This window comes from Ceratotherium simum, chromosome 33 (assembly GCF_057802395.1).
Source record: "Ceratotherium simum simum isolate JZ-2026a chromosome 33, ASM5780239v1, whole genome shotgun sequence".
Classification (NCBI taxonomy): Eukaryota; Metazoa; Chordata; class Mammalia; order Perissodactyla; family Rhinocerotidae; genus Ceratotherium; species Ceratotherium simum.
The window spans coordinates 4,689,057-4,750,004 of record NC_141932.1 but is presented as its reverse complement, the minus strand read 5'-3'; the positions used below and the strand labels follow the sequence as shown (position 1 = coordinate 4,750,004).

General features: G+C 41.1%; 2 protein-coding genes and 1 pseudogene across 2 annotated transcripts; all 3 read right to left on the bottom strand.

Moving 5' to 3' along the window:
- Window positions 1–1,319: 1,319 nt before the first annotated feature.
- On the bottom strand, window positions 1,320–19,054 carry LOC101392573 (vomeronasal type-1 receptor 1-like; annotated as a pseudogene).
- Window positions 19,055–19,756: 702 nt separating this feature from the next.
- On the bottom strand, window positions 19,757–22,831 carry LOC101396137 (ret finger protein-like 4A-like protein 1). Its single transcript, XM_004439096.3, has 2 exons — window positions 22,546–22,831; window positions 19,757–20,337 (listed from the first exon to the last, which is right to left on the bottom strand). The coding sequence occupies exons 1-2, from the start codon at window positions 22,829–22,831 to the stop codon at window positions 19,757–19,759; spliced, it is 867 nt and encodes a 288-aa protein (XP_004439153.2).
- A 25,060-nt stretch (window positions 22,832–47,891) lies between these two features.
- LOC101392829 (vomeronasal type-1 receptor 2-like) lies at window positions 47,892–49,177 on the bottom strand. Its single transcript, XM_087422323.1, has 2 exons — window positions 49,156–49,177; window positions 47,892–48,808 (listed from the first exon to the last, which is right to left on the bottom strand). Exons 1-2 carry the CDS (start codon window positions 49,175–49,177, stop codon window positions 47,892–47,894), a joined length of 939 nt encoding a protein of 312 aa, XP_087278449.1.
- Window positions 49,178–60,948: the final 11,771 nt, after the last annotated feature.

Genomic DNA, 60,948 nt, shown 5'->3' with positions numbered 1-60,948 from the left:
CAACTGACCACTTCAAATTTCCTCCCTCTAATTGCACACCAAACCTAATAAAGCATCACTAACTCCAAGCATTGTAAAGGAAATAGTGATCATTTGAGAGTGTGATCAAAACAGAAATGTTAAAAATGGCCCCGTGGTGGATGTGGCTGGACCTCCACTCAGATCCCCTCTACCTGGGTGGTGCCCTCAGCCCCACCTGCAGGGACAGACTCTCCAGTCTCTAACGAACTGCCCTGGGCTGACAGCAACGTTCTGACAAACTCCAGAATGGGAGGAAATCTTCATGAATCTTATAATGATAAGGGATCAATACCCAAAATATATCAAGTACTCCTCAAACTAACAACAAAAGACAAACCAATACAAAGATGGGCAAAGGACTTGAATACGCATTTTTCCAAAGATACGCAAACTGCCAATAAGTCTATGAAAAGATGCTCAACATCATATGTTATTGGGAAAATGCAAATCACACCACAATGGGATCCCACTTCACATTTGCTATGGTGGGTATTACAGCAATCCCCAAATGGAAAAAAACGTGTTGGTGACGATGTGGAGAAACTGGAACCCTTGTGCATTGCTGGTGGGAGTATAAAATGATGCAGCAGCTGTGGAAACAGTTTGGTGATTTCTCAAAAGGGTACACATAGAACTAACATACAGCACAGCAATTTCACTCCTAGGTAAATATCCAAAACAATTGAAAGCAGGGATATGACAGATATTCGTACAGCTATGTTCATAGCAGTGTTATTCACAATGGCCAAAAGGTAGAAACAACCCAAGTGTCCATCAATGTGAAAGAATAAACAAAATGTTGTATACACATAGAATGGAATAGGTTTCAGCCATGAAAGTGAATGAAATTTTGGTATATGCTACAACATGGAATGATCTTGAAAACATTATGCTTAGTGAGATTTGGCGGACACAGAGGAACAAATAACTGTATGACCTCACTTATATGAAGTACCAAAGGCAGGCAAATTCCTAGAGACAGTAGAGTAGAGGATGTCTTGGGCTGGGAGGAGAAACAAAATGTGGTGGTTATTTTACTGGGCGCCAAGTTTTTGTTGGACATGATGAAAAAGACTTGGATGCAGATAGGGGTGATGGTTGCACAGCATTGAATGTGTTTATTGCCACTGAATTGTATGCTTGCAAATAGTCAAAATCATGAATGGTGTTATGTATATGTTATAACAATAAAAAAGTTTATGAAAATGGGTAACTGGTAAGTGAGTAAACAGAGTAATCATGGATGGTGTAGAAGCTGACTTGTATATATTTACCCTTTCGACAGTGATTTCAACAATTCAAGAGCAGAAACTAGGAGCTCTAGGATCCCTAAGGATCAGCATTAAGGGGCTATAAGTGGGGAAATAGAAGCCAAAATAGGAGCGATCTACATCACCCGTAGATGAGTATCTAAAAAGGCAGTCATGTAAGGAGTAAAAATTGAATTCAACAGGTAAGGGATGACAAAAGTGACCACCAGCATCAGGTTGGTGTGGGTGGCTCTGATTTCTGGGGAGCATTTGTGGTAGCCTTTGGGGGTGTGAATATACTGCACTCTCTGGTGGTGTCTGTGCAGGAGAAGCGCCATGGAACCACTGGCCCAGCCCGTGAGGCCAATAAACGTCGCATCAGAGATGGACCAGAAGATGACAATTTGTGCAGCGGAGCTTGAGGGTGAACAGAACCGCTTCCCTTAGAAGTCAATGTCATTTCCTGTGTCCTGTGCAGCAGTGATTATCATGGGAATATAGATATTCATTAAGAAACTGAGCATCCACAAGTACAACAGGAAGGAACAATGACCTTGGGAGCTCTTCCTCTGAGCATTGTCCATTCCACTCTGAGGGATGAGAGTGAACTGATAGGTGCTCAGGACACAGGTGGAGCACAGGTTGGTGCTGTGAGCAACTCTGTTTATATAATATGCAAATTTAACTCAAGACTGGACGAGGGCTTCCTCAAAAGCTAACTTCGTGTTGGGAATTCCAGTGGAAAGAAGAAACGAGATTGGCCATGGCCATGTGGGTGAGAATCGTGTGTGGGCCTCTGCCTGTGACCAAGCAAGACTGAAGAGACATTATGAAAGAAGAGAATGACATTGGCCACAGTCCCAGCCCCAATCTGTAAAAGAAAGGTGGTTTTCACAGCCGCTTTCCCTGTGGTTCTTAGGACATCTTTCTGAAAAGGCGTGGAGAGAGCTTCAGAGTGGCCTGGAGCAAAAGGTGGTTACGCTGGTGATGACATCAGTAGTCTTATGTAACCAACGTTGGAAAAGGACTTTTGCTCTTTCTTCTCCTGAGAAGGGAGATGCTGTCATACTCCACAGGAGGGGCTCAACCTGGAGAACATACACTTGACACCAGGTATAATTTTCACCATTGTTTTGTATTTATATTTACTTTTATGTTCTGATTCTCCACCAAAATGTAAGGCCCATGCACTTAGGAACCATGTCTGACTTGTTCAAAAATACGGTTGACACAGAATAGGTGGTAAATAACCTGTACTGATGTTATTTGATGAAGTGACAGGAGACAAAGACAAGAAAGCACTGCACCTCCCTTAGAATTCATGGTCCTCCTGCCTATTATAAGGATGTATTAACTTAAGAAAATGAAATGGAAAATGCAAGTATCTTGTTGAGATAAGATTATCTAACGAATTTTAATAGAATTGCAAGAGAATCAGTTGTCCACATTTAAGACTCATAATTCATGGGAGTGACAGAGTTAAATGAGTTGTGGACTTCTGGTTTCCAGTTTTTCATGTAAGGAGCTTGAAAGTTTTTCTCTCTCGTAACAGAGAAAAAACTGAATAGACCAAAAATTCATTCTCTCTGAATCCAACTCACTAAGATCTCTAAAAGAGTGAGGACATGGAGGACATTGCTGCCTCTGAGTCTGGAGAGAGGGACAGGTGAATAGAGGGAATCCAGGCTCACTGGACCAGAGACTCACGAGCAGAAACCACACGGGAACGAGGCCTGAGGTGGGAAAACCTGCTCTGTAGTGGGCAGGGTGCTGGGGGTCAGTGTGGAGAAGTCTGCGAGTTAGAAACTCCAGACAGAACAAGTTGTGGGGGATTCCCACACGTTTGTGGTTTACCTCCAGGAGCTTGACCACATTCTCTCAGTAAATGTCAGAGGAAAACCCCCTTGTGCTTGTGGCAGGGGGAGGGACAAGAAACCATTCTGAAGCACACCAGAGCCCTGTCTTCTTCTGAACAAGGTCTGCCCTCAGGAGAAAGGGGTTAACTGGAGCCTACCCTGCTGGGGTACTGTCAGAGCCCAACTGACCTGGGGAAGGAAAGACCCAGCTCCAGCCCACTCTAGTCATCCTGTCCCACCCAAGAGGGGAGAAAAACCGGAGAAACACTTGCAAAGCTCGAAGTTCAGAGGCACAGGCTCAGTAAAAGACTGAGCCCTAATCCTAGGACGAGAATGTCTTCCCTCTCCCCACACCTCACCGCATTACTAAAGGCCTATTTATAGAAGTTCCTTTTACGCCGTGCATCATGTCCAGCTATTGAGAAAAAGTAAAAGACATACTAAAAGGCAAAAAACAATTTGAAGAGACAGAGCAAGCATCAGAACCAGACATGGCAGGGATGTTGGTATTATCAGACAGGGTTTTAAAACATATGGTTAATATGCTCAGGCCTCTAATGGATGAAGTAGACAGCATGTAGGAACAGATGGGCAATGTGAGTAGAGATGGAAATCCTACAAAAGAAGCAAAAAGAAATGTTAGGGATCAAGAACGCTGTAACAGATGAAGAATGCCTTTGATGGGCTTTTTAGTAGACCAGACAGCTGAAGAAAGAATCTGAGCTTGAGGGTGTCTCAGTAGAAACCTCCAAAAACTGAAAAGGAAGTAGGAAAAAAGACTGAAAAATCAGAATAGAATATCCAAAGACTGTGGGACAACTACAAAAGGTGTAACATATGCATAATAGGAATACTAGAAGGAGAAGAAAGAGAGAAAAGAACAGAAGAAATATGTGAAACAATGATGATGGAAAATTTCCCCAAATTAGTGTCAGACACCAGAGCACAGATCCAGGAAGCTCAGAGAACACTAAACATGACAAATGCCTCCCCCCCAAAAGAAGCTATACCTATGCATGTCATCTTCAAAATACAGATAATGAAATAAAAAATCCTGAAAGAAGCTAGAGGAAAAAAAAAGCACTTTATTTACAGAAGAATAAAATTAAGATTTATTTCCTATTTTCCCTTGGAAACCATGCAAACAAGACAAGACAGGTGTGAAATAAAGTGTTGAGAGAAAAAAACCCACCAGTCTAATATTTCATACCCTGTGAAATTATCTTTCAAAAGTGGAGGAGAAATAAAGACTTTCTCAGACAGAGGAAAGTGGAGGGAATTTGTTGCCAGTAAGCCTGCCTTGCAAGAAATGTTAAAAGAAGTTTTTTAGAGAAAAGGAAAATGATATATAGATCAGAAACTTGGATATACAAAGAGAAGGAAAGAGCTTTGGAGAAGGAATAAGTTAAGGTATGATGAAAACATTTATTTTTCTTAATCTTAGAGATAATTTTGTTCAAGATAATGGTAGCAACAATGTATTTGTACATATATGTTTATGTATGTTATATATATATATCTCCCACCCTATCCTTGATCAATTCCACACAGCAATCCCTCCTTGAAGTTCCTTTGATAAATCTGTACTATACAACACTCTAAACAGAAATTGTGATTATTCAGAACTCTCCTTTGAGTTACCATTACCTGTACAAGTCCAAGGTTCTCCTGTGTAAGTTTTACTCTAGCCCCAGTGAATCCCACAGAACCTTGTTTATTCGCAAAAAAGCTGACGACTCTCATGTCCTGTAGATCATCATATGATCCCCCTGGAGTCGCACCCAGTGCTCCCTAAATTACACCTGCAGTGGCTCCTAGTGCATGCAGGTACCCTCATCCCCTTGCATCCTCCTCCCACAAACATGGCCCATGGCCTCCCTCAAATGGGGCTGAGGGTTTACTGAGGTGGGTGATGTGGTCAGACCTGCAGGTTGTACATTCCGTGGGGCACACAGAGATCAACCCCACAGCTGAGGTACCTCCCTTATACCAACAATCACTAGGCAGGACACAGAAGGACACACCTGCCTCCACAGAGAGGATGAGCACCAGCATACAGTCACACACGGGGCACCACTACAGCCAGAGTCAAACAAAACCACAGAAGATGCCCTGTGCTGTCTGAGGAACTCATATCCTAGTGTGTATTGCCCCTCAGGTACCTCTTTTCACCCACAGGCGTGGAGAGACCAGAAGGACAGGTCACTCTCCATGTATATGGACAAGCTGGTGCAAGGCATTCTTGGAAAAAAAAGAGACCCTACAACCCTACTTTCCAACTAGTCTGATGACACAACTCTGCTTTCACTAAACACAACCGAGAGGCTGTTGTGTCTCTCTCATGTCTGAGCACTTTTTGCTCCACCAGCTTCGTTGTACCTTCTGGGGTTTTGTAACTGCTGTGACTGAGAATGTATACAACACAGGGGAAGCAGCCAGAGTTAATTCTGATGCTGAGTCAGCAGAGGAGAGTGACAGCACAGGTGAACACAGAGATCAGAGCTGGTTTGTAAACCTCCTAGGAGAGAAGGAGAAAGCCCGGATCACAGAGCTCATCGTGTGCCCAGGGCAATGGAAAAAGCAGTTGGAATAGGCCCTGGATGGAGGGATACAGTGAGAGTTGGGTGTGGTAGGACTTTGCTTCCAGTGTAGAATCACTAAACCTCTCAGAAATTGCCTCTGATGGCATCTTGGTCTCAGCCATCACTGCCACTTTTGCAAACGTTTTCTTAACTTGTCTTGCCTGTCTTAACCTGTCCTGGCTGCTATAACAAAATATCACCAACTGGATGGCTTATAATCAACAGAAATTTATAGTTCACAGTTCTGGAGGCTGGAAGTCCAATATCAAGGCTGCAGCACGGTCAGCTTTTGGGGAGGGCCCTCCTCACTGTCACCTCACATGGTGGAGAGGGGGAAAGGGATCTCTCTGAAACCTCTTTTATACACACTAATCCCATTCACGAGGGCTCCACCCTCATGACCTCAGCATCTCCGAAAGGCCCACCTCCTAATACTATTATCTTTGCGTGTTACAATTTCAACTTGGAAATTTTTAGGGGACACAAACATTCAGACCATAGCATGGCCTAGGGTACAATTGGCCATATTTCCAAACATAAAATGCACCGATGAATTACCACAGAGGGCTTTGTTCTAATTCCTAATATGAATTAAAGAAAAAAGTGTACATTCCTTGTTTTCCAACATTCACACCATTTTGGCCAACTTGAAAATTAACTGAACTTCATCTCACTACAAATTTTTTCTCTCCCCTGCTGCCTCAGGCTAAGAAAGGACATAAGAGCTTTTTCTCATTCAATTAGGGAGATAAAAACCTGAGCCCCACTTACACAAACAACACAAATAACACACAAAAGAGCAACATCAAAATTTCTGAGAGGACTGCATCCTCCTGAAGTGGGATTTGAAAAAGGAAAAAAGTGTGTCATTAGAGGGCAGACTACTTCTTTCTGTGTATTTCTGTTTGTATGTGCATGTGTGTCTGTCATTGTATCTTATGTCGTGTTTCAGGATTTTTAAGTCATAACCTAAACTCTGCACACCAATTTGTCCTCCTATATTCACTCCCAACCCCAATCTGTTAGGTCTGAGAAAATGGGTAGACTCCTGTGTACATGGTTGAGGAGCTCAGTGGCTCTGGACTCACAAGGCTCAGCACAGATTCCAAGGGGAACTGTCCCTCTTTCTCTCATCGCCAGGGACTCTGGGGCACAGGGATTTTCAGTGAACCTCATGACCCTGGTCCCACTCTGAATCACACCCCAACACATTCCCACCTTCCACCTGCCCAGCCTGGGCATGAGTGGGCAGCTCTGGACAAGGAAGGGTCAGCACCTGTCCTGCCCAATGTTAGTGCACAACCACAGCTCTGACTTCCTCTCCTGCTGGAGACCCCTCCTTCCTGTTCTCTGCCCTGAGACTGAACAAAAGGAAGCACTCACCTGGCTGGTCTTTGCTCCAGAGCTCTGGGCAGGGAAATGTCAATCAAGATGGGTCACAGTTATAGAGACAGGGTTCCTGGACCTGCTCTGCCCACAGAAGCCATTATCATGTCATCTGCAGTATGGATGACACTGTCTCCATGGAGAGTCTGGGGCATCTCTAGTGAGGAGCAAATCTTATCCCCTGTGCAAATCACCCTCAGTCACCTCTGGTGATTAGTGACAACTCTTGGCAATTATTGAGAAGATCTCCATGAGCAGGTGAGCAGAAGGCTGAGAAAGTTTTCTATGTTCCCTGTGGGAGAATAAAAGTCCTAATTGGAGGTGGAAAGGACCCTCCACAGTGCGTCAGGGGCTCCCTTCACTGTGCTTCCTGTTGGGCATTTTCCTTCATGCTCTTTCACTTTTCCAAAATTGTTCCCAAGTTTTTCACACTGTGGGGGATCAGAAATTGCAACCCCAACATGTGTCTCTTTGGCTTGATTATGTGAAGAACAAAAGACTCAGAAAGAAACTTTGACCTTCCTCTAACTGCCTAAAACAACTTAAGATAGAAGGCCTGTTTCTGGAAGGAGCTATCCCCATAGATAACTATAGTGTAACATGAACTAGGTGTGATAGACAGGGAGGAACCCAGCAAGGCCCATTGGATCAGTGTCCTCCCCATGTCACATTTGTCTTTGCCAGCATGGCAAACATTTGTTCACTAAACATCTGCTTTTCCATCTCCGCGTAAGTTGCCTTCCTCCCCTTTGCTTTTCCAAAACCATTACCCCCAACATGTTCCTTTGTCTTGACTGAAGATGGTATTTAAGGTGATGGCTGTGGCTATTAGGGCAAGTTACTCAGTTTTCTTGGGTTTTCCCCATGTATACCTGTTATTAAAATTTGATTTTCTCCTGTTATTCTGTCTCATGTGAATTTAATTCTTAGACCAGCCAGAAGAACCCAGAGAGTGAGGGAACAGTTCTTCCTCCTCATCAGCATGTGGTCTGGAGGCTACCCTTTCCTACGAGTGTAAGTTCTTCAGTGCTTGCTCTTTGTGGCCTCAGGTCTGTTTAACCTGGAAAATACCCCGGTGTTTCCCCCTCGGAATCTTGGGTTGACCATGTGTCCACGTGACTCTGTGAAGGGATTTCGATTTGCACCACGTCACACAGGGAGCCCTGCCCCTTGAGTATCTCATCGGACTATAAGCTTATCCCTGTGTTCCGGTCGGTGAGCACTGGAAAGAAGCATTTCCAGGACACTGACAGGGATTAGGAAAAATCATTGGTTAGGAAACATAGAGAGATAACATTTAAGTCTTTAAAATTCATCATTTGAATGATCAGTTCCTAATGGGAAATTTCAACTGATAATTGGATCTTGGAAGCAAGTTCTCTCAGCTGGCAAATGGGCCTGATGTCCTTCTTCTGAGAGACCAGGGAGCAGAAGGGGCCCAGGAAACCCTCCTCGTCAGGCTCCTTCTGCAGTGAACTGATGCACTGGAGGCAGCAGACACACCCACATTTCAGGCACACTGGGTGTTCAAGATGCGCCAGCAGGTAGCACAACTACTGGTTCTTTAAATGTCCAACCATGGCCCCTGTCTGGGAAAAATGTGCATGATGTTGAGTGGTTATTCATATTCATCATGGGACTCTGTCATCTTTAAACATGTAGAGATACCTGGACCTACTATTTGCCATCCCTAGGACTAGGCAATGAAGATACAAGCAGAAATACTCTGGCCCAGGTTAAGATATTGAAATGCTGGTTGGAATGAAAGACATGATTCATCCTGAAGCTTTCAGCTGAGGTGGTGAAAGGGTCTAGGTCTGGACTGTCCAGTGCAGGAGCCCCAATCACATGTGGCTGCTGAGCCCCTGACATGGGCTCCTCTGAACTGAGAGGAGCTGTGGGTGTAAAACACACACTGGATTTCAAACATGGAATAAGATAGAGAGAATATAAACTACCTTGTCAGAACTTTTCAGAATTGATTACAGCTTGAAATGACAATATTTAGGGTATTAGAATAGTTTAAACTGTTTCATTTCACTTTCTTTAATGTGGATACTAGAAAATTTATAAAACTATAATTACATCTGTGAGTCATCTTCTATTTTGATTGGACATTGCTGGTCCAGACTCAGAAACCCTTCAACCTCCACAGCCGGAACCACCTGCCTGTGACAAAATGCCTAGGAGACCCTGAGAGGTTGAATAAGTCAGTGGGGAAAAGGCAGTTCACCATCTTATGGAGTCTGTCAAGCTATGATGACTAAAGGAAAGGAAGACACTGTCACTTCTCCAGCCTCTGTATAAAATTGAAGTCTGCCCACTGCTCCTGGGGCAGAGCATCCAGTCCAGGGTCCCTGAGTGCACACACTGTGCCTAGCATTGAGCTGGCCTCAAACAGCACTCGCTGAATTAGTACATCACTCCATTCCTAGGACCTTTCTCATCGTATCTGATATTTGTAGAACTCTGAGAACAAGAAATCCCATCAGATTGGACTCCCTTCAAGTCCACTGGGTTCTCCTGTGGCCTCCACCTGCTTCCACTGCAGCTCAGCTCTGGATAAGAATCCCCCAGGAGGGGCTTTTATTGGAGATGGTACCTCCTCGCTCCTTATTCACATCCCACCTCTCCTCTTTAATCTAAACAGATTCTGATGTAATTTTTGCACATGAGATATTTACTGAGGACCTCGACAGTTTACCATTGAAAAAGGAAAAAAATATCCTGAGAATTATTTTATTTTTATTAATATGGATTAAATGTCATTTTATTATCATTATGAATTAGATCGGAACATTATGATTCTTGATGACTGTTGATTTGGAATGATGGCAGACACTTTTACAACCAAATATTGGGCATTAATTTTAATCCTCAAGAAATGAACACAGCTGGTTTCAAATACTTTTTGCTCACAAATGTAAAAGCTCCTCATATTTAGGTCAGGAAATTAATTAAAACTACTCAGAAGTATTTCCTAATGTCACCGTCACTGTACCACAATTGTGTCTTCAAAAAGGTGTTTTCTCTGTGGTTGGAAGTCTTCTTGTAGAAGTTTGGTAAATAAGCCCCAAAACCATTCCCTATCATCCACACTGTCACACATGCACTCACACTCTCACAGGGATCTCCCATCTCAGATATGTGCTCTAGAGTGTTCTCTGACATGCAGCTTCAGACACATGACATCTTCTTATGTGAGTGTGCACACTTGTAGTGACTGCCCCAGCTGCACATGCTCACAGGTTCTCAGTCTCACCCTGTCTCTCCAGTGTTCTCACATAGACACTCCACCTCAGACACACACATGCGCTCTCATGTTTCCCTTAAAACAGAAATGCTTTCTCTCCTTCACACTGTCTGCACTCTTTGTGAGGTTGCCTATCTTCTCCAGGTTGGACCCCAGTGCCGTTCTCCCTGCCATGTTGGACCCAGCATCCCCTTCCTGCCAGTTTGTGCAACATGTCCTTTAGTGTGTAAAAGGCAAACGCACTCACACATCATATGATGCCCGATCTCAGGGGTTGGAAAACTAAGGCCTGTGAACCAGCCACTTGTTTTTGTATATAAAGTTATATTGGAACACATATTCTTTGCCTATTCAATTAAGGTGGCTGTTTCCACCTTAAAATGGCAACATTAATTTGTGAGTGAGAGATCACGTGGCCCATGAGCCTAAAATATTTATGTCTGACTCTTTAACAAAAGTTAGCTTCCTTCTGCCACTCTTTGTATTTTGTGGGATTTTTAGTGTCCCCCACTCACCCCATCTCAAAGGCCATATTGCCCCCAACTTCTGGAACAATAACACACTCCCCATGGGTTTCCAACAGGCTTTCCACCCAGAAAATTTTCTCTTTGCTGTCTTTTGTTTAGTATTGAGGATGTCTTTGTGTTTTCATTCTCCTTTTAGGGCTAATTCCTTAACTTTATTTTTCATCACATGTATTTTATTTTAGTTTGCATATTGATAGTTTCAAAGAACACTATTTAATGATTGTTCTTTAAGATAAAAATTTTAATGGATGATTTCAAGCACACGAAACTATAGAAAACCCTATTTTCACCCCCTTCCTGATCCCTTGAAAGCCTACCCTACTTTCAACCATCATTTCCATACAGCCAGTAGTGTTTCTTCTATAGCCCCATAATAGTCCCCTCCTCTGGAGAATTTTAAAGTGATAATTATACTCTCTCTAGGAACAGTTAAGTGTTCCTGTTAAGAGATATCTATGATGAATTTATGGGGAGAAACGCTGCAGCAATTAACCCAATGCATTCAAAGGGGAATGAACAAAAAGGAGAAGCTCATAGTATGACTGTTGCAGAATAGCTTCTATGTTGCCATAAAGGATGTTCTGATTGAGCATTTCAATTCCCTTCACTCCAAGCCTAAACCTAATCCAGCATCATTAACTCTGAACATTATAGAGTGACTTCAGCATCATGGAGTTTGAGTTATTCCCTTTGCCTCTCCTCTCTAATTTACAACCAATTGGACATCCATTGACCAACAAAGGACTCCCTACACAGCACAAAATGATGCCTAAGAGATCCATGCATCTGTACATCTGACGGTGGGTTGAGTGGACTCCTGGGAGTCAGTGGAACTAGGGGAGAAGCCCCTCCTCCGCCCCCAGCAGCGGTGATTCCAGGTGCAGATCCTCACACTGGCAGGTGTGCTTGCAGAGACTGCAGGGGCAGACATGGTGAGGCTTAGCCGCTGCCCTTCCCCTGGTGCATCTGGTATGCACCTTTGAACAGAGGCTGCAGGGGCAGAAAGAGCAGGCCTGGTCTAGATTCTACCCCCACCCAGCGCTGGCAGGTGGGAGCACATACCCTGAGAATTCAGGACACAGAGTGGAGCCAGTGACCTGGACCCTACCCGCTCCCCCGGCAGTGGTCCGGTCTTTCCAACAGTGGGGGCAGTATACAAAACTTGGATTTTCCCAGCTGGGGCGGGTCACCCAGACCTGAGTTTTCAAAACATGCTGGCTCACACCAGAAACCTGTGTGAGTGAGCAGCAACGAAAATCTCTCCCTGCTTAGCCACTGCCCCTTCCAGTCGTGGTAGGTGGAACCTGTGAACAGAGGCTTCAGGAACCGCAGCAGAACCCATGACCCAACTCCCAGACACCCCTGACACTGGCTGTTCTAGCAGTGTGGGCTTCATATAAGTCCCTGGGTCCACAGACTCCTGGCAGCAACAGCAACAGCCATGAACCAAGCACCCTTGGCAGCAGTACAGCCAGCATACCCAGACAACCTGGGAGCAGCAGTGCAAGTGGTGCACAGGGCAGCAATATCTGAGCCTGTGGTGAGCCTGTGGACATCCAGTGGAGGAACATAAGACTCAGGCGACCCTGGAAGCAGCAGAAGTGCTTGCAGCCTGGTGACTCCAATGGCGACATCTGAGACTGCAGCAAAATCATAAGCAGCAAGCTCAGAGCAACCTTAGAGGCACAAGTGGCACAAAGAGGGCGCTGATGACACTGCTACCAGAGTCAGTGGAGGGTGGAAAGTGCAGGCTCTCAAATACAACCAGAAGCAGCTCAGAACCAAAGTAACCAAAGCCTTACCCAAATAAGAAAGGTGATCATTACCACAAATGCACCAGCAGAGGACCAACTCATCAAGTACCATGAAGAACTACAGTAACATGGCAGAACGGAAAGAGACTGACAACTCTCCATAAACCAAACTTGAACTCACAGAAGATTATAATCTAACTGACAAAGAATTCAAAATAGCTGTCCTAAAGAAACTCAACAAGTTACAAGAAAACTCAGAAAGACAGTTCAGCTTAATGAACTCAGAAATAAAATTAATGAACAGAAAGAGAACTTCACCAAAGAGATTGAAACTCTAAAAAAAAAAACCAGAAATCCTGAAGATGAAGAACACAATTAATGAGATGAAAAATAAAGTGGAAAGCGTTAAAAATAGAGCAACCATATGGAAGAGAGAATTAGTGAGCTCAAAGACAGAAATCTAGAAAGGAGTCAGTTGGAGGAGGAGAGAGACTAAGATTTTGAAAGAAAAGAAACTGTATGATAAATATCTGACTCAATTAGGAAAAGTTACATAAGGATAATAGGTATCCCAGAAGAAGAAGAAAGGGAGAAAGGAGCAGAGAGCTTATTCAAAGATATAATAGCTGAGAACTTCCCAAACCTGGGGAAAGAACTGGATATACAAGAACATGAAGCCAATAGAAATCCTAATTACATCAGTGCAAAAAGACGTTCTCCAAGGCATATAATATTGATATATAATCAAAAGTCAATGACAAAGAAAGACCATTAAGGGCAGCCAAAGAGAAAAAAGGAAACTCCAAAGGAACTCTCATCAGGCTTTCTTCAGATTTCTCAGCAGAATCCCTACAGGCTAGGAGAGAGTGGAATGATATATTCAAAACACTGAAATACAAAATCTATCAGCCAAGAATACTCTATCCAGAAAATCATCTTTCAGATAGGATGGAGAAATAGTTTTTCCAGACAAACAAAAGCTGAGGGAGTTCATTGACACTAGACTTGCCTTACAAGAAATGTTGAAAGGAGCCTTCCTACCTGAAATAAAAAGGCAAAGCTTTACAAAGCTTTGAGCAAGATGATAAATAGGCAGAATAAGAAAATTGCAACTCTATATCAGATTAGGTTAGTAAACACTTAATTAAAACATAAAGGATAAAGGGAAAGAAAGCATCAAAAATAACTATAACCACTTCAATTTGGTCACAAACTCACAACACAAAAAAGAATAATTTGTGACAACAAAAACATAGAAGGGGAAGAGAAAAAGGACAGAACCTGCATTGGGTGATGGAGATAAGAGGCTATCAGCAGAAAAAAGACCATCTCATCTATGAGATCTTTTATACAAACCTCATGGTAACCACAAAACAAAAAATCAGCATAGAGTCACAAATCATAAATAAAGATAAAACTGAGAACGACGTCACAGAAAATGAGCAAACTGAAATGGCAGACAGAAATACAAGGAAAAAAAACAATGGAAATATAGAACAACCAGAAAACAAAAGATTAAATGGCAATATTAAGCCCTCATATGTCAATAATCCCTCTAAATGTAAATGGATTGAATTCACCAATCAAAAGACACAGAGTAGCTGGATGGGTTAAAAAACAAGACCCAACATTATGCTGTCTCCAGGAGACCCATCTCAGCTCTAAAGACAAACACAGGCTCAGAATGAAGGGATGGAAGATGATAGTCCAAGAAAATGGCAACTGAAAGAAAGCAGATGTAGCCATACTTGTATCAGACAAAACAGACTTCAAGACAAAAAAGATAACAAGAGACAAAGATGGACATTATATAATGATAAAAAGGACATTCTGCCAAGAAGACATGACATTTAATATATATGCACCTAACGTAGGAGCACAAAAGTATATAAAGCAAAAATTAACAGACCTAAAGGAGAAATTGACAGCAACACGAGAATAGTAGGGGACCTCAACACCCCACTTACATCAATGGATAGATCATCTAGACAGAAGGTGAACAAGGAAACAGTGGCCTTAAATGAAACACTAGACCAGATGGATTTAATAGATATATATTAAAAAAAAATGCCACCCAAGAACAGCAGAATACACATTTTTCTCAAGTGCACATGGAACATTCTTAAAGATAGACCATATGTTGGGAAACAAGGCAAGCCTCAATAAAGTTAAGAAGATTGAAGTCATATGAAGCATCTTCTCTGACCACAATGTTGTGAAACTAGACATCAACTACAAGAAAAAAGCTGAGAAAGTCAGAAATATGTGGAGAATAAACAACAAGCTACTGAACAACCATTGGATCAATGAAGAAACCAAAGGGGAAATAAAAAAATACATGGAGACGGGGCCGGCCCCATGGCTTAGTGGTTAAGTGCATGCACTCCGCTGCTGGCAGCCCGGGTTCGGATCCCTGGCGCCCACCGCTTCTCCAGCCATGCTGGGGCCGCGTCCCACATACAGCAACTGGAAGGATGTGCAGCTATGACATACAACTATCTACTGGGGCTTTGGGGGGAAAATAAATAAATAAAATCTTTAAAAAAAATACATGGAGACAAATGAAAATGAAAACACAACATACCAACTCTTATGGGATGCAGCAAAAGCTGTACTAAGAGGGAAACTTATAGCAATACAGGCCTACCTCAACATATAAGAAAAATCTCAAATAAACAATCTAATGCTGTGCTTAAAAGAACTAGAAAAAGAAAAACAAACAAAGCCCAAAGTCAGTAGGAGGAAGGAACTAATAAAAATTGGAGCAGAAATGAAGGAGACTAAAAAAACAATGAAACTAAAAGCTGATTCTTTGAAAAGATAAAAAAAAATTGACAAACCCTTAGCCAGACTCACTAAGAAGAAGATAAATAAATAAATAAATAAAATCAGAAATGAAAGAGGAGAAATAACAATGGACACAAAAGAAATACAAAGGATTATAAGAGAATGATATGAAAAGCTATATGCCAACAAATTGGATAACCTAGAAGAAATAGATAAATTCTTAGAATCATACAATCTCCTAAAACCGAATCAAGAAAAAACAGAATTGGAGTAGACCAATCACAAGTCAAGAGATTGAAACAGTAATCAAAAACCTCCCAAAATACAAAAGTCCACCAATGGCTTCTCTGGTGTCTTCTATCAAATATTCAAAAAAGATTTAATACCTATCCTTCTTAAACTCTTCTGAAAAATTAGAGTACAGGACACTTCCTAACTCATTTTACAAGGCCAACATTACCCTGATACCAAAACCACAGAAGGACAATACAAAAAAGGAAAAATACAGGCCAATATTGCTAATGAACATAGATGCAAAAATCCTTAAAAAAATATTAGCAAATCAAATACAACAATACATTAAAAGGATCATACACGGGGGCCGGCCCCGTGGTGTAGCGGTTAAGTGCGTGGGCTCCACTGCTGGTGGCCCGGGTTCAGATCCTGGGCATGACCGGTGGCACCACTTGTCAGGCCATGTTGTGGCAGCATCCCATATAAAGTGGAGGAAGATGGGCACAGATGTTAGCCCAGGGCCAGTCTTCCTCAACAAAAAGGGGAGGATTGGCATGGATGTTAGCTCAGGGCTGATCTTCCTTACAAAAAATAAATAAATAAATAAAAGGATCATACACCACAATCAAGCAGGATTTATTCCAGGGACACAGGGATGGTTCAACATCTGCAAATCAATCAATGTGATACACCACATTAACAAAATGAGGAATTAAAATCACATGATCCTCTCAATAGATACAGAAAAAACATTTGACAAGATCTAACATCCATTTATGATAGAAACTCTGAATAAAATGAATATAGACGGAAAGTACCTCAACATAATAAAGGCCACATATGACAAACCCACAGCCAACATCATACTCAATGGTGAAAAACTGAAAGCCATCCCTCTGAGAACAGGAACATGACAAGGATGTCCCCTGTTGCCACTCTTACTCATCATAGTATTGGAAGTCCTAACCAGAGCAATTAGGCAAGAAAACAAAATAAAGGGATCCAAATTGGAAAGGAAGAAGTAAAACTCACTATTTTCAGATGACAATTTTATCTGTAGAAAACTCTAAGGAATCCACCAAAAAATTATTAGAAATAATTAATGAATGCTGTAAATTTTTAGGGTACAAAATCAACATACAAAAGTCAGTTGCATTTTTATACACTAACAATGAAATAGCAGAAAGAGAAATCAAGAATACAATCACTTTTACAATTGCAACAAAAAGAATAAAATACCTAGGAATAAATTTAACCAAGGGGGTGAAAGAACTGTACATTGAAAACTATAGGACATTATTGAAAGAAACTGAAGAAGACACAATGACATGAAAAGATATTCCAAGCTCATGGATTAGAGGAATTAACATGTGAAACACAAGAATTAAAATGTCTATATTACCTAAAGCAATCTACAGATTCAATGCAATCCCTATCAGAATCCCAATGACATTTTTCATGGAAATAGAACAAAGAATCCTAAAATTTATATGCAACAACAAAAGACCCCAAACAGCTAAAGCAATCCTGAGAAAAAAGAACAAAGCTGGAGGTATCACAATCCCTGAATTCAAAATATACTACAAAGCTGTAGTAATCAAAACAGCATGGTACTGGCACAAAAACAGACACACAGATCAATGGAACAGAATTGAGAGTCCAGAAATAAAACCATACATCTATGGACAGCTAATCTTTGACAAAGGAGCCAAGAACGTACAATGGAGAAAGGAAAGCCTCTTCAATAAATGGTGTTGGGAAAACTGGACAGCCATGTGCAAAAGAATGAAAGTAGACCATTATCTTACACCATACACAAAAATGAACTCAAAAGAGATTAAAGACTTGAATGTAAGACCTAAAACCATAAAACACCTAGAAGGAAACACAGGCAGTATGCTCTTTTACATCAATCTTAGCAGTATCTTTTTGAATACCTATTTCCTCAGGCAAGGGAAACAAAAGAAAAAATAAACAAATGAGGGGCCAGCCTGGTGGCATAGTGGTTAAGTGCACGTGCTCTGCTGTGGTGGCCTGGGGTTCGGATCCCGGGCACGCACTGAGGCACCGCTTGTCAAGCCATGCTGTGGCGGCGTCCCATATGAAGTGGAGGAAGATGGGCACGGATGTTAGCCCAGGGCCAATCTTCCTCAGCAAAAAGAGGAGGATTGGAGACAGATGTTAGCTCAGGGCTAATCTTCCTCACCAAAAAAAAATAAAATAAAATAAACAAATGGGACTACATCAGACCATAAAGCTTCTGCACGGCAAAGGAAATCATCAACAAAATGAAAAGACAACCCACCAGCTAGGAGAAAATATTTGCAAATCATATATCCGACAAGGGGTTAATTTCCAAAGTATATAAAGAACTCATTCAACTCAACAAATGAACAACCCAATCAAAAAATGGGCAGAAGATATGAACAGACATTTTTCCAAAGATATACAGATGGCCAACAAGCACATGAAAAGATATTCAACATCACTAATGATTAAGGAAATGCAAATCAAAACTACAATGAGATATCACCTTACACCCGTCAGAATGGCTATAACTAACAAGATAGGAAATAACAAGTGTTGGAGAAGATGTGGAGAAAAGGGAACCCTTATACACTGCTGGTGGGAATGCAAACTGGTGCAGCCACTATGGAAAACAGTATGGAGATTTCTCAAAAGATGAAAAATAGAAATACCGTGGGACTCAGCTTTTCTACTTCTAGGTATTTATCCAAGAATATCTAGGTATTAATTCAGAAAGATACATGCACTCCTACGTTAATCGCAGCATTATTCACAATAGCCAAGACCTGTAAGCAACCCAAGTGAATGGATAAAGAAGATGTGGTTTATATGTACAATGGAATACTACTCAGCCATAAAAAAGACAAGAGGGATGGACCTTGAGGTTATTATGCTAAGCAAAGTAAATCAGACAGAGAAAGACAAATACCATATGATTTCACTCATATGTTGATGATAAACAAACACATAGATAAGGAGAACAGATTGGTGGTTACCAGAGGGGAAGGAAGTGGGGCAAGGGAAAAGGGTAAAGGGACACATAGGTATGGTGATGGATGAAAACCAGACTATTGGTGGTGAACATGATGCAGTCTATACAGAAGCTGAAATATAATAATGTACACCTGAAATTTACACAATGTTATAAACCAATGGACCTCAATAAAATAATGAAAAAAAACTCTGAACATTATAAAAGAAAATAATGATTTGTTAAGCATGTGAACAAAACAGAAATGATAAAGATGGTACTGTATTAGAAAGGGTTAGATCTCTGCTCAGATCACCTCTATCTGGATGACAAACTCAGCATCCCCAGCAGTGACAGACTCACCAGTCTCTAAAGGACTGCCCTGGACTGACAGCAGCTGGCTCATGGGGGAATGCTGGGAGGGTACACTCTCTCTACCCCATGGCCTGCAGCAAATGTCAGAGTGATGAGAGGGGGCTGGCTATAATCCATACCCCTTGCTTTGAGGAGGGACAACTGTGGTGCCATTCACACTTCAGAGCCCTGTGCGATCAGGCTGAGATTACGTTTCAGCTGAAATCACCTCCTTGATTCAGCTTCTTCTGCTGCCCTACCCACATTCCTCAGTGTTCCATGAATATTTGTGTGCATTTGATATGAATGTGTGTTTCTCAGTTGTTGTGTGAAACTTAGTACATACACACCTATATTTTTTCTGTTTATATAGGACTTGTTTCCTTATCATTTATAAAATCAATATATCCGTTGGGTCACATTCAAATTTTCATTTAATTAATAACCTGCATTACACACTAAGTTGATCTTACAGAAAATAGAAAGGAAAATATTTGGAAATTGATCTGAAAGTTCAGAACATATTAATTGGAACAAAAATATAAACAAGTTCCAAAGGAAATGACCATTACAATACTAAATATTGGAAATGTAATTTTCCCCCAATAAATATAATTAATTGTCTTCATGACTCATGAAGTCTTCCATATTTTTCTGCTACACTTTTGTAAAAAATGTGTAACAAGCAGAAAATTTCCTAGGTACAGCTATGAGCACACAGGAATTTTCTATGAGTGTTTCTGCAGTCAGAGGTTCATTTTCCTCGCCCAGGACTCACTGGAAAACTAGCAGTGCCTGGATTCATCACAGGACAGATTCTCAGGAAGCCCTGATCATCCTTAATCGGATTTGCAGGAGCAAAAAATGGACGCAAAGGCTCTGCAGCAGAAACTTGAGTGAATGTAAAAATATGGGATCCATCACTAACATGATAAAAGGAAATGATCCCAATATCCATATCCAGGAAAATCCCTACTCGATGTAACCTAGGGCCCACCAAGAGAGCAGTCAAAGGCACAGTGCTGGCTGTGAAGAGATCTCCATTTCTTGAACCCACAGTCCAGAAACCAAGTTCTGAAGATAATTCAACTACCCCTTGTCGATTAACAGATTCTCTGCAAACGCCCACATCCCATTCTTTGCTTGTCTCCACGTCCACCTCCCAGTAATGGCGACCAGACGTGAACCGAGGGGAGCCCAGGACACAAATTGCATAGATGAATCTCTCAGCACAGGTCCTCCAATACTGTTGGAAATACCCACAGCGGACACTCCTCAGGTCCTCAGAAATGATGAGGTGGTTGTTGGCTGTGTCAACATCCAAGGTCACATCCACTGTGGGCAGAAACATAAGCAAATCAGTAAGTACATACACTATACAACACTGTTCATGTCTGCTGCAAAGGCCCGAGTATCTCATTCGCTTTCCCTTCTTTAACTCTACACTTCTTCCCTAATCAGAGTTTCCTAGGGAAACTTCCCGGGTCCCTTGATTAGATGAAATTTTATGTGTAGAATGAATGATTATAACTGGAACTAGTCCTTCCTATTTATCATAGGTATTCCCTTTACATTAAGTTATTTGATCATTTGGTCAAAGATTTCGCAGGCTGGCCCGGTGGCGCAAGAGGTTAAGTGCGTGCGCTCAGCTGTGGTGGCCTGGGGTTCACCGGCCCGGATCCCGGGCGCACACAGACGCACCACTTGTGAAGCCATGCTGTGGTAGCGTCCCATATAAAGTGGAGGAAGATGGGCATGGATGTTAGCCCAGGGCCAGTCTTCCTCAGCAAAAAGAGGAGGATTGGCAGATGTTAGCTCAGGGCTGATCTTCCTCACACACACACAAAAAAGATTTTTCTTCCCTGTGGTACGTAATATACATGAAGAAAGAGACCGTGATTGTTGTTTGTTCTCAAATTAGACAAAGTAACACAGATTCTGTCAAAACACAGACAGCAAATAAATATTTGAATGATTGAAAATGTTTTAGTTATTGAAATATTAAAGTTTTTTCTTTTGCAATTACATTCCTCATTTTCTCTTGTTGAATAGGCAGTTGCCTTCTAGACTTTTTCTTTTCTTTCTCAGAGTTGTAATAAAATTTTAAGAAGAAATGCTAGGAGTCCTAAGATGAGACGGGTAACTCTGGACAGTCAAGATAGTGGAAGGGATTCCCACAGACGTGAGTAGGGATGTGCTGGGATCTTGGCAGCAACTTAGACCCAGAACTTAATGGGGCAGTGCTCAGAGGGATAGGCAAATTGGAGAAGAATGACTGGGTGTGTTGACAACATCTCCAAGTAACCCTAATTATGAGGATGGGTGCATAGAGCTGCTTGTCCTAACATGACTGTGTGGATGGAGCCAATGGAGCGTCAGAAATCAGCTCTCTGGACCAAAGACCAATACTTTACTTGGCTTCATTATAATAGGGCTCTCTGGGAGATGCTCAGACTTTCTGACCATCAGAGAGGAGTTGTCAAGACTCGTTAAGTTTCTAGGACAGGTTTCACCACCCCTAAATCAAGTGCGCATGGAGTAGGAAGTAAACAGAAAACTAAGGAATTTATTTCCTTCCCGATGAGCCTGGGAGGTGTGGTCTGGCATCCTGACTTGAGCACGTTACACATGCAGCTGAGCTGTGATAATTCACCTTAACTCAGAGTAGTGAGACTGAATCAGGCCTGATTTCTCCGAGTTCCAGGTCAGGGAGGGAAGCACAGGCTGCAGTGCTCGGGTGCAGAGCCTGCAGAGGACTTAAACCTACAGGCACAACCACCTTCACTTTACTGCCCTTTGCCTGGAGACTTGAGCTCTGGGAAACACTCATTGCCCACACTCACTGTGGATTAGAATCACCTAGGGGCTTTTAAACATTGCACATTCCTGGGCCTCACTGCCAGAGGCGGTCAGATTTAGTGGGTGCAGGGCCTTGGTACTCAAAGTGTGGCCCATGAACTAGCAGCCTCAGCACCACTAGAGCCCCTCCTGTCAGAAATCCTGATTTACAGGCCAGCCCAATGCAATGACTCAGAATCTCCATTTAAACAAGATTCTCAGGGAATTCAAATACACTTAAGTTTGAGAATCATTATTTTAGGCCAGCAATGACCAAAGAAACACAATGTGAAGCCACTATGTATTTAAAATTTTTTTACAAACACATTAAAAAATTAGTAATAAGAATTGGATATAATTGGTTTAAATAATATATTTTATTTAATGCAGCATATCCAGAATCTGATATCTACTGTGTCAATAGCAAAGTAAACTGATCAACAGCTATCAGAGCCTATTGGAAATATTGTGTAGCACAGGTCTCGGGCATGACCTAAATATTTTCTTTCTTAAAGAAACTTAACACTTTCTTAAAAACCTACCGATGGTTCCACTCTGTACTTATAGGTGAGGACAACTGTTGCTTTGAAAGAATAAAATTTCAGTGCCAGAATTCACTAATGCCCTTATCTAATGGAGATCTTTTGAAAAGTTGCTTTTTCCAGGGCCCTTTATGGGTTGGGGCAGGTAGTACAGATGTCTTACCTTGGAACTTCCTCATCCTTGGGTTCATCTGGAGAACAGCTCTCAGCTGGGGCTCTAACTCCTTGATCTTTGAAACCAGCGCCCCCAGCTGGCTATTGGGCCTGATGTCCTTCTTCTGAGAGACCACAGAGCAGAAGGGGCACAATACACCCTCCCCATCGGGCTCCTTCTGCAGTGAATTGACGCACTGGAGGCAGCAGATATATCCACATTGCAGGTACACGGGTTTTTCAAGATAAGTCAGGCAGCCACGACATCTGCTTGCTTCTTTAAAGTGTTCAGCCATGGCCACTGTCTGGGGAAAAATGTGTGTGATATTGGGATTTCTGTGAGTTGAATGGATATTAGTCCTTGGGAGACTTTTATCTTTACTTGCATAGTGATTTGCAATCACTACTACCAGGTATAAAGACACAACATAAGTATAAATATAATTGACTAATGGCCCTGAACTCCTGATACTTAAAATGCTGGTAGGAATGAAGGACATGATTCAGCTTTGGGTTTTAAGTTAGGTGGTGAGAGGGTCTATATTTTACCTAATCTGTCCAATATGGTGGCCACCAGCCACAAGTGGCTATTGAGCACCTGAGGTGGGCTTATCCACATAGAAATGTGCTGTGAGTATAAGATGCACACTGATTTCGAAGACATCATGAGAAAAAGAGAATAAACTATTTCATTGAGAACTTTCAAAAATTGGTTACATGTTGAAATGATTACATTTTCTCTGTAAAACTAGATTTGTTTGATTTTACTTTGTGTGGCTACTAGAAAATAAATTTATAATGACATATGTGGGTCACCTTCTACTGCACAGCACTGATCTAGACCCAGAAACCCTCCACCTCCCCCAGCTGTCCCACCTGCATGTGGCAAAAACCCACAGCAGAACTTGAGAGGTGGAAAGTCCGTGGGAACCCCATTCCCTGTCTCACAGAGTCTGCCAAGCTCTGACTTGACTCAGGATAATGAAGACTATATTATTTCTCCAACCTGGGTATTGAACATCTAAGTTCTGCCTATAGCCCCCATCGGAGGTCCCCGTGTTCCTAGGTGAACAACACTGTGCTGGCATTGAGTTGGCCTCGGACACATTTGCTGAATTAATGAGTTACTCCAGTGTGAGACCTTGCTTTCTTATCTCTGTCTTTTGTAGAAATTTGAGAAGTAAAAATGAAATCCCATAAGACTGAGCTCACCTGTCCTCCACTAGGTCCTCTTCTGGCCTCCAGCTGCTTGTCCTGACAGCTCAGTTCTGGAGTGAGATGAATCTACCGGGGGTTTTTATTAGACAGTGTCCCTCCTCCCACCTCACCCACATCCGGCCTTCCCACTTTAATCCAATCAGGTGTTGAGTCAATTCCGGCATTAGTGAGATGTTTCTCACGTAATAGAGGGTTTACCATGAAGAAGATAATTGTATCATGGAAGTGTTAGTTTTTAACTATGAACAAAGTATTGTCATATCACCATTCTAGATTAGATCTTGAATATTATGTCTGTTGATGATAAGAACTTGAATTAAGATTGAAATTAAAAAAAGATTTGTCGTCATTATTAATCTTTCTAAAATGAATGGGATTAGTTTCCAATAGTTTTTGATCATGAAAGTAAAATTTCCCATTTTGATCAAGAAAATTAATGAAACGTGCTCAGAAATCTGTCCTAAAATCGCACTCGTTAGACCACAGTCACTTCTTCCAAAGAGTGTTTTCTCCACAAATGTGAAGATCCTTGTTCAGAAGTTTGGTAAATAAACCCCAAAACCGTTCCCTGAAAATCAGTCTGCAGGTGAGGATGCTGTTTTTTGTTAGAGAATCAAAGATAAAAAATATTTTATAATATTACTATTTCCTTTACATCACAACATACATAAAATTAGATAAATTTCTCTTAAAATGTGTTCAAAGAATGGTCCTCCTGGTTATAGATGACTCATTGGTGATTAGCGTTTAGGCGGTGGAATAAGAAATTGGGAAATGGTGGAGATTGGTGTGGGGTGGAAAGGGTTAGATTAGATTTAGGTGATTACGTTAAATAGGCTTACATTTAATCATTCCACAGTCATCCTCTGGTCTGTTTGCTGGACAATCCTGTTGTTTCACATCTAAGCAGAGGCTCCATCCCAGCTCTCAAGTCCTTTTGTCTCATTAAGGGGAATTGAAAATCACACATACATATTTGTATGACATTTTTATATCTTATCCTATTATTTTAATAAGCTTTAAATTAATTTATTTCACAAGTCCTTCTAGAATGGTTTCACATTTCTGAGGGTAGTTATTCTCATGTGTATGGTTTCACTGACTCTTGCTCATGGAGGATTGATTCCTATTGAGTGTTCCATTTGTTTGTTTTGAGCTGATCAAGAGCAGAGCTTATGTTCTCTTAGGGAACACCAGGTGACCCTGTGGTGGAAAAGGCCAAGCCCTGTTGTTTGATCTGCCTCTGTTAGGTTCCCTCCAAATATCCTCAGCCTGGAAAGTCGTGTATGGTAATATCTTGGGTTAGGAATTCTTCCATTAAAGAGAAGAAAAGAGCAAGTTAGGTTTCCCAGCCCACTGGAGGAGCTGACCTTGGGTGTTGGTTACCTGTGTTACGGAGCAATGGGCTCACTCTGCTGGCCTGGATCTGAGCCAATTAATCACAATGAGTCATAGATTGAGAAAGGAAGTTGAATTAGATTAGATTAGCCAGCAAATCACAAGACAGGTGACTAATGTCTAAAAATCCCATCTTCAAGGATTACAGAAACCTGAGGCAGTTATATAGGGAAAGTCGGGGGACGGCGGGGGCTCCAGGGATGTCGGTCTCCAGGCATTACAGGCTCCAGGAATCACATTTTTCCATTTGTCTGTCAGCTGTGATGGATACCTTGTAGGTGTGTTTCTCACCTGTGTGTTCAGCCTGTTCCTGGAGGGAAACTCACAGAACAAAGTTTTAATTTATCAAGCTATTGGGGAGTACATACAAGTGGAGGCCATAAATCAGGAGAGCGTGTGAATTTTTTTAGAGTACGTGCAGAGCAGCGCGTAGCCACACAGAGGAGGTGCTGGGGCCATTTAATGTAACAAGATGGCTTCATTTATGCTCACTTACAATTTTCCCCCCGTCAGTAGTAACCCATAATCTTATGGTCAAGGAGGGGCGGGTGGGACAGGGCATCGTAATTCCTCTAGCTGCTTTCTGCTGAATCAGGGCATTGTAGGGTGCCTATAGCATGGAAAAGAGTTACTTTCCTTTTGAATTAATTGGAGGGGTCCCTTAAGGGGAGCTGTCTTGTTGTTGACTTGATCAATTTGGAGCTTATGGCAGATAGGCATTTAACACCCATCTTAAGAAGGAGAAAGATTAGTACCCCAATAAATAGAACTGTGAGAAGGGTTAGAAGAGATCAAATTTTTTTTAGACATATTTTAGCTCTCCAAGGGGTTCTGCCACCCACTTTCCCTTTGATACAGGTGGGATACTTTCCTGTCATTTTGGGGCTGCCTTGATCCGAGAGTGATGTATCCAGGGTTTCACACCTGAAAATTTTACTAATGAGTGAGTGGCGAGAAGAATCTTCAGGGGGCCCATCCATTTGGGTGACAACTGGTTTTTGGGTCCCTGGCTCCGCAAGTTTTCAGCAAAACATGATCACCAGGTCAGAAGATGCGTGGAGGGGTGTCAGACAGATATGTAGACCTATGAGAAGCAAACTCATGGACAGAAATTAATACCGAGCTTAATGGTTTCACATAATTAGCAATCCTTAAAACGTCCAGAGATTCAGTCCCAGGGGAAGATGCCTGAAAGGGTCTTTCATATAGAATTTTGAAGGGACTCAATTTAAGTCCACTTCGGGGAGCTACTCTAACCCGTAGCAGGGCAAGGGTCAGCGCCTTATCCCAAGTTAGTTGTGTTTCCTGACAGATTTTGGCAATGGTCTTTTTAAAGGCATGATTTATTGTCTCCGTCTTTCCAGTTGATTGAGGTCTCCAAGCTGAGTGGAGTATCCATCGGATGCCTGAGCTTTTGGACACTTGTTTGGTTATTTGGGAGACAAAAGCTGGTCCATTATCACTCTGCAAGGTGTTAGGCAGATCAAACCTAGGGATGATTTTTTAGCAACATGTAAGTGATTTCTGATGCTTTCTCAATCTGAGTGGGAAAGGCTTCTATCCACCTGGTGAAGGTGTCCACAAACATTAACAAAAACCTAAAACATCCAGCTGCTTGGAGTATCTGGGTAAAGTCTACTTGCCAGTTTTCAGTGGGCCAATTTCCTTCCTTCTGCCCCCTCCCCCAGATGAGGGGGATCAGAAGTGGTGTTGGGGTTGTTCTTTGCACAGATTATGTAATTTTAGTCACCTGTTGTATAGTCTTTTGTAAATGGAGCCCTATGATGTACTTCTGGACCCATTAGAGTCTCCCTCTGGTGTCCAGGGCAATGTATGATAGCTACCTGAGCAGGCTCATTAATAGTACCAAGCAGTTTTAAGATTTTTAGGGCCATGTCTGATTTCCTTTTCCCCTGCTGTTGAGTCCCCTTTTTTTCCAGATTGCCCCATGAGCATGAACTACAGCAAAGGCATAATGGGAATCTGTGTATATATTTACTCTCTTCCCTTGGGCTGGAGGTAAAGCCTGAGTGAGCGCGATGATTTTTGCCTTTTGAGCCGATGTCCCTGGGGGTAGGGCTTTGCCTCTAAAGTATCTTGTAATGTTATGATCACATACCCCACATGTCTCTTACCTCGATCCATGAAGCTGCTGCCATCTGAGAAGAGTTCCAAGTCCAGTTCTTCCAGTGGATAGTCCAACAAATCAGGTCGGCTAGAATACACTGTCTCCATAACTTGTAAGCAGTCATAACTTGTGAGTCAAGTCAACTTGTAAGCACTTGTAAGCCTTAGAACTAAGGCTTCTGATGTCTCATTAGGGAGCAAGGTGCCTGGGTTTAGGGAGGATGATACTTGCATCCATACATTTGGATTGTCCGAAAGGATGGCCTGGTATTTGCCCATCCTTCCTGAAGTGAGCCAGGATCCCCCTTTTTGTTCCAATAATATGAGTACTTGATGTGGCACATATACCGTGGTGGGTTGGCCCAGGGTAAATTTTTCAGCTTTCTGCAAGATGTCACAGGTGGCAGCCATTTCCCTGAGGCAGGGGGCCAGCTTTTGACAGTCTGATCCAATTGCTTGGAAAAATAAGCCACTGGCCGGGGGTCGTGCCCAGTTTTTGAGTTAAAACCCTCAAGCTTATTCCCTGCATTTCACGTACATATAGGCTGAGGGGCGTGTCCAAGTTAGGAAGCCCCACGGCTTGGGCAGAAATTAACTTTGTCTTAATGGTATCAGAGGCCACCTGACACTCCTTTGTCCATTCTAGTGGCTGCCAGTCTAGCCCTTTCAGAGCCTCATAGAGGGGCTTTACTATGAGACCATAGTTAGGAATCCAGATCCGACAGAAACCGGCCATGACCAAAAATCCTTGTTGCTGTTGCCAGGTGGTGGGAGGGCTCAGGCATGCTAGAGCCTTTTTTCGGTGTGGCAGCACTTCCCTCTCACCCTTGGATAAGGTAAATCCTAAGTATGTAACTTTTTTTTTCTTTTTTTGGTGAGGAAGATTAGCCCTGAGCTAACATCTGTTGCCAATCCTCCTCTTTTTGGTGAGGAAGATTGGCCTTGGGCTAACATCCGTGCCCATCTCCCTCTACTTTATACATGGGATGCCTGCCACAGCATGGCTTGATAAGCCATGTGTAGTAGGTCCACCCCGGGGATCTGAACCTGTGAACCCTGGGCCACCAAAGGGGAGCGCGCGAACTTAACAACTATGCCACCGGGCTGGCCCCCTAAGTATGTAACTTTTTGTTTGCAAATCTGTCCTTTTTTTTGTGTGTGAGACCTTGTGCCCACATTCAGCCAAATGATTCAAGGTCTTTACTGTGTTGGCCAGACGTTGCTCATACGTGTGGCTTGCTATCAGCAAGTCGTCCATGTACTGTAACAATAATCCTTCTTGTAATTGGCTCAGGTCTTTAGCGAAGGCTTCCCCAAAAAGCGTAGGCGAATTTTTTGAAACCCTGAGGGAGCACTGTCCAACAATATTGTTGAGTGGCCTGAGTGTCTGGGTCACGCCATTGAAAAGCAAAGAGTTGTTGTGATTCTTCCACGAGTGGTACGCAGAAGAATGCATCTTTTAAGTCCCAAACTGAAAACCAGCTGTATTCACCCGGAATGTTGGTTAGCGAGGTGTAAGGGCTGGACCCCACAGGGTGCAGGTCCTGAACCACCTCATTTATGGCATGAAGGTCCTGAACAGACTGATGTTTCTCTGAACTGGGTTTTTGACCAGGAGAATGGGAGTATTGTACGGCGCCTGGCCAGGTCTGATTAATCCTGCTGCCAGCAATTTCTGCAGCACTGGCTGAATGCCCTTCTGAGCCTCCTGTTTTAGCAGATACTGTTTTAGGCTAGGCTTTATTTTTTGGGTTTTCGAGGGTATATGTATTGGCTGGACATTCTTTGCTTTCCCAGGCTTCCCATCTGCCCACAGGTCCAGTCTTACCTCCCTGAAGATTTCCGGTGGCAGCGGGTCCGATGGTGGTGTTTGAACACCTAGCGGGGCCATCTGGAACCGTGAGGATGATTGTTCCAGTGGCACCTGCACCTCTAGCTGGTCTGGAGCAAAAGTCCCCTGAGCATTCAGTTTACACAGAAGGTTTCATCCCAGTAGGAGAACAGGGCATTCAGGCATATAAAATTTTTCCAATTAAAAATTTAGAGTTGAGGAAGAGAAAGGAGAGTGCATCCAAATGAAGCCAGCCAGTTGCTCTTGTCCACTTACGCCTGTGGGATATTGTCACAGGGGAAATTGCCCTGCTCCAGAAATGGCCCCCTGACCAAACTGTGTCCCTTGCTGGGTTCGAGAAGGAGAGAGTCCCTGTTTTAGACCTGGTAATCCCTCAGGCATTTACCCTTGGGCAAGCGGTGGGCCTGGAAAAGAGGGAGGGGGAGGAGGAGCCGGGGGACTCCTTGGTCCATTGTCCCCCCTTCTCTGATCTAGATATAGCAGCATAAATGTGTGAACACAGGGGACTTCACCTTCCTTTCCTTCCTTCTTGCAGAACAATTCTAGCTGAAAGATGGTATCATAATTGAGTGACCCACTTGGGGGCCACTTTCTCCTGAGCCCAGTGTATATGGGGCCAGGCTACATTACAGTAACAGATCATCCTTTTGTTCATCATGGGCTCATAACTAAAATCAGCCCAACTGGCCAGCACGCACCCTAATGGGCTTTTTGGAACAGTCGGTGTGGTGCCCATGGCAAGAAAGTTTGTGTCTGACAATTAATGGACCCAGAGAAGGGTGCAGGGCTCTACTCCAGGTGTCCAGATAACTATAGGAGAGAGATCCCACTCCACTAGAGAGTACAGTTTTCACACAGTGCTAAACAAGCCAAAGAGGCAAGAAATAATGGTTTAAGGTGGGGTAAAGATCTAATTTCCCAACTCTGGTGTAGGGGGTCAGGTGGCTGGCAGAAAGTTTCTATTTTGCAGGAAGTCCGAGTCCGGCTTACTTTAAGCCCAAACCTAACTTCCACACAATGACAGCAAAGAAGGTGCCGGACAAGACAGACAAAGAGGGGGAAAGATGGTCGGGCTGTGCTCTCATGGCTTTCCCCAAAGGATTAACACACAAACAGCAGTGCTCGCATTGAGGCGCACAATTCCGGCTTCACACTTGACAGAAAAGGTCTCAAACTTCACGTCCCCACAGATGACGTAAGAAGCACTGGAAGTGTGCTGAGGGATTCTGACACAGAGAGAAACGGGCACACAGACTAGTGGAACAAAACACACACTCAACAGGAGAACAGACCTTACAGGCACGCACACCACAGAAAAACCAGAGACTAGTCTTGCAGATAATATATAGGCAGTCTGTACTTTCCTTTATCCCTAAACAATTGCACCTAAACCAGGTGGACTTTGGCCTGACCAAGGCCCCCAGACCAGCAAAAAGGAATATCGTACCCGGGAGGTGCACTCCGGATGACTCACCTATCGGCAGACACAAGCTCGACAGCTTACCATCCAGCCCTTCATTTCCCGACCGCTGAAACATTAGAGGCAGTCAGCAAGTGAGGAAGCCACAAGGGGAATTCCCCAGGCAGAAAAAAAAAAAAAAAAAAAGAAAAAAAAAAAAAAGAAAAGAAAAAAACCACCCAGCAGCTGTGGGGAAAAATCTCAAAAAAGCTTCCTCCAAGTCAACTAGCCATGGGCAGAGGCTATGGTCCCATCTGTGTTACCAGAAATTTGTTACTGAGCAATGGCCTCACTCTGCTCACCACGATCTGAGCCAATTAATCATAATGAGTCAGAGATAGAGAAAAGAAGTTTAATTAGATTAGATTAGCTGGCAAATTGGAAGATGGGTGACTAATGTCTCAGAAACCCATCTTCAAAGATTACAGAATCTTGAGGCAGTTATATAGGGAAAATGAGCAGTGAGGAGGGGGTCCAGGGATGTTGGTCTCCAGGCATGATGGGCTCCAGGTATCACATTGTTCCATTCTTCTGTCAGCTGTGATGGATACCTTGTAGGTGTGTTTCCCACCTGTGGTCAGCCTGTTCCTGGAGAGAACTCATAGAACAAAGTTTTAATTTATCAAGCTATAGGGACAAACACATAGGGACAGAGATTGGATTGGTGGTTACCAGAGGGGAAGGGGGGAGGGAGGAGGGTGAAAGGGATAATTCGGTACATGTGTGTGGTGATGGGTTGTAATTAGTATTTTGGTGGTGAACATGATGTAATCTATGCAGAAATAGAAGTACAATGATGTACACCTGAAATTTTTACAATGTTATAAACCAATGTTACTGCAATAAACAAAAAATTAAAAAAAAAAATAAAAATAAAGCTATAGGGGAGTACATAGGTAAGCAGAGGCCATAAATCAGGAGACCACGTGAATTTTTTAGAGTATGTGCAGAGCAGCGAGTAGTCACACAGAGGAGGGGCTGGGGCCATTTAGTGTAACAAGATGGCTTCACTTTTGCTCACTTACACCTGTAGTATTTTTTCCAGTTAGAACTTTGGACAGAGAGGAGCTGTCTGTCTTCCCCTGGGCAGTGGTGCACTCTCCCTGCTCACTGTCATTGGCTGTCCAGTGCCTTGAGTCTCCCATGTTTGAGGGACTCTGCCTTTCAATATCCCACCTACCGGGGATAAATTCTCCCCCACCGCCCCTGCAGGGTGTCATGGAACCCGAGGCTCCCGTGACTGGAGCTGCTCTGCTCTCCCTCCAGGCTCTGTTCGAGGTCATGACGTCTGCAACTTGTGGAGTCAGCTGGACATTCAGCTCCTCCAGGTGTCCAGATGCCATATCTCCTTGACTTGACTGAAACTGCAGCTTTCCGTAATTTAGTATATTTCCTGTGTCTCCAGTAGTTTTATATGACTCTTCTTAAATAATACCTTGGTCTTCAATAATATCTTATCCTTAAATAAAATCTCATTCTTACAAATTTTACATTTGAAAAGTCGTAGAAGTCTGAAACTCCATGGGGCTGGCCCTGTGGCATAGTGGTTAAGTTTGCACACTCTGCTCTGGTGGCCCGGGGTTCACAGGTTTGGATCCAGGGCACGGACCAATGCACCATGCATCAAGCCATGCTGTGGTGGCATCCAACATACAAAATGGAGGAAGATGGGCAGAGATGTTAGCTCAGGGCCAGTCTTCCTCACCAAAAAAAAAAAAAAAACCCCACAAAAAATTCTGAAACTCCAAGGAAAACTCTAAAGAAAAGCAGAAGAGCTTGAATTGCTTTCACTCTATCTCTGGTACAAGGTCCTTTCTTGGGAAATGAATATCAAAATGATAAAAATATTATGTCAGTAGTAAAATCAATCCTTTTGGATTTTGGTTACTAATTTGTGGAAATAATTTTTCAAATCATTTATACATTGACGGTAACATCACTGAAGAATCACCATGTGTAACCATTCCTTTTTTTAAGGATAGCCCCAAATTGGCATTTTAAGTCTCTTTTATTATGTACATACAATTTTAAGAATTTGTTTAAAAAAATAAGAATTTCAAATTGTGTTATATTTTTATGCAAGATTTTGTATCAAGTAAAAAATTAATTCCATTATGAGAAATTTCTTTTTTTGTGGTTTGTGTAGCTCTTAAAAGTTTCTTATATCCAATACTCATTAATGTTGCTTTCATCTGTGGGAGGTAATTTATTTTATACACACAGTTATATCTGGGTTACTTCATTAACATTACTTTATATATATATATTTGGGGTCCATTCACCTTTGATCTTTTTTTTTTTAAACTTTTTATTTTTATTTTTTTGTGTGAGGAAGATCAGTCCTGAGCTAACATCCATGCCAATCCTCCTCTTTTTTGCTGAGGAAGACTGGCCCTGAGCTAACATCCGTGCCCATCTTCCTCCACTTTATATGGGACGCCACCACAGCATGCCCTGACAAGCGGTGTGTCAGTGCGTGCCTGGGATCCGAACCCAGGCCGCCAGCAGCGGAGCGCGTGCACTTAACTGCCACGGAGCCGGCCTCACCTTTGATGTTTAATCAACTCCACGGCGTGAAAAATTCTCATTTTAATTTAACTGTAATAGCTTCTTTAAGCTCTAACAAGATAAGAGTTTTTAGGCTTTGAGAAAACACAGAGGACATGATTTGTTGAAACTCTTGATGTATCTTTTAATTATGTTATACTTTTGGGGAAAACATTTTTAAAAGAGAGGTTATTGTCCTGCCTGCTTCCAGGTAGTTGTAGGACAGTTTCTAGTATTTTCTCGAGATGTAAACAAACTTCTGGAAATAATCTTCACAATCACAGAGGAAAAGACTTTTGGTGGAAATGATCCTGCCCACTGAATGAGGCTTCACAGAACATTTCTCAGCAGCTTTTATTGCTTTTCTTGATCTAAATATGAGAAGATTTTTATTCCCTTTGTTAGCAACTGGATCTCTCACTATGTTTCCTATGGATAGGTGTTAATCCCCTAATGTAGTATTAAAGACCCCATGAAAAACCACCAGTTCTCCTACACAGACTTAATAGGCATGGTCCAAGCCGGGGTCTACCCACCTTGGTACAATTGACATTTTGGGGTGGAAGGTTATTAGTTGTGAGAGCTGTCTTGTGAGTTGTAGGATGTTTTGTGGCATCTGGTGTCTCTACCACTAGACGTCAGGTGCACCTCCATTACTCCAAGTTGTGAAAACCAAGAATGTCTCCAGAATATTGCCAAGTGTTCCCTGGTGGGAACAAAATCATTCCTCAAATGAGAAGCACTGGAAGCCATACAATGTATTTCAGTTAACTAGGAAATATCTTTTTAGGGTTTAACATTCTATTTTGTACCAGAATTCAATCAAAATAACTTTGGATTGAGAGGGCATGGCAGGGTGTGAATAGGTCAGTGGAGAGGAACTCTCCAATATGAGCTCCATGCCCCAGAAGCAAACTTGAAGGGCAGAGGAGGACTCAAAAGCAGGAGAGGTTGTAACAGCTAGATCTTAAGTTAGCACGAGGGAAGCCGTCTTAGGGAAAGGAAGCAATATTGTAACTCTATATGACCCTGACTCACTAGTCTCTGTGAATACGTTCTAGCCTGCACATAGCCTAGATGACAGGTGCCTACCTCTCACTTTTGCAGAATACACGATCTGCTAGTTCTATGACTTTTGCTTATGTATATCTACGAGCTAAGATGATAAATTTGTTCTCTGATTTCCCCAGGAACATGATGACCTCCAGAAAGAAAAATTCTGCATTTGTATCCATCATTAATGACAGAAGAAAGAGATAATGTGGCACTTTGAAGCTCATCACACTGAGCACACTGTTGACTGAATGGTCAACATCCTTAAACCCCCTCCTTCCCTGCCCATTTCCACTATATAATGCCTCAAGATTCTGTAGGATTTTAAGATGGTTCTTTAAGACCCAGTCTGCCATCTTCTGATTATGCTAGCTAATCATATAAACTTTCCTTTCCCAACCACTGGCTCATTTGCAATTGATGGACACCGGATTTCAGTGAGGAGCACGAGCCCCCTTTTTGTTCAGTTACAAATTTCTGGCCACCCAGATGGGATGTGCCTCTGCCTGTGGCTAGTGGACCCCAGGAGAAATCTCAGGACACCCCCAGGGCTTGCTGCGAGGTTCTTTCTCCTGGGGACTGTCCCTTGAGTTCTCCCAATTGTCTGCTGCCTTCAATGCTTCCCAGTGGCTGAAGAAATGAAACAGGCTCTAGATTTGTTTGTTTGATTTTGCTTCTGGTGAGTCAACAGGCTCAGTCTGGAGTAGGGTAAGTTGCCTCAGCCAGGCCTGCTGTGAACTCGATGTCTCTTGCAGGGAAAATCCCAGAGGCATATCCCTGTCGGAGTCTGGGTGCTGACTAATGAGGCATATAGTGTAGGACTACCCAGAATCTGCTGGGTGCACCTGTCTGTTCTGTTTGGGTTCCCGTCTGAGTGTCTGTTCTGTTTGGGATCCTGTCTGAGTGTCTGTTCTGTTTAGGATCCCATCTGTGTCTGAGTGTCTACATGTTTGTAATTCTGAAATTAGGGGAGCTCCATCTGTCCCCAAGAAAAACCATCTTGGTCACCTCTTGGCTAAATGGGCTGACTTCGTCTATGAGCCCACGTCCAAGAAGAAGATGGTTTTCTTTTGTAACACCACATGGCCACAATATTCTTTAGACTCCAGAGAGAAAATGACCAAAATGGGGCAATTTCAGTTTACCCAACCTGATGTATTTGCATATGCAATTGGAAAAAGCCAGATATAAAGTTAAACAACCAATGGGAAGCCTATTTTAATCTTTTCAGGCTTCTAAACGAAATCAGGAATACTTTACTGCCTCTTTAAAAGAGAATAATTAAACAATTAAACATGCTAGTGAAAGGAAACCAAATATCTTCTCTCACTGAGCTTCCCAACTTCAACTCCCCTGAAATTCCTGACCTAAAATTAAGCAAGTAAAAATAAATAAACCTTTAGATAGTTTGAAACTATAATTTAAGGTCAATCTGGGGGACCTCTGTTTCAGATGAGGCCACCTTAAGAGGACACCCTTAAAAGAGAGGATTCAAAACCTCTCATGATGGGATGAAATCTTTGATTAACATACAGAAACTTCTAAAAGGCAAATTTATTTCAAAAACAGTTGTAAAAAGGATCCTTACAACAACAAAAAAGAATCTTTATTAATATTTTTGGCCATATGAGCAGGTCTATCTGCCAGAAAAATAGTTTGGGCCCAACTGTTCTTCTTAGTTTTGTACCTGAGACCTGGTTAAAATTTTGAAGATCTCTGTTTGTGTTTATCTGTCTCTATATGTATTTGTCTGCCTCCAGGTTATATAACTTCTAAAGCAGCTCTATTTAATTGGTTTGGAGTAAACAGTTTTATAACTTATTTCTAAATGTAATAGAAATTAGCCCAGATGTCTTTCAAGTTAACATGACATAAAATAGTCTTTGGTAAATAGAAAACTTATTTAAGTTTGTTAGTTTGGTTAAAATAAATATGTTTTCAGAGTTATTAACATTGGGTATGATACAAGTATGTTACCTCCATTATAAAATTCATCAGCAAAAGATAATAACTTAAAGTAATAGCTGATTTTGTCTAATATCTCATGAGGGTTTTGTAGACAATCTAAATATAATTATTAGAAACAAGTAAACTAAATAGATGAGAAAAGGATAAAAGTTCTGGGGGGAACTTTTTAACAGTAATTATGTGTTATGGTGTATATACTTAAAACAACTTAAGATGGTGGCTAACTGCTTTAATGTCACATGAAGTTTTTGTGAGTAAGCTAAACCTAATTGTTGGGAACAAATGATTTAAATAGGTGAAAAGGGGTAAGAGTTTTTGAGTGCAATAATTATGTTTTATGATCTGTATACTTGAAAAACAGCTTCCAAAATCTTTTTGGTAACTTGAAACTTTAGAGTTTTGCTAAATTAAGTTAAATGATAGAAATTTATTGAGTATCTAGGTCATTTCCATGTAAGAAAAAATATTAGAAATTGATTACTAAGCATAGATTTGTCTGCCTTTGGTTTCTTATCTCAGAGAAACTGCAATATGCTTGAGTTTTATTGATAAATATGTTTTGTGTATGCTAAGGAATTTTCTATGAGAAAGCACATATTTCTGGAAAGTCAGTATATAAGGAAAGTAAAATGTATGTTTTCAGTAAAGAAGGTATAAATAATAGAGATATTTTTGTTTGTTTTGTCAAGAGAGATAAATTTGTCCTAAAATAGTAGGAAAGGAAAAAGGAAAGAAAGCATGAGACAAATTCTGAATGCAAAAGTAAGTGACAGAAGGTTTGTGGAAGTAAAACCCTGAGGAGTTTTATGCATGGTCAAGTTGGCTAAGATTGAAATAAATTTAAGTAAGTGGGTGCAAAATTAAAATTTGGCTTTCTCTCTTAAAAAGATAATTTTCTTAAATTTTTGGTGTGCTCTTTTTTTTTTAATTTTATTTATATATTTTTTCCCCAAAGCCCCAGTAGATAGCTGTATGTCATAGCTGCACATCCTTCTAGTTGCTGTATGTGGAACGCGGCCTCAGCATGGCCGGAGAAGCGGTGTGTCAGTGTGCGCCTGGGATCCAAACCCGGGCCACCAGCAGTGGTTCACGAGCACTTAACTGCTAAGCCACAGGGCCGGCCCTGGTGTGCTCTTGATAAAAAGGTTATAAAAGGTTTTTCTTTACCTTTGAGTAAGTTTACCTAAAAGACAGAAAATCTATGTTTTGTTAAAATATTTTCCTATGTTCAAAAAGACTGAGCTCTTTCTATTAAGGTTTTTATTTTTTACAGTTTTAACTCTCTGTTTGCCTTTGACATCTTCCACTGTCACCTTGATTGAATGGATAACTAAGCATTGTTTTCCTTGTGACCCAGTGTTTTAAAACTTTTTGATATTTTTGACAAACTTTCCCCCAAATTAAAATCTTTCTTTTGACTTAAAAAGGAAACTTAAGAAATTTCGAATTAGCCCCAGGACTTTTCAAAGAATTTGTTCTCTCTTTCTACAAAATGGAAGATATTAAACTAATTAGACTTGTTTGGTATATTAAATTACACCAGAAGCATTATCAAATAAATAATAATAAGCCTTCCTATGTTATATTGTGTTGGTAAATGTTATTAATAAAAGTGTTTTTTTAAAAAATATATAACATTCTGAAAATTCTGATCTGTACTGGTTGTCAGTCATAATTCTAGTTATTGTCTCAGTGTTATATGTCACAGAAATAGCCAAGTGTCTTTGTCAATTGCCATTTTTGAGTATTTTGTCATTTGCAGACAGTTGTTTTATTCTGATGTTTTTGCAAATATATTTCATCTTCAGAGAGATTCATGGAAAGGACTCTGACATTTGCTCTAGAATGCAGGTTCCTGATAAACTTTCAAATTATGAAACTGAGCCAGGTAAGAAATTATAGAACTGTAATGGAGAAACTGATGGCCTCATGAAACTGTTAACAGACGATCAAGAGTTGACACCATGGGACTGAATAAATTGATGAGGATGATTATAATTTTTATGACTTTTTGTCTGAAATATTGCTTATTTTTTAATGTTTTGTTTTTCCAGGTTTAAGGAAAACTTTTTGTCTTTTCTCTTAAGGAACTATGACTTATAACAATTTGTAAACAGAATTGAAGAATTTATCTTTTTCTCCCTATCTGATCCTTCCAGAATTTGGAAACTCTTGATGAGTGAGTATTCTTATATTCATGGCGATATAGTTGTTTCCATAAGTTCAACAAGAATCCATTCTCCTTATAGCAAGACACAATTGGAAACACTGGTTATATCACCAAGGCTTTGACTGGAATGTAATATTTGGAAAAAAAAAACATGCAGACTCAGATATGACAAGACACCTTCTGAGGAACAAAGATTGGACTTTATGGAATAAAGCCACTTGAAAATATTGGCCTGGTACCTTGCTTACAGGGTTCCCAGCAACGCTTAATAGGTGAGTAAAGAAGGTCACTTCCCTGGCAGGTGCAAGGATCTTAGAATATTTTGGGGACCTTGAGAAGAGAGGAATTCACTCCAATCTGTAGGTATTGCAGGCAGAGTCTGATGACAAGTCCTTGCTCTGGCTTTCCTGGCCTTGAGTAGCCTTTAAAGATCAATCTGAGATTCCTTATAGAAAGTTCCAGCAGATTTAAAGGAGCCTGTGTGATCGATTTCCATTCTTGCTGTACTTATGTAAATAATTGGGCCAAGTTTATTGAAACTAAACTTGTTTTGCAAACCAGTGACTCTTAATTTAACTATCCTTAGTAAAAATGAGGGTGATTTTAGAGAGAAAAATTATGTTTCAATAAAAACTATAATACACATTTGTGGATGTTGGATTTTGGTTCTGTGAATTGTCTTTGAGGTTTCTGTTTTCTATCTGTAAACTGGACTGGATCCTGAATTCTTCTAGTTTCCTCAAATATGTGGTACAGGCCTCCAAATTAATGTTTTCAATTTTTTTCTGTCCTTCTCATTTAGAATCATTGAAAACTAAAATCATCCTTTTTCCTGAAGCACTGCAAACTAAAATTGGACAACGCTGATATCAAATCTTATTTGACATGGGAGCTAGAACTTAGGCCTAACTCTGCAATACAGGTCCTAGAAACTGCTTGGCCAGGAGAGGAATTAGCTTTTCTTAATAAAGAATTAACGCAAACCCTAAACCAAACTAGTCAAGTATATCATAAAGTACAGATCGCAGTAGACAATGGGGGAAATAAAATTGTCCAGTAGGTCAACAAATATGAACATACATGTACAGGATTCATAGGAGGCATGATCTGCTTTTTTTTGCTCTCTCAACTTCACTATCTACCCCCATTGGAACCGTTGTCCTGGTATGTGGCACTGTTTTCCTTTTCTTTATTTGTTGGAAATGTAGAAAATGTTGTTGCTGGTGTCTCCAATGATGTTGTCAGTCCCCATCAAGACAATCAGGAGTCCGAATAGCCTTAAAGACAGTCAGAACCAAGAAAGAGTGAGACAATTTAAAAGCCTTGCTTAGATCCACACTGTCAGTTTTAAGCTTCCAGATCCTTCCCTCTTGAAGTGTCCCTCATCAGCAGGAAGTAGCCAGAAGACGTTGATGGCCTTATTCCCAAGTACATCATATGATTATGAAGTTACAACTGAGAGTAGGGAAATTTAACAGCTAGATCTTAATTAGCATGAGGAAAGCCATCTTAGGGAAAGGAGGCAATATTGTAACTATATACAACACTGACTCACTAGTCTCTGTGAATACATTCTAGCCTGCACATAGCCTAGATGATTAAGCATCTCTCACTTTTGCAAAGTACATGAACTGCTGGTTCTATGACTCTTGCTTACATACATCTCCTAGCTGTGATAAGACGATAACTTTGTTCTCTGAGTTCCCCAGGAACCTAATAACCTCCAGAAAGAAAAATTCTTCATTGATATCCAGAATGAATGACAGAAGACAGAGATAACGTGGCACCTTGAATCTCGTCACACCAGATGGTCGACCTCCCTAAATCTCCTCCTTCCCTGGCCATTTCTCCTATTCTGTAGGATTTTAAGATCGTTCTTTACGACCCTAGTCTGCCGTCTTCTGATTATGCTAGCTAATCATATAAACTTTCCTTTCTCGATCACTGGGTCATTTGCAATTGATTGGCACTGGGTTGCAGTGAGCAGAATAAACCCCCTTTTTGCTCGGTTACAAGGTATGTTCTAAATAACCTTGTTTAAAAAAATGTTCTCAGAGTCTAAAAACTGGCTAGGAGATGTCCAGATGGAGAATATTGACATCCATAATTAAACTATGACTGACAGAATAGTAACTATGTACATGCAATTTTCACAGACTGACTGGGTCCTTTAGGAAGGGTAAGCATAGATTTAAATTTTCATACCAGATTGAAGAAGTGAATTATTTCATTATTTTCAAAAGTCAAATTACAGCCTGGGGTATTCTGGATGATACTGCCCAATACATATTTCTGTGATAGAAGTGATCCATAACTGTGGTATCCAGTATGGTAGCCAGTGCTCCATTAGGCTATTGAACATTTGAAATGTGGCTGCTGACACATGTAGAAAGGATAATATTTTTGATATATTGACTTAAATAAAATATATTATTTAAATTTATTTCACCTTTTTCCTTTCCTATTTCTAATGTGTCTTTGAAAATTTGAAATTACTTATGTGCCCTCTATTCTATTTCTACCTTCTTTTGATGAAGAATATGGGAAGTTGTGTGCCCCCCCAAAGTCTTAAGTTTCTCAGCTCTGCTCCATATTAATGTTCCAGCCAGGAAGGGGGACTGGGTGCCCTCGTGAATCTACATCTTTCTTCCACCTCAGCTCAGGGCCAGTGATGATTTCAGTCTTTTATTCCAAGTTGCTTTTCAAATACCTTCAGGTTTCGAGCAAGTCACCTTTATATTTCTGTGCTCGTTGCTCTGCAATAGGAATGGCATGTAATTAGGGCACATTAACTCTTTGCATTGGTGAAAGATTTTCAGGAAACAATAGCCTCAGATGTTCTCCTCCCCCATGCCCAAGCTGAAAGTCATCCCTTACAGACAGGGTAAGAACCTCTGAGTCTGTTCTTGATTTTCTCACAAGATACCTATCATAATCTTGTCTTTTTCCTTAGACTCATGGGAAAGCAAAAAATCTCTGTAATTCCAATTTTGTGGGTGAGTGGTTGATTTGGGAAAGGACAACTGAGCAGTACAGATGGAAAAAACCAAAGTCCAATATTTCAAAAATTATTGTCTCATATGTTCTATATTGCTTCCTTCCTTCTTTCAAAAATGTTTACTAATTAACTAGTTAACTGTGGTGAAGCAAGATCTGTGCGAACATGGATCATTAATTGAGTTTTAACCTGGGTGTTCAGGAAAGAATTCTGTGGAAAAGTTTTGTCACTTGAAGAAAGAGCAGTAAGAAGCCAGCTAAAATGAAACAGAACTATTTGGGCCATGCGGTCTGTTCATTAGTGAAAGTACTTCCTTTGTCTCCACACTGGATATGACCTCCGATGTGGCACAGCCAACACTCACATAATTTCTGACGACCTGAGGAGGGTTAGATGTGGGCATATCAAAGAGATGCAGAAAATGCATGCTGAGAGATTCAGCTGTGTATTCTGTGAGCTGGGCTTTCCTCGATTCACCAGTACTGAGAGGTGGATGTGGAACCGGCCATGAATGCCTGTTGGCAGCAACTTAGACCCAGGACTAGCATTGGATAGTGCTCACAGGAAGGGTGAACCACGGATGTGAATGGCTTTGTGGATGCCTCCATCTCCAACTAGTCCTGGCTTATCAGGTCATGGCACAGGCTGCTTGTTCTTACATGACCTCGAGGATAGAGCCAACATGAGCCTCAGAAGGGAACCCTCTGTACCAACAACCAATGACTTCAGTAAGCTCCCTCATGACTTGGCTCAATAGAAGGTGCTGGTTTGTATCTGACGCTCTGAGAAGGATTGTCAAGAACAAAAGTATCTAGGTCAGGTTTCACCATCCCAAATGCAAGTGTGCACAGAGCGAAAACAAATTTCAAGGTTGATATTGTGGATTGGGATATGTACCAAAACACATACATCATATTCCCACTCAACACAGCCACCAGTGATTCTGTTACCTAGTGTAAGAGGCACAGGGAAGAGAGAGAGAGTGAGGAGGACTTGGTGCATCTGGTGAGGCTGGGCTGGGAGTCTGGTAGGTCTGGTCTGGAATCCTGATTTTAGTGGGTTACACATGCAACTGAGCTTACATTATCACATTAATCATATACCTTTCTTTAAGCCACATCACAAACTTAACACAGAGTTCACATGTGATATTGAGTCGGGCATTATTTCCTGTAACACTGGGTCAGTGCTCAGGTCCAGATTCAGCAACTGGACCTAAACCTACAGCAACAACCACATGTACTTTTACCACCCTTCGCCTGGGGAGCTGAGCACTGGGATAAATCTTTCATCCTAGTGGCTGCCCACATTCAGTGGATTAGAATCACCTGGGGATGATGGTGAATTAGAATCATTGGGTCCGGGATCAGTGATGATACCAGATCAGTGAAGATCCTGAACGAGAAAGGAAAATGAGTCATTGTGGGGTCAGCTGGAAAATTCGAATGGGGTCTATGGATTGAGCAGCAGTGTTGTATCCACGTTGCTTCACTGAGTTGAATGGCAGTGTGGTTGTTATATAGGAGGTGTCTTTGTTGTAGGAAAATCACATTAGAGAATTTGTGGATAGTGTGAAACATGTCAGGCAGCTTGCTCTCAGGTGGTTCAGAAAAACACTGTTGATAAAGGGATTACAGACAGAGAAAACAGGTGATGCAGTAAATGAGATAAAATGTGAATAGTAAGTCTGTGTAAGGATCATGGGACTTGTTATACTCTTCTTGCCATATTGCTATGTATTTAAAAGTATTTTATTTTTTTTTTTTATTTATTTTTTTTTTTTTAATTTTTTGTTTATTGCAGTAACATTGGTTTATAACATTGTAAAAATTTCAGGTGTACATCATTGTACTTCTATTTCTGCATGGACTACATCATGTTCACCACCAAAATACTAATTACAACCCATCACCACACACATGTACCGAATTATCCCTTTCACCCTCCTCCCTCCCCCCTTCCCCTCTGGTAACCACCAATCCAATCTCTGTCCCTATGTGTTTGTTTATTGTTGTTATTGTCTACTACTTAATGAAGGAAATCATACGGTATTTGACCTTCTCCCTCTGACTTATTTCACTTTGCATTATACCCTCAATGTCCATCCATGTTGTCACAAATGGCTGGATTTCGTCGTTTCTTATGGCTGAGTAGTATTCCATTGTGTATATATACCACAGCTTCTTTATCCATTCGTCCCTTGATGGGCACTTAGGTTGCTTCCAAGTCTTGGCTATTGTGAATAAGGCTGCAATGAACACAGGGGTGCATGTACCTTTGCAAATTGGTGTAAAAGTATTTTAAACTAATTATTTAAAAATCAATAATGAGGGGCTGGCCTGGTGGTGTAGTGGCAAAGTTCGTGCACTCTGCTTTGGTGGCCCGGGGTCCATGGGTTCAGATCCTGGGTGAAGACCTACTCCCTGCTCAGCAAGCCATGCCGTGCCAGTGTCCCATATACAAAATAGAGGAAAATTGGCACAGATAGTAGCTCAGGGACAATCTTCCTCACCAAAAAAAAAAAAAAAAATTCAATAATGATACATTGCCATAACATTTCTTTGGTTTGTAAAAAAAGGTTATATATTGCTGAATATATTTTCACTATTGACTTTCCCTAAATAAATTTGAATCATCTGCTTACAATATTTATCAAACTTTATTTGGGGTGGTGTTATCTCTTTTTTTTTTATGTGAGGAAGATCAGCCCTGAGCTAACATCCATGCCAATCCTCCTCTTTTTGCTGAGGCAGACTGGCCCTGGGCTAACATCCGTGCCCATCTTCCTCCCCTTTATATGGGATGCCGCCACAGCATGGCCTGACAAGCGGTGTGTCGGTGTGCGCCTGGATCCGAATCCGGGTTGCCAGCGGCAGAGCACAAGCACTTAACTGCTATGCCACGGGCCGGCCCTGGGGTAGCATTATCTTTATAACAGTTTATTACCATTTCATAAAACAAAGAAATTTGTCCAACATGGTGGAAAAATGCAAGTAGAATTAATATATTTTAAGATAAATACAAGTGAGATAAGTTATCCATAGTAGGTCCGCATGGCAGTGAAGTGAAATGAAGTATTCTTCTCTGAGGTCCTGATGCTGGAGGGAACCGATTTAAAAAAAGATAATGAGCACCATAGATGGCGAATGTGGACACGTGTGTAAGCTCTACGTTATCTTCAATTATTAATTTCTGTGAGAGAAAACTGACTCATGAAAGCAAGGAAATAGAATCAATAGTGGGTTATAACATACATAGAATTAAAATATACAAAAATAGTAGCTTAAAGCATATGAGGATATATAAAATTATAATATTTTAAGGTCCTTGCATATTCTGTGAAGTGGTAAACTAGTTTTAATTAGAATGTGATCTGTTAGGGATGCATAGTGTGATAGCTACAACAATCACTAGTAAAAATAATTATAATAATATTTATGAATATTTATGCACTGAACATTGGAGCACCTAAACATATAAAGCAAATAGTCACAGACCTAAAGGGAGAAATAGACAACAGCACAATGATAGCAGGAGACTGCACTATCCCACTTCAGCGATGGGTAGATCATCCAGACAGAAAGTCAATAAGGAGGCACTGGACTTGAACTACACTTTAGACCAAGTGTACCTAACAGACATATCCTGATCATTCCACCCAGCAGCAGCACAAACACCTTCTTCTCAAGCACATATGGAACATTCACTGGGAGAGATCATATGTTAGGTCCCAACCCAAGTCTTAACAGAGTTAGGAAGATTGAAATCAGATCAAGTCTCTTTTCCAAACTCAGTGATACAAAACTGGAAATCAGTTCCAGCAGGAAAGCTGGAAAATTCACAGAAATATTGATATTAAACAACACATTCCTGAGCAACCAATGGGTGAAGGAAGAAATTAAAAAATATCTTCAGAAATGAAAATGGAGACACAGCACATGGGTTATGGAATTCAGCAAAAGCTGTTCTAAGAGGGAAGTTTATAGCAATAAATGCTTACATTAAAAATAAAAAGGGGGCCGGTCCGGTGGCTTAGAGGTTAAGTGTGAGCGCTCAGCTGTGGCAGCTGGAGGTTGGGATCCTGGGCACGCACCGACGCACCGCTTGTCAAGCCATGCTGTGGTGGCGTCCCATACAAAGTGGAGGAAGATGGGCACGGATGTTAGCCCAGGGCCAGTCTTCCTCAGCAAAAAGAGGAGGATTGGCAACAGATGTTAGCTCAGGGCTTATTTTCCTCACACACAAAAAACAAAAACAAAACAAAACAGAAAACATCAAACAACCTAACTTTGTACCTGAAGGAACCCAAACAAGAACAACCTAAGCCCAAAGTTAGCAGAAGGAAGAAAATAACAAAGATCGGATGAGATGTAAAGGAAATAGAGACTAGAAAGACAATAGATAATAACAACAATAAACAAACACATAGGGACAGAGATTGGATTGGTGGTTACCAGAGGGGAAGGGGGGAGGGAGGAGGGGGGAAGGGGGGAGGGAGGAGGGTGAAAGGGATAATTCGGTACATGTGTGTGGTGATGGGTTGTAATTAGTATTTTGGTGGTGAACATGATGTAATCTATGCAGAAATAGAAGTACAATGATGTACACCTGAAATTTTTACAATGTTATAAACCAATAAAAAAAATAAAAAAAAAGAAAGACAATAGAAAATATCATAGAAACCTTACCTGTTACTGAATGCTTGAAAGAAATTAATATCTTGAATAATTTAACTGATCATGTGCTTGGGTAAATGTTAGGAGCACAAGAGCTCATGTAGCCTGGAGATGCATTTGTAAGCTTTGATGAAAAGGGTAAACAAATGGATAATTTTTTAATTTGGAAGGACAACATGTGGTGATCCCTTTGACGAGAAACATACATTGGTTTTCTAAATCAAGATCAGTATGTTTGTTCTGTAGGAGAGTGTCTCTGTTTTAGGGAAAATCACACTACTGAGTTAAAGATGGTGTGCACCATGTACACACATTGCTCTGGAGTGGTTGAGGAAAAATACTAGGGATAATGGGATAAAATACAGATAGAAAAAGTAGGTGATAAATCAAATGTAGTAAAGTGTGAACAGTTGGTGTATCTGCGTAAGGGTGAAAATCGTGTATATTTGAAATAATTTAAAATCAGTAACTTTAAAAATAAAAATAATTCATAGGCATTGATTTCTTAATTTTAAAATAAGGCTGTTGTTGCTCAGTATAGTTTTATTGATCACATTTTATTACTTTTTTCAAATAAACATATTTTTGCACAACTTAGGAAAAACAGCAAGCGAAATAAAAATATTTTTAGATTAATAAACACAAACAATTCATCTAGAGCAAGCCTGCACTCTAACATTGCTAAGAAATTTCTTCATACTGAAGAAATATTATAAGAGAGGAAAATACACTTACAGAAAGGAATTATAATCGGCAGAATTGGCAATCATGTAGATACCTGTGTAACCTATACTTTCTTTTCATTTCTGTTTTCTATAAGAGACAACTGGTTCATGGCAGCAAAATTATCAGCATTTATTGTGGGTAATAAAATATAGAATTTAAATATATAAAATCAATTTCATGAAGCATGTGAGAAGATATAAGGAATTATACTAGTGTAAGATTCTTACATATTCTATGAAATGGTCAACAGTAGTTCAAACTAGAATATAATACTTTGGAAATCCATTTTATAATGGCTACAAAAACTACTAAAGAGAAATTATATCTAAACACTGCTAATTTTAAGTATGGAATAATAAAAATGCCAGACTGTCCCAAAAGAAGGCAAAAGGAAAAACAAAGAGAGACACAAACAGATAGGACAATGAGAAAACAGCCCCCAGTTTCTGTGTTTCAATGATGAAAACTAAACATCCAAGTGATAAACACCAAGATGGCAGCTCTACACCCTCCTTAATATGACGTCATCCATCCAACCAATAAACTTCACTGAGAGCCAACCCTGTAAAGAAAATCCAAGTTTAAAGGCAAAGCAAACCATTGAATAACATTAATTTTCTGTGTAACACTACAGCATATTGGAGAAATATGAGTGAATTATAGTGACAAACTAATGTAGAAGAACACCTTCTCCATTTTCCAGGTTTCTTACCTTCATCCGTGAAATAAGATCTCTACTCACTCTGCAGTAATATTTATCTGGACTGATATTGGATTATGTGCCAATGTATGTCAGGTATCAGCCACATGCACATTGAGATATAATCTGCAGAAACACTTCAAATATTCCTGAAGAAAGGATATTTCCTCCAGATGGCTGTACCAGTAGAGGTGGAAACTAGTTTCCTCAATATTTTATGGATCTTTCTCGAGCTCATGATTTCATCTATAGACTGTCAGATCTCCCAATGTAGCACCAGCATAAAATTGACATTCTAAGATCATTGTGGATTTTATGTAAAAAATTGGTGCGCAGGAAATGGTAGGTAAATGGAGTAATTTAAGTTATTATTTTATTTTTTAATTAATTTAATTATTTTAATTTAGATTATTATTGAAGCTGTCTTCTACATATTTAGCACTTCAACCATGATTTCTAACAAATTAAGAGCAGAGCCTAGGAGTTCTAGGATCCCTAAGGATCAGCAGGAAGGGGCTAACAGTGGGAAAACATGAAACCAAAACATTAGAGATCTGGGTCAACCACAGACGAGAATCTATAAAAGCAGTCATATAAAAAGTAAAAACGAAATTCAGAATACAAAAGTTGGCAAAAGTGTCCACCAGCATCAGGATGGTGTGGGTGGCTCTAGTCTCCGGGGGACATTCGTGGTAGCCATTGGGAGTGTGAATATGCTGTACTCTCTGGTGGTGTCTGTGCAGGAGAAGCACCATGGAGCCACTGGACCAGCCCATGAGGCCAATGAACATCGCATCAGAGATGGACCACAGGAAGACAAAGCCTGCAGTGAGACTTGAGCATGAACAAAACCATGTCTCTTGGGAGTCAGTTTCATTTCCTGTTTCCTGTGGACCAGTGATTTTCACAGAAATATACATATACATTAAGAAACTGAACATCCAGCAGATACAACAGGAAGGACCAACGACCTTGGGAGCTCTTCCTCTGAGCATCGTCCACTTCACTCTCTCAGGGATCAGAGTGAAGAACTGATAGGTGCTCAGGACACAGGTGGAGCACAGGGTGGTGCTGCGAGCCACTAGGCGCATGTAATAGACAAGCTTACACCCAAGACTGGACAAGGGATTCTTCAAAACAAAAGCTGCCATCGTGTGGGGAATCCCAGTGGAGAGAAGAACCAGGAGATTGGCCATGGCCATGTGGGTGAGAATCACGTGTGTGGGTCTCTTCCTGCGGCCCAGCCAGATTGGAGAGACATTATAGAAGAAGAGAATGACATTGGACAATGTCCCAACCCCCATTTGGAAAAGGAAGATGGTTTTCAGTACTACTTTCCCTGTGGTTCTCAGAGTATTTTTCTGAAAAGACTTGGAATTGGCTTCAGAGTGAAGAGTAGGCAGTGATGGTGTGGGCAGCAGGACTCTTAGTTATGTGACCTTATTAAAAGATTCTTGGCCTTTTCTTCTCCTGAAAAGGGAGACACTGTCATACTCCACAGAAAAGGCTCAACCTGGAGAACATACACCTGACAATAGTTTACTTTCACCATGATTATTTTGTATTTATTTGTATTTACTGTTATATTTTGACTCTTCATCAGAATAGAAAGTATCATGAACTTAGGAACCATGTCTTTCTTGTTCAAAATATGGTTGATCCATAATAAGTGTTAAATAGTAAATTAATTAGTAAATGAATAAGTTGAAGGAGACAGGTGCACTGTACCCCTGTTAGAATTCACGATCATCCTGTCTGTCATCAAAATGCATTAACCTAAGATAATGAAAAGGAAAAATGCAAACTAGTGTTCAGATTATAAGGTTATCTAACACATTAGAATTGCAAGGGAATCTATTGTCAACTTTTGAGGACTGAACATTATTTATCAGAGTGACTGGATACAAAATACCTTCCAAAAACTCGGTAGTCTTCTGAATATTCAAAATGACCCTATAATGTCCTCGGGCAGTCTATTCAGTATAGAAAAGCTCCCCAGTGGCAAAAGAATTTTAATTATTAATAATTCCGCAGATCTGAACTTGCCAAGGACTCAGGCACTGGAGAGCTTTTTCTGAGTGTCCTCCAGCCCTCCTCAGTGCACACCAAAAAACAAACTCTGTGATCGTTAGACCAAGCACACAGCAGACTGTTTTACATTTTCATTAGCTTTTGGGTTCCTACATCTTGTCTGACTCTTTACTTTGTTCTGGATTTTACAAACGAGAGTCAGGCTGGTTATCTGAGCTCAACATCACCCATAGCACCTATGGTGTCACTTTAAAGCAAAATCTGATCTGAGCCGTTATGGGTGAATAACAAGGTTCTGTCAGATGCAACACAAAGTTTGACATATTCTGGTTAAGAGTCACATCTTCCAGGGGCAATCATCCTTATTATTCCTGTAGGATTCTGAAGCCACTGTCAGGTCCAGGAAAGGAGCTAAGAATTTGAAACAAAAGCCCAGAGTTACTAAAATTGCTTCGTTTTCAGGAAAATCACGTCCAGCTTACGAAACTACTATGCGCACTACGCAGGAAGCAGCAAAATACTAGCTTATAAACATAAGCTTGGGATTCGCCAGATATGGTTCTTTTTTTAACTCCCCACTCACTGGTGCTGGGATATTAGAACACCCCCTTGAGTTCTCAAAACTTAGTTCTCTCATTTTAAATACAGTGTAATGACAGGACCATGGTAGAAGGCATGGGGTAGGTGTTAAAATTCCAGCCTCTGGACCAGTCAGCTCTTATTATGTCTCAAGACCACCCACTTATTAGGCTAGTCCATCTTGCGGAATTGTGTTTACTATTCTGTGCCTCTGTCTTCTCCCCTAAAAAAGTAAAGTAGGCATTAATACAGAACAGAAGTCAAAAGGCTGGCATGAACACACGATGTGCTTCTCATGGTAATTGGCGGTGGCAATGGACGGAACAAAGTCAGTTCTCATATCGTGTTAGTAGGAGTTGTAGTCATAGAAACTATGGTTGTGGCAGATGGTATTTGTTTCCTAGTTTGGATTATTTGTCACTACCAGGGATATGAGGGAAGGAAATTAAAATGTAAAATGGGAAGAATAGGTCAGGTCTGTTTCACCGTCAAACCATTTCTGAGACTTGAAAATTAAATAGAGTTCATTCATTTTTCCCTCTCCCCTTGCTGCCAAATAGACACACAAAGCAACACTCACACACAAGCAACACAGAACACACAAACAAAAGTCTTTGGAGGAATACTGAGACAATTGCTTCCTACTGCTGTAGCATTTCGGAAAGTAAAAAATAGTCATGATGTCCTAATGTCACTATACCACAGACTGCTTTTCTCTGTGAATATCTGTGTGTACATGTATGTGTGTGTCAATGGGGCTATTTTATGTGTCAGGATTTTGAAATTATAACCCAGACATGCACATCAATTTTCCACGTGTATTCACACCCAAACCTGAAAATCTGTTAGGCCTGAGAAAATAAGCAGACCCTTTTGTACATGGTTGAGGAGCTCAGTGGCCCTGGTCATCCAAGGCTCGGCTCAGATTCCAAAGAGATTCCCATCCTTTTTTGTCTCATCGTCAGGGACTCTAGGACACGGAGATCTGCAGTGAATCTCACCATGTGGTCCACCCTGCGACATCCCCAGCACATGCCCACCAGCCCCCAGCCCAGCTAGAGCACGGATGGGGCTGCTGAGATGGAGGCAGGGTCTGCACCTATCCCCACAGTGTTACTGCACAACCCAATTCTGAGTCCCTCTCCTTTGGAGACTCCTGCTCTCCTGGTCTCTGCCCTGAGATTGAACAAAAGGAAGCACTCACCTGGCTGCACTTTGCTCCAGAGCTCTGTGCAAAGAAGTGACAATCTGGATGGGCCATAGTTATAGAGACAGGGCTCCTGGACCTGGTCTCCCCACAGAGGTGCCATTATCATGTCATCTGCAGTATAGGTGACACTGTCTGCCTGGAGAGTCTGGGGTGTCTCCAAAGAGGAGCCAATTTTATCTGAACTGCAAATCACTACCAGCCATTTCCTGTGATTAATGGTAATTTTTGGTAATTAACGAGAAGATCGTAATGAGCAGTTGAACAGCAGGCAGAGAAAGTTTTCTATGTTCCCTATGGAAGAACTTAAGTTCAGAGTCAAGGTTGTGGTCTGTGGTGGAACTGGAACTCAAGATTGGGTCAGCCTTCCCTTTAAACTATTTAACATACAATTATACAATATTTCCAAATGAGCCTTTTCCTCAAGGCTCTCATGTTTCCAAAATCAGGCTGACACCCTGACTCGTTCATACTGAGCTTCCGCATTTGATCTGGAATCTGGTCTCTCCCTTGACTTAAACACCACAATTCTTGCTACTTGTGGTCCTGGTCTTCTAAGCCTGGAGAATATCCCATTTGAAGCTAGTCTAACCCATGTCAGAATCTGTGGGTTTTCCTAACGTCCCCATGGCCCCACAGGAGACCATGACACGCTTCCTTAATCACGCAGGGAGCACTGCTCCCTTGCCCCTCACTGGACACCCAGGCTGTCCTTCTTTATTCTGAGGGTTCCCTGGGAAGAAGTTTTCCTGGATGTACAGACAGGGTTCAGGCGAAAGTAACACACAGGATAGATAGAGGGATAGGGTCAGAATCCCTTGAAATTGAGAAAAAGGCCAAAAACCAAATAGAAAATTGGCCAAAAAAAGAGAAAATTCACAAAATAGATGAAAAGATGAACCTGAATCCTATGAATGTTAATTATGGCAAGTCATTCAATTGGTTATTTTTCAAGATTGGTTTAGATATTCTCTATTTTTTTGCATTTTCATGTTATTTTTAGCATAAGCTTGTCAGTTTCAACAATGGCCACAGCAATGACAACACGGGCAGGATGGGATCATGATTGGATGTGTCAACTCTTTAGATCCATGAGGAGATTTAGCGGGATCAGGGCATATATGGAAATTCTCTGTACCCTCCTCTCAATTTTCCTATGGTGAGCACTGGAAAGAAGCATTCTCAGACATACAGATAAGGATGAGGAAAAAGCATTGACTAGCAAGTATAGAGAAATAGCATTTAATTTTATAATTGATCATTGGAATTATCTATTCATAACTGGAAATTTCAATTGATAATTGGATCCTGAAAAAAGCTCCTTTGGCGGGCAAATTTGCCTGATATCTTTCTTCTGAGAGACCATGGAGCAGAAGGAACACAATAAACCCTCCCCACTGGGCTCCTTCTGTAGTGAATTGATGCACTGGAGGCAGCAGATATACTCACATGACAGGTACATGGGTTTTTCTAGATAAGTCATGCAGACAAGACATCTGCTGCTTCTGTACAGTGTTCAGCCATAGCCTCTGTCTGGGAATAACAGTGCATGATGATGGTTTTAAAGTGTTGAGTGATTATTCATCATGGGGATCTGTCATCTTTAAACATATAGAGATACTGTGGACTTACTATGTTTCATCCCTAGGACTGGGTAATGAAGATACAAACAGAAATATTCATGGCCATGGTTCTGATATTTGAAATGCTGGTCAAAATGAAAGTCAGGATTCATCCTTTCAGCTGAGGTGGTGAAAGGGTCCAGGTCTTGACTGTCCAGTGTGGGAGCCCCTGTCACATGAGGCTGCTGAGCCCCTGACATGGGGTCCTCCGAACTGAGAGGTGCTGTGGGTGTAAAATGCACACTGAATTTCCAACATGGAATAAGATGGAGAGAATGTAAACTAACTTATCAGAACTTTTCAGAATTGATTACAGCTTGAAATGACAATTTTTAGGGTATTTGAATAATTTAAACAGTTTCTTTTCACTTTCTTTAATGTGGCTACTAGAAAATTTATGAAATTATAATTACATCTGTGGGTCATGTGTATTGAACACTGCTGGTCTAGACTCAGAAACCCTTCAACCTCCACAGCTAGACTCACCTGCCTGTGACAAAATGCCTAGGAGAACCTGAGAGGTTGACTAAGTCACTGGGGGAAAGGAAATGCACCATCTTAAGGAGTCTGTTAAGCTATGATGACTAAAGAGAAGGAAGACACTGTCACTTCTCCAGCCTGTGTATAAAATCTAAGTCTGCCCACTGCTCCTGGGGCAGAGCATCCAGTCCAGTGTCCCTGAGTGCACACACTGTGCTGGCATTGAGCTGGCCTCAGACGGCACTTGCTGAATCAACAAATCACTCCATTCCTAGGATGTTACTCTGTCATATCTGCTTTTTGCAGAACTCTGAGAAGTGAACAAGAAATCCCATCAGACTGGACTCCCTTCAAGTCCACTGGTTATCCTGTGGCCTCCACCTGCTTCCACTGCAGCTCAGTTCAGGATGAGAATCCCCCACGAGGGGCTTTTATTGGAGATGGTCCCTTGTCGGGGGAAGAGGGAGAATCTCCCTCTGCCCTTTCCCTTAAGGTTCTTCTGGCTGGCCAAATAATCAACAAGACAGGTTAGCAGGAGAAAATAATACCAAGTTTAATAACATGTATACATGGGAGAAATCAGGGACACTGCGTTTCTCAACACAATAGCAGAAATTCTTGTCTTAAATATCATTTTCAGCCAATGACAAAGGAGGATTTGGGGGTGGGGGGAGTCAGTTACAGGCGATTACCACTAAAGCACAGTAAACAAGAGTAAGGTTTATTATACAGCCCCAAGGCCTCATCTTCCACATTGATAAGTTACTAGAAATGAGCTCACCCCCCCTTTTTCTCAATACAGAGAGGGAGATACCTTTACAAATGGAGACTTCCCTTGTAAATGATTGTCTGACAACTCCTCGCAGGGCCATCCAAAGAATGTGGCCAGAGAGACAGAACTCCCGATAAGATGGGCTTGTTGGTGCCTTTTCTATTGTAACCTCTATCCTAAATTATCTTTTATAGCAGTCATGATAATAACCCCTTCCTAAAACAGATTTTTTGGTTTTAAATTTTTTAGGCAGCTTGGGAGGGGAAACTCAAATATTTTTCCTGAGTTCTCTGAGTCCTTATTGTCTTCAGCTCGAAATAATCCGCATACCAGAGTGGTGCTTCCTGGGGCAGCTTGTCCTGAGCACCATCAGTTCCCTCCTCTGAAACTTCCCTAGAAGTTTCACATATTAAAGCTGAGCTGGTGAAATTTCCTTGAGAGTTCTGAAGATGCCACCAGGAGAAGAAGCAGAGTGAAGTTTTCCTTGTTGCGGATACCATACTCTGTTACTCGTCCATTTTCCGTACTTAGTCCACCAGGTGTTCACATCAGCAGGAACAAAGACGAGTTCAGGTTTTTTTGTACTATCTAGCTGTTGACATAACCAACAGTCAGATTGATTAGTTAACGTGGCTAGGGCTTGGTAAACTGGCACGAGGGGGTGTTTGGTCTGTGCCTGACCTGTTGAAAAGGAGAGGGTTAGTAAAAGCAAGACACAGATCGGAAAAGAGCCCATAGCGGAGACTTAGAGAGGGAAGAGGGACAGATAGAGACCAGCACTCTCCAGTCAGCTTTCTAATAAATGATTAAAATATATATATATATATCCACTAATAGATTGTGTGTGTGAGTGTGTATATATATATAGGGAATTTTAAAGCAAGGGGGGGGAAATGGGTCAAAGTAGGTTTTCTTGATCCGTGATCTTGGGAAAAGCTGTCTACTTCGTGATGTCGGCTGTTTCTGGGGCCTGTGTTTTGGCCCTCGAAATCTTTAATTTAAGGTCACCTGTGGGGATTATCTCTCAGTTGTCTTGAGAGCGATGTTCTGGGTCTATTTTGGCGTGGTTCGCATGGATCCAGGAAGATTTTTCCTTTATTTTGATGGCAGTGCAGGTCGTCAGTAAGACTTCATAAGGTCCTTCCCAGCGAGGTGACAGTGTGTGTTTTTTTCTAAAGACCTTGATGTACACCCGGTCTCCTGGTCGAAAGGGATGGCAAGGCTTGTCAGAAGGTGGTGGCCATGCCTCTTTTACCTGCCAGATAAGTGACATTCTTTACCTATCCTGGTAAGTGCTGCTTGGAACATAAGGTACCAGGCCAATTTCCACGTGACTTTATTCCATAAAGTCCGATCTTCATTTTTTAAAAGCTGTATGGTTATATTGCAAATATGATGTTCCAGTCACAACCTTGGTAATAGAACCAGTGTTTCCAATTGTGTCAAAAATATCATTTACCAAATTGCTATAAGTCATAGCTAGCTCAGGAGAAAAGAGAAAAAGTTTTTCTTAAATCTGAAAAAACAAAACATTAAAAATTCAGCAATACTTCAAATGAAAAATCATAAAAATTATAATCATCCTTATCAGTTCATTCAGTCCTGTGTAATCCATTTTTGATCCCAATCTTTTTGTTAGCAGCTTCATGAAGTTATCAGTCTCTCAATCAGATTTCTGTAATTTCTTTACCCAGTTCAGTTTTATGATCAGAAAATTTATCAGAAGCCTGTACTTCAGTGTAAATGTCCGAGTCCTTTCCATGAATTTTCTGAAGTTGAAACATTTTGCAAAAGCATTAGAGCAAAGAAACTTTAAGTCTGTAAACAACAAGACCTCAAAATGGCAATGACAAAGAAATTTGGTTAATTTTGTGACATGCAACACTTTAAAATAACCAGAATTACGACTGATAACCAGGACAGATCAGAATTTCGGTAATGTTATACAATTTTAAAACACCTATGTCAATAACATTTGCCCACATAATAGCACCTAAGCAGGCTTATCATCACTGTTCTGACAATGTTTTCCATGTAATTGAACATATTGAATAAGCCTAATAAGTTTAGTATCTTTCCCCTTATAGGAAGAGAGCAAATTTCTTTGAGAAGTTCCAGGGCCCTTTGAAAATTCTCAAAGAAATAAAAGTTAAAAAAAGACTTTAAGATATGAATTTTGGGGGAGCTTGTCAAAAATATAAACAATCAAAGCAAACAGAGCATTAACAGTCTAAAAGCCTTAATAGAGAGACCTCAGTCTTTTGAACGTAGGAAATTATTTTAACAGTTTTTTTTTTTCTGTCTTTTAGGTAGACTTACTCAAAGGTAAAGAAAAATCTTTTGTAACCTCTTTATCAAGTTTAAGCAAATTATCCTTTTAAGAGACAGAAGACCAAATTTTAATTTTGTACCAGCTTATTTCTGCTATTAAAACTCATTTACTTAATTAAATTCATTTCAATCTTAGCCAACTTGACCATGCAAAAACTCCTTTTCCAGAATTCCTCTTTCACAAACCTTTTATAACTTTCTTTTTATATTCAGAATTTGTCCCATGTCTTTCTTTTCCCTCCTAGTACTTGAGGACAAATTTATCTTTCTTAACCAAACAAAATATTTCCATTCTTTGTACCTTTATACATCTTACTTTCCTTGTACACAGACATATTTTTCTTAATTTTTAGTAGCTTCAATCACATATATTAATTAGGAATTTTACCCCTTAGAAACCTTAATTTGTAAGTAAAAACTAAGTAAACAATTATAAACTTTTTTTTACATTAGTATCTTGTGGCTTGGAAAATTTATAAACACTTCATAACTTCTGGAAACACATTACTTTATAGTACAATCTTTTAATAAAACACGTTTTTACCAATAGACCCAAAATATCTTTTAGTTTTCCTGTAATGAAAAGCCAAAAGTAGACAAATGTACATTTAGCAATCAATGTCTAATATCTTATCTTATTTGGAAATGATGATACTCAGAGAATTTTTATCATAAAACTTAGCAAAACTCTCAAGTTTTAAGTCACCAAAAAGAGTTTGGAAGCTGTAACCACCATAACACATAATTATTGTTTAAAGTTCATCTAACATTCATCTTTTTCACAACTATTTAGTTACTTATTCCCAATAATTATTTAGATTGCCTATAAGACTTCATAAGACTTCAGATAAAATTAGCCATCATTTAAATTACTATTTTTGTTAACCAGTTCTGTAATAGAAATAACATCAGTTTTTTGTACAAAAGTTCATGTAAATTTCATCACCTCTTATACCTTTAAACATAATTATCATTAAGATTTTTATCAATAGGTCTTGGTCTTCTAATTTTGGACAAGAGAAGCATTCCCAGTCAGACATTTTAAAACATATTCAGGCAAAGTTGATGTAACCTCTTTGTATAAAATTAGCTCAAACATTCCAACCTTTATAATCTTATCAACACTTACACTTTTACATGTTCTCAATTCAATTGTAACCTGAGTCAAGGTCTTAAGACTAGTCAAATTTTTCCCTTCCTTTTTTTTTTTGGCCTTAATTCTTAGGTACCAATTAAGCAATTATGTGAGAGCTCTCAAAACATTTTTTTTCCCCCAATTTAGAAGTTTTTCCAATTCAAAGGATCCGTCGTCTGGCCATTGACAGTAGGATCTTCACTTGTATATTTATTCTAATAGTGACTCGAACCAATAAGCCTTTTTAAGGAAAGACCCGGAGGTATCTTTCCACGCTTAGAATAAATCTTTACCATGGACGCAAGAGGCGTCCCTGGGTGGGCGCAGATGATGTAGCCCCCATGATCCACAGAATTCACTCCCAAAGATATTCAGAGACAGTAAAGACCTTCGTTGCACAGGCGGTAAGGATGGTGTAGTGAAAACGGTGTCTCTGGTCTCCCACAATAGTGTGGGACGCCTCCAGTCACAGACCCGCTAATCTGTGACACCGGGCAGGTGATACTGGAATGGGATTTTTCCAGCACTAACAAGCAACGAAGGTAAAGATGACAAAAGCCCTTATGGACTGGGCCTTTTATGACAAACTCCCTTGAGAACTTGGCACAGCCGGACAAAGAGACAGTTCGGAACCCCAGTCTACTCAACTGGCCACGAAGGTGCACCCCGGTAAATGCACCTTCCGTATGGTGGAGACCAAGGAGAATATTCTCACTGGTCACAAAGCCAAGTTTTCTCAGGACACAGAACAAGACAGAAGGAAAAACCTCATCCGGTTTTTTTTTTTTTTTTTTTTTCTGTGCACAATGACAGCTTTAGCCACGCCTTAGGTCTCCAGGAGCCAGAATAATACCTAGAGGGGGAGGTGCCGCGGGGTTGGGGACTGTGTGCTTTACAGAGTACCTCGTCGTTGCACGGACATTTTCTTGCAGTTGGCGGGGGACCTGTGTCATCTACCCCGTTCCGTGACCCAACTTATCCTGACATGGGAGTCTTCTGAAAGTGGCGAGCGCCCTAATGGCTCTTAACTGCTCAACCCGCGCCCACTTAAATTTGCGGCCTTTTTGGCTTCCAAGATGCCCTTGGCAATGACCTTCACTTCATGTGCATAATAACGCACAGCAAAGTTTGTAGACGCCGGTCTGGTGAGACCCGCAAACTCACCAGTCTGTGGGGCCGGCCCGGACAGCAGGCTTATAGGGCCTATGCCTGCGTCCTACCCTATGGTATTTCCTTCTTATGACAAAAGACACAGACAAAAGAGAAAAACAGAGACTACCTCTGGGAGGAAAAGGGATCAAGATCAAAACCAAGAGTACTCTACCAAATTTAAACCAAGAGTCACTAAAAGCCCAAGAAACTAGTTTCCCAAATATTTTCTCCTGCCAATCTAAATTTAGAAAGAGAAAAAAATTCTCACCACTTCTTTCCGCCGGACTCCGCAGATAGAGATTCAGGGAGGCTGACGTGGTAAGAAGTCTTACCTTTTGCCGGCTTTCGTCAGGTGTTCCCGTATCTCATCATCTGCAGTAGTCCAGGGAGAAGGCAGGTCTTCCAGCCAGAGAAGGCAACTTACCAGCCAGTGCTTCTCCTGGCTGGCTTGCCAAAACTGTTGGGGGAAGAGGGAGAATCTCCCTCTGCCCTTTCCCTTAAGGTTCTCCTGGCTGGCTCGCCAAAACTGTCGGGGGAAGAGGGAGAATCTCCCTCTGCCCTTTCCCTTAAGGTTCTTCTGGCTGGCCAAATAATCAACAAGACAGGTTAGCAGGAGAAAATAATATCAAGTTTAATAACATGTATACATGGGAGAAAGCAGGGACACTGCGTTTCTCAACACAATAGCAGAAATTCTTGTCTTAAATATCATTTTCAGCCAATGACAAAGGAGGATTTGGGGGTGGGGGGAGTCAGTTACAGGCGATTACCACTAAAGCACAGTAAACAAGAGTAAGGTTTATTATACAGCCCCAAGGCCTCATCTTCCACATTGATAAGTTACTAGAAATGAGCTCACCCCCCCATTTTTCTCAATACAGAGAGGGAGATACCTTTACAAATGGAGACTTCCCTTGTAAATGATTGTCTGACAACTCCTCACAGGGCCATCCAAAGAATGTGGCCAGAGAGACAGAACTTCCGATAAGATGGGCTTGTTGGTGCCTTTTCTATTGTAACCTCTATCCTAAATTATCTTTTATAGCAGTCATGATAATAACCCCTTCCTAAAACAGATTTTTTGGTTTTAAATTTTTTAGGCAGTTTGGGAGGGGAAACTCAAATATTTTTCCTGAGTTCTCTGAGTCCTTATTGTCTTCAGCTCGAAATAATCCGCATACCAGAGTGGTGCTTCCTGGGGCAGCTTGTCCTGAGCACCATCACCCTCCTATCTCCTTATTCACATCCCACCTCTGCTCTTTAATCTAAACAGATTCTGATGTATTTCTGGCACATGAGATTTGTACTGGACCTCGACAGCTTACCACTGAGAAAGGAGAAGAGTTTATCCTGAGAATTGTTTTATTTTTATGAATATGGATGAAATATATTTTATTACCATTCTGAATTAGATCTGGAACATTATGATTGTTGATGACTGTTGATTTAGAATGAGAGCAAATGTTTTTAAAAACAAATATTTGGCATCTATTTTAATCCTCAGGAAACGAATACAGCTGAGTTAAAACACCTTTTGCTCACAAATGTAAAAGCTCTTCATATTCAAATAAAGAAATTAATTAAACCTACTAAGAAATGTTTCCTAATATCATACTCTCTGGATCATAGTCATGTCTTCAAAATGGCGTTTTCTCCATGGTTGTGAGTCCTCTTTAGAAATTGGTAAATGAGCCCTGAAATCGTTCCCTGTCATCCACACTCTCACACGCTCTCACTCTGTCTCACAGGCACCTTCCCAGTCACATACGTTTCTAGAATTTTCTCCCACATGCAGCTGCACATAATCCCACCTCCTCATGTGAATGTCCACACTTGTAGTGACTGCCCCTAGCTACACCTGCTCACAGGTTTTCAGTCTTATCCTGTCTCTCCATTTTTCTCACACAGAAACTCCACCTCAGACACACACACCCTCTCTCAGTCAGCCCCTCCTTTGCCTCACGTTTCCCTTAAAACAGAAACGGTTTCTCTCTTTCAGACTCATCTGCTCTCTTTGCAGATGCCTGTCATCTCCTGGTTGGTCCCCCTGTGCTGTCCTTCCTGCCACATGGGACCCAGCACCCCCTTCCTGCCAGTTTGTGTAACTTGCCCTTTAATATCAGAGGGGAAACCCACCCACACACCACATGACGCCCCAGCTCAGGGGTTGCAAACAAATGACCCAGGTTTCTGCTTGTTTTGTTAAATACAG

Bases quoted from the DNA above. Each gene is read 5' to 3' on its own strand.
- LOC101396137 (XM_004439096.3), bottom strand. From the start codon at position 22,831: ATGGCTGAACACTTTAAAGAAGCAAGCAGATGTCGTGGCTGCCTGACT. The intron at 20,338-22,545 runs GTAAGACATCTG...TTCTGCCCACAG, and splicing joins AAGGATGAGGAAGTTCCAAG to TGGATGTGACCTTGGATGTT.
- LOC101392829 (XM_087422323.1), bottom strand. From the start codon at position 49,177: ATGATCGTGAATTCTAACAGGG. The intron at 48,809-49,155 runs GTACAGTGCACC...TTCACTCTGAAG, and splicing joins GATCGTGAATTCTAACAGGG to CCAATTCCAAGTCTTTTCAG.